The following is a 72,089-nucleotide window of genomic DNA, read 5'->3' on the forward strand; positions in this document are numbered from 1 at the left end:
AAATGTTCGCCAAGTTCATAAGCATTCAACTCAAATAACATGTCAAAATAATCATTACTAGCATTTAAACAAGTTTCAAATGGCATTATTTCTCAAAAATCAAGTTCATGAATTTTAGACTTGAAAAAGTCCACTTTAATTCTCAAAATCATGTTTAGGCTCAAAGTTTAGATCATTTAACTACCTAAATATGTTACACTACTTAATTTAACAACAATTCATGACAAAAATCAGCCATAACCTGTTTATATCAAAAAGCCCCAAATTGCTCAAGAACACAAACCCTAGATTACTCAAAATTTGAAGTTTAAGGCTTCTAATCAAGTTAAATAGCATCAATCTAGGTTATACAAGCATAATACATAAACAATTTAAGCATAATTACACTAAAAAGCATCAAAATCGAATTGGGTATAAAATTACTCAAGAACACTAATTTTTGGATTAAATGGTGGTAGAAATTTACCGTTTTTCTTAAGTAATTCCTTGATAACATCCTTCTTAACATGATTTTAGTAAAAGATTTGATGATAAACGGTCAAAAATTGCGAATTTGGGAGTGTTTTTCGGGTTTTTCGCATTATTTTTATGTTGGGTGTGTGTGGTGTGGACTGATCAGTTCGGGCCTTTTATTTTTTTTCTGTAATTTTGGTCCTCCGCGACTTGCGGTGTTTTTGTTCTTCAAACTCCACGAGTCGCGGCGTTTGGTTTTTGTATTTTTTTTTATTTTTTTTTTATTTTTAATAAGCCTTAACTTATAAAACAAATATAAAATAAATTTAAAATTTTGTTTTCCTTTGTTTTAGGATGAGGTCGTTTTGGATCGATGTCCAAGTCTGTCCCTCGACAAAATTTTAAAATTTGTCTTTTTCAAGCGATTGTTTTAAAAGCTTAGATTTTTGGTTTTTTTTATTTTAATGTTTTTGGCATACTTTAATTCAATAAGATTAAAAATAATGATAATAAAAGTTCTCGTCCCTCCCTCAGGTAAAGCAATTTCGGTTCAAAGACCTAGTCTTCAACTCACGACGAATTTTAAAAATCATATTTTTAACTTAACGAAATAAAGTAAATTTTTGTTTTTAAATTCACACCAAACTTAAATTTAAAATGCATAAAATTAAAAATTCACATTTTTTAAAAATTAAAAATTCACACCAAACTTATATTATATTTTTGTTTTTATACATACAAACTTAAAAATATCAATTGTTCAAATATTTACAATTTTAAATATATATTTTAAAAAGTTTACAATATTAATTTAAGATTTATATATTAATTTTAAAAACATGGTAAAAAATAAAATTAAAAATCTTTTTGGCTTTTTATCCCACTTTAATCAATCAAATATTATCAAAAATATACGCTCCTCTTTTCGATAAAGTAATTTCGGTTCCATGACCTAATTTAACTCATGACGAATTTTTGAAATATTTTGGGTTGATTGATTAAAGATATTTATACCTTAAGAATAAACGTTAAATTTCGCAGTGATGTAATAAATTTTTGAATGATATCAATAATTTCGGTCGCCAAACCTAATTTTATTCAATACCAATTTAATACTTTATAGCGAACAAATTAGCGTTTATTATCAAAAGGTTAAAAAAAAAAAAAAACTTTACAGACTTACCTGTGAGATAGTATTCTTAGTTATATGATCTATCACATTCATAAGATAGTCAGTTTAATTGATTTTCCATGGCTACATAGGCGTAACCTCGAGCATTCAGTGTTTTTTCTTCTAAACATATGAACGGTCCGTCTCTGCATAAAGTAACAAATTCGGTGTTTGAATAGGTTTGATTATTTGAACATTTACCTCCATGTGACCATTTTCCACATTTGTGACATCTTTCTAGGTGTCGTGCTCTTCTTTTCGCTGCGGATTTTGATTTTCCTTTACCAAATTGTAACTTATTATCTTCGCATCTGGATTCTTTTCTTACTCCGTCCAATCTTTCTCTGATTACTGATACTATTTCACTCGGAAGTGTGTCATTATTACGTTTAGTGATCAAAGCGTGTAGCATTAGACCATGGTTAAGTTCACAGGCAGTGTTCATTTCGTAAAAACCTAAAAAAAATAAAAATTCAGAATGTGGGGAGAAGACTAGTTCTTTAGGGTCTGCTAGGGAAAGACCATTCGGGTTCCATTTTCGAGAACTACACAAAAACAAAAAATCTAACTCTAACAGAAATACATATTATCCTTTAAAAGACTTGATTCTCCCCACACTTAGTTAGCTGTGGTATCGAAATTGTGATTAACTTCATTGTCAACTTCCATTGGACTATCTATGTAATGTTTAACTCTGTGACCATTAACCTTAAATTCAATCCCATTTGAATTTATTAATTCTATCGTTCCGTATGGGAAAACTCTTTTGACTATGAATGGTCCAGACCATCTTCATTTCAATTTTCCAGGAAATAGCTTGAATCGTGAATTGAAAAGAAGAACTCTGTCTCCTTCTTTAAATTCTTTTAAACTTCTGATTCTTTTATCATGCCATTTCTTCGTTCTTTCTTTATAGATTAACGAATTTTCGTATGCTTCATGTCTTAATTCTTCTAATTCGTTTAGTTGACTTAATCGTAGACGTCCGGCTTTATGTAAATCAAGATTACATGTCTTCAAAGCCCAAAATGCTTTGTGTTCAATTTCTACTGGAAGATGACATGCTTTTCCATAAACAAGTCTAAAAGGTGTGGTTCCAATTGGAGTTTTGTAGGCTATTCTAAAAGCCCAGAGTGCATCCTCCAATTTAATGGACCATTCCTTCGGATTTGATCCTACGTTTTTTTCTAGAATACGTTTTAAAGCTCGGTTGGTATTTTCAACTTGTCCACTTGTTTGTGGATGATATGCGGTGGAGATTTTATGAGTTACTCCATATCTTTTGAGAACTTTCTCAAGTTGATTGTTACAGAAATGAGTTCCCCGATCACTTATTAAAGCTTTCGGTGTTCCAAACCTTGCAAAAAGACGTTTTAAAAAGTTGACTACAACTCTTGCATCGTTAGTTGGGAGAGCTTGTGCTTCCGCCCATTTGGATACATAATCAATGGCTACGAGAATATAGAGATTATTATGAGATTTTGGAAATGGACCCATAAAGTCAATACCCCAAATGTCAAATACTTCACATACTTGAATGACATTTTGTGGCATTTCATCACGTTGACTTATTTTTCCGGCCCTTTGACAAGCATCACAGGATTTGCAAAGAAGGTGTGCGTCTTTGTAAATTGTAGGCCAATAGAATCCAGCATCATAAACTTTTCTTGCTGTTAGTTGAGGCCCATAATGCCCTCCTGTTGGTCCTGTGTGACAATGGTTTAAAATTTTACTAGCTTCATCTCCGAATACACATCGGCGTATTATTCCATCTGGACAACTTTTAAATAGATGTGGATCTTCCCAGAAATAGTGTTTTATATCACTGAAGAATTTCTTTCGTTTTTGGTACGATAATCCTTTTTCAAGGAATCCACATACTAAGTAGTTTGCATAGTCTGCAAACCATGGTATTTCATTATAATCTATCTTCAATAGATATTCATCAGGAAAGTTGTCTTGTATGGCCGATTCATTTAGAACTTCTAATTCGGGATTTTCAAGACGAGAAAGATGATCAGCGGCGAGATTTTCTGCTCCTCTTTTATCTCGGATTTCAATATCAAACTCTTGTAAGAGTAAGATCCAACGGATTAATCTTGGTTTGGCATCTTGTTTCGAAAATAGGTATCTAAGAGCAGAATGGTCGGTATAGACCATCGTTTTTGCTAGAACGAGATATGAACGAAATTTGTCAAAAGCAAAGACAATAGCAAGGAGTTCTCTTTCAGTAGTTGTGTAATTCGTTTGTGCTCCTTGTAACGTCTTACTAGCATAATATATAGGTTGAAATCGTTTTTCAATCCTTTGTCCTAAAACGGCTCCCATTGCAAAATCACTTGCATCGCACATTAGTTCAAACGGTAGATTCCAATTTGGTGTTATCATGATCGGCGCATTAGTGAGTTTCTCTTTAAGAATATTAAAAGATTTGATACATTCATCTGAAAAGATGAATGGAGCATCCTTTTCTAGGAGTTTATTCATAGGAGTGGCAATTTTAGAAAAGTCTTTTATGAAACGTCGGTAAAAACCGGCATGCCCTAGAAAACTCCTAACTCCTCTAACATTGGTGGGATGTGGAAGTTTAGCAATTACATCTACTTTAGGTCTATCCCATTCAATTCCTTCCTTTGAGATTTTATGTCCAACAACGATGCCTTCTTTAACCATGAAATGGCATTTCTCCCAATTAAGAACTAGATTTGATTGTTCGCATCTAATAAGCATTCGTTCAAGATTAGCTAGACATGATTCAAATGTATCACCGAAGACTGAAAAGTCATCCATGAAAACTTCCATGCATTCTTCTATCATGTCGTTAAAAATCGCCATCATACACCTTTGAAAGGTTGCAGGGGCGTTGCAAAGTCCAAATGTAATGCGTTTGTAAGCAAAAGTACCATAAGGGCACGTGAACGTGGTTTTCTCTTGATCTTCGGGTGCTATTGGAATTTGAAAATATCCGGAAAATCCATCAAGAAAACAATAGTAACCATTTCCGGCTAGCCTTTCCAACATTTGATCAATGAAAGGTAAGGGAAAGTGATCTTTTCTGGTGGCGTCATTTAATTTTCTATAATCAATACATACACGCCATCCTGTTACAGTCCTAGTAGGAATAAGCTCATTTTTCTCATTTGTAATGACAGTCATGCCACCCTTCTAGGGCACGCATTGAACTGGGCTTACCCATGGACTATCAGAAATCGGATAAATTAAACCTGCGTCTAGCAGTTTAATAATTTCTTTTTTAACTACATCTTTCATATTAGGATTTAGTCTTCGTTGGCGTTGCACATACGTTTTATGACCTTCTTCCATAAGGATTTTATGTGTGCAATACGAAGGACTTATTCCTTTAATATCATGAATCTTCCATGCAATGGCTGGTTTATGAGCTTTTAACACAGAAATGAGTTGTGATTTCTCATTTTCAGTAAGAGAAGACGATATTATTACAGGTAATTCAGATTCACCATGTAAATAAGCGTATTCCAAATGGTTTGGAAGTGGCTTTAACTCTAATGTCGGTGGTTCTTCTATCGATGATTTATATCGATATCTGTCTTCTTCTTTTAGCATTTGAATTTCTTCTGTTGTTGGTTCATATCCATTAGCTATAAGTGTAGCTAACAGTTCAGCTTCATCAATTGGTTCATTACCTTCTCCTAAAGAACATTCTCCTGTTCCTTGTAATTCTGGAAATTCTTCTAACAATTCTGCATGTGAATCTATAGTTTGAATATAATAACATGTATCATCTGCAGATTGCGGTTGTTGCATTGCTCTATCAACTGAAAAGGTAACACTCTCGTCCTCTATACTTAGGGTCAATTTCTTACCAAACACGTCTATCATTGCTTTAGCCGTGTTTAAGAATGGTCTTCCTAATATGAGAGGAACTTGAGAATCTTCTTCCTTGTCCAGAACAACAAAATCTACTGGAAATACTAAAGTACCAACTTTAACTAGCATGTTCTCCATTATCCCTCTAGGATATTTTATTGATCGATCGGCTAGTTGTATGCTTATTCTTGTTGGTTTCAATTCTCCAAGGTCTAGTTTAGCGTATAGTGAATACGGCATTAAATTTATACTAGCACCTAAGTCTGCCAATACTTCTATTGAACTAAGACTACCCAGAAAATATAGAATTGTGAAACTTCATGGATCTGATAGTTTTTCTGGTATCTTATTCAACAGCACTGCTGAACAATTAGCATTCATAGTAACAGCCGAGAGTTCTTCCATTTTCTTTCTATTCGAGATTAGATCTTTCAGAAATTTAGCATATCTAGGCATTCCTAAAATTACATCAATGAAAGGAAGATTGAAATTTATCTGTTTAAACATATCCAAGAATTTGGATTGCTCGGCTTCAAGTTTCTCTTTTTTCATTTTACTCGGGTAAGGAAGTGGTGGTTGGTATGGTTTAACATAAGGTTTAGCCTTAACTGTGTTATCTTCATTAACCTTTTCAACTACCGGTTCTTTTTTCTTATCTTAATCAGGTTGTGGTTCTTGTGGAGTAGGAATAGCTTCATCAGAAGTTACAGGTATTTCAGGTGGTTTAAGTGTTGTACCACTTCTTGTGGTAATAGCTTTAGCTGTTTCATTCCGGGGGTTTGCATTTGTATCACTAGGTAAACTTCCCGGTTTTCTTTCACCTATTAACCTTGCTAGGTTACTTACTTCTTGTTCCAAGTTTGAATAGAAGCTTGTTGATTTCTAAATGCTTGAGCATTTTGTTCATTCGTTTGTTTTTTAGATGTGAAAAACTGCGTTTGAGTTTCAACTAGCTTCGTCATCATATCTTCTAAATTCGGCTTTTTATCATCGGGTTGTGGTGGTTTGTTTTGAAAATTATGTCTTTGCTGGTTGTAAGTATTGTTAGATACTTGTTGATTGCTAGGACCTTGTTGGTTGTTGTATGGAATATTTCGATTATAATTCTGGTTTTGATTGTAGATCGGTCTTGGCGGTTGATAATTATTCTGATAATTATTTCCAGGCCTTTGGTTTATGTATGAAATATTCTCTCTTTGTTCCATTGTTAATTCAATACTGAGACAATCTTTTGTCTTTTGTCAAATGTGGTCCTCCACACTGCTCACAACTAATTCGTATTGAGTGAATATCCTTAGTCATCTTTTCCATTCGTCTTTCGACAGCATCTATCTTTGCGGAAATGGAATCTAAGTCATGGCTAGAATCGGCTCTAGCTGCTTTAGATGATCTAACGATATCTTTTTCTTGGTGCCACTCATGTGAGTGGGAAGCAGTGTTATCAATAATTTTATAAGCATCAGTTTCGGTTTTCTTCATAATAGAACCACCAGCTGCTATGTCGATGTCTTTCCTTGTAGTGATGTCGCATCCTTGGTAGAATATTTGTACTATTTAACAGGTATCTAAACCATGTTGCGGACATCCTCTTAATAACTTTCCAAATCTTGTCCACGCCTCATATAGAGTTTCATTCGGTTTCTGTGTGAACGTAACAATTTCTCCTTGAAGTCTTACGGCTTTAGATGCCGGAAAGAATTATTTAAAAACAATTCAACTAAAACGTCCCATGTATCAATCGCCCCTTCAGGTAACGATTCCAACCAATCTTTGGCTTCTCCCTTTAAAGTCCAGGGAAATAACATGAGATATATCTGTTCATCCTCCACTTCTCGGATTTTAAATAGAGTGCAGATCCTATTAAAGGTACGAAGATGTTCATTTGGATCTTCCTTCGGCGCACCACTAAATTGGCATTGATTAGTCACCATGTGTAGAATTTGTCCTTTGATTTCATAATCTGGCGCATTAATGTCTGGATGAGTAATTGCGTGACCTTGGCCAGTACGTTTAGCTCTCATTCGGTCTTCCATACTTAAAGGTTCCAGATTTTCCATGATTGAATTTGTTGAATCCGAATCACTAGAGGATTCTGATTTAATGGTTCGTTCCTCAACAATCTCTGTTTGAATGATTGGTGGTTCCGGAGGAAAATTTAATGGTTCAGGATCTATGAATCGTCCCTGAATATTCTCCGGATTCTCAATTGTGAGGTCGGGTTCAAAAAATGGATTATCGGAAATTTGAATTGGAGTACTTGGTCGACTGGATGACGATTCTAAAGAAAAATCAACGGCGGTAATATTTGCTAAATGTCTTGATCTAGTTACAGGTGATGAACGTACAAAAGGTGGTGAACGTCTTGCTCGGTGCATTCACTGAATATCCTATTAGTGTTTAAAAAGGAAAGAAAAATTATATAAGTTATCCAATTAATAGACTTTTTTGATTTTGCCCACGTTTCAAATAGCCAAAAGATGCAGCAGAGGGGCAGGATTCGTTTGGTCTCAATATAATTGAGGACTGTTTGGCTCCAATAACCCGGTCCACGTACAAATCCAACTATTACTACGAACCAGAAAATTTTGATGTCTATCAATTTAACCACTTAAAATAAATTTTCGTAATTTTAAGAAATTTAGATAAGAAGTAGAAAAAAAAATCTATGTCCTAAAACTAGAATAGCGAGAAATAAGAAAGAAAAAGAGCGCGTTGAAAAAGAAAAGGGTTGAAAAATAAAAGGCGTCGAAAAATAAGAAAGAAAAAAATTGACTTATAAAACTTAAAAACACTTGACTAACCCAACCTTATTACTATCACTAACTTAAAATTATAATCGCAAATTGAGATTACTAATTGGAATGATAATTGATACATAGGTAAAAGGTGTCTAAAAATATTAAAGCTTACAAGTAAAACTATATCCCAAATGGAAATAACTTAAAAAGGTGCTAAAACTTAAAAAGACGTCGCAAAATTCTAAAGCACCTAAATCTTAGTCTAAAGAAAAAGCACTTAAGGGATTTTACGGCAAAGTCTAAAAATCTAGAAGTAAAAATTACTATGGCAAAAACTAAGTTTAAAACTAAAAACGAGCGAAAAATACAAAAATTACGCTAAAACAATTAAAAAGGGACAAAATATAAAAATATACTAAAAGTTGTAAAAAGTACAATTTTTATAAAAATATTATTTTTATATTATTTATTTATTAAAACTATTAATTTTATAAACTAATTAACATTTAAAATACAATTTATTTTAAAAATTTAAAACTAATTATAATAATAATTAAGTAATTAGGGTTAATAATAATAATAAATAATAATTACACCGTAATAAATGCTGTTAGGGTTTCTGTGTGGCCCGTGTCAGACGGCTCCGCGAGTTGCGGTGCCCAAAGCTGGAAAACTCCGCGAGTCGCGGGGTTCCAAATTTCATATGACAGGCTGATTTAAATTCGACGCGTTTTTTATTTTTATTTTTTTTTATATTTTCTGTTTTAATAATTAAATAAAATATTTATAAAAACTAAATATAAACTTATAAAAATAGAAATACTTTATAATTTTATAAAAATCTTAAAAATAGATTTATATATATATATATATATATATATATATATATATATATATATATATATATATATATATATATATATATATTTCGGTTTTCTTAATTTTATGTTTTAAACAAAATATTTAAATAAAACTTATATTTTTATAAAATAAAAATAAAGAAACTTTATAAAACTTAAATATTTAACAAACTCTTAAAAATATTTATATTTTTGTTTTTCTTTTTATATTTTCTAATATTTAAAACGTATTTTTACAAAAGCGTATTTTTTTATATTAGTAAAAAATAAATTTTTTTTTTTATATATTTATTAGCGTTGCGCTTCTGGCTTTTAAACTAGATTGTCCCCGGCAGCGGCGCCAAAAATACTTGATGTTATGCGAGGTGTATATAAAATAGCTTAAATTTTAGCAGGAAATACTATTAAATACGATACAATTTTACACAAGATATTTATTTATTTAGAGAATGGATATACTTAAACCTTGCTACAACACTTATAGGCAGTGTACCTAATCGTACAGTAGTGTAGTTTTTAGTAAGTCCGGTTCGTTCCACAGGAAAAATCTTTTAATCAAAGCTTAACGCTATATTAGTTTAAATTTATAAAAATACAAATATATATATAAGTAATATTATTATTATAAAGGGGGGTTTTTACCGTTTAATGACCGGTTTGTCGATTTTAAAACTTTAGTCGCAGTTAAAACCAAATGTAAAATATTAAATAAATAAAAGACTTAATTTAAAGCGTAAAGTAAATAACGATAATGAAATTGCGAATAATAAAAGTGCGATAAAATAAACTTACGATAATTAAAAAGTACGATAATTAAAAGTGCAATTAAATACAATAACAATAAATAAAAATGCGATAATTAGAAGTGCAATTAAATATAAAATAAAGGAAATTAAATATGAAATAAAAGAATTATGCTTATTTAAACTTCCGTAATCATGATGTTTGACGTGTTGATTTTAGTTTTATGCCCATGGGTTAATTGTCCTTTGTCCTGGATTATTTAATATGTCCGTCTAGTTTTTGTCCATAACAGTCCATCAGTCATAAATATAAAGTGCGAGTGTCCTCGTCAAATTATCCTTATACCCAAAGTTAAATATTCCAACTAATTGGGGACTTAAACTATAACAAGATTTTAATACTTTGTTTAATAATTACACCAGGATGTCGACTGAGTGTAACCCAATGTTTTAATACTTTGTTATCATCTATGCCAAGTGTCCTTGTACATAATTTCACCCCTGTTTTAATAATTCCATAGACTATTAATTCATTCCCGTGTCTGGTTAAAAGAACGATTATTTGTACATATAAATACCCCGCCCATCGTGTCCGATCGAGTGTATATGATTATTTATAGGGACGCCCAATTGTAAATCTTTATATTAAAATTAACAAACTATCATTTAGTTAAACAAATATAAAGCCCATTAATAGCCCATAGTCTAATTTCCACAAGTGTCGTTCTTTTGTCCAAATCCCAATTATGGTACAAAGCCCAATTACCCAATTTTAATATTTTTAGCCCAACATCATGATTACTTCGGATTAAATAAGCATAATAATAACTTAGCTACGAGACATTAATGTAAAAAGGTTGAACATAACTTACAATGATTAAAAATAGCGTAGCGTTACACGGATAGAATTTCGACTTACACCCTTACAACATTCGCTAACATACCCTTATTATTAGGATTTAAAATTAAAATTAAAATTAAAATATAAATTATAAATATAAATATTACGTATAGATATAGAGAGATTGATATATATGGATATTTTTGTGATCAAACTGTGTTTGCTTTTATAGGGATTTGAGTCCAGGTGAACTCCGCGACTTGCGGCATTTTTTGCCTTCAAACTCCGCGAGTCGCGGAGTTTGAAATTCCAGCTCACCAGCTTTGGCTTCTTTCTTGCCGACGATTTTAAATATTAATATAATATATATATAATTTTTAAGAATTATTTATATATTATATTATATTCATATGCATAGTTGACTTGTAATTTTTAGTCCGTTGCGTCGAGCGTTGAGAGTTGACTCTGGTCCTGGTTTCGGATTTTCGAACGTCCTTGCGTACAATTTAATATCTTGTACTTTGCATTTTGAATCTTGTACTCTTGTAATTTTGAGACGTTTCTCATCAATAATTGGAACCTCTTTGATTGTCTTTTGTACTTTTGAGCTTTTTGGTCATTTGCGTCTTCAATTCGTCGAATCTGTCTTTTGTCTTCACCTTTTATTATTTAAACGAATGTCACTTTTAAATAGAACAATTGCAACTAAAAGCTTGTCTTTCTTGAGGAATAATGCTATGAAATATATGTTCGTTTTTAGCATTATCAGTATCCAGTCCCCTAGCTTTAGCACACCCACCTTAACCTAAACATGGAATTGACGATTATATTTGGAATTGACGAATCATTGGTGTTTTGGGGGCATGGAGGTGGAAGAGGGATAGCCATCGCGGGCTGATAAGAGAAGCATACTTTTTGGAGGCATACGCTATATACACGAAGGACTCCTTGGCAAATGGTAATTATTATGATCTTCATGACCCTTATTCATTTTGGGTACATTTTGCGATTTTTATGGTGATATTAGCTTGTTGCATATATTTAGAGGCACTTTGTGTTTATTTTGGTGAGTTTGAGTAGATTGTGAATGTTTATGAAGCTTGATTTGATTGATATTTTGGTAAGTTGATGGCTATCCCGCGAATCCTACATAATTGGTCAAAGTCAAGGAGGTCAAAGTTTGATTTTATACTTAGCATTGATGTTTGATGACCTCTTAGATGATGGAGTTGACTTTGTCCGGGGAATGGTTGATTCGGGTAGACTTAGCTTTAAATTGTAGTTGATTTTGGTGGTAATTGAAGACTATTTGAAGCGTTGATTTGAGCTTGTGTTAGTAGTAGAAGAAGGAGAGAAGAAGAATGCTTGGTCCTCGGCAATTGCAAACGTTTGGAGTTCATTCTAGCCATCAAAGTGCTCATTCTTGGAGGTATCATTTATTGCCTAAATATTGCACTTTGGCTTTGATCATTGAACGCTATACTTTCTCCAAGCCTTGTTCTATTGATTTGCTTGCTTGAGGACAAGCAAGGTTCAAATGTAGGGGGTTTTATATTGCTCCAATTATATATGTTTTATCTCGCAATATCCCCCTCATTTCATTCGGTTTTGATGATCGTTGAGCCCAATAGTTGTTTTTCTACACTAAAGTCTCGGTTCAAGGCTAAAAGCTTGATTTGGTGTAAAATTGACCAAGTCCTAATCAAAAGTTGCAAAGAAAATGACAAGTGCAGGAAACAGCTCCAAAAGCGCCGCTCCTAGTCAAGGAGCGCCGCTCTTGATGGTTCAAAGCGTCGCTCCTCAGTGAAAAGTGACGCTATCATGCACGTTTTGGCTCCAATTTCCACCAGTGGCCAGAAGCGAAGTTCTTAATTGCCAAAAGCGCCGCTCTTACCAAGCAAATGCGCCGCACCAGAATACAAAAGCGCCGCTCCTAATTTTAGCCAAAAGCACCGCTCTTGAAGGAAAAGCGACGCTCCTGTCGCTGATTCAGCCCATAATTTTCAGCACTATAAAAGGAAAGAGATAGGTCATTATCAAGGAGAGCTGCAGTTTTTAATCCGAATTTCACACACAAAACCCTAATTTCATCATTCATTAGAGTTTGAAGGTGAATTGAAGGAAGCAAGCTCAAGTTTCATCATTATTAGCTCTAGATCTTCATCTCTTTGTCATTTTGGGTTGTAATCTCCACTTTGCTTTATCTATTTTGTACTAATTAGTTGTAAACTTTACTTTTCTTCATATGGCTTTGAACTAATTACTTATAATCACTCAAGATGATGTTTATTTGTGTTTATATGCTTATTACTACTGTAATCTTAGCCATGCTTGGCTAATTTGTTTGTGTTTGCTTATCTATGAATCTCTAATGCATAGGATTAGCCCTTAATCTATTGAATAAAGTTGTTTTGAATGAAAATACATGAGCAAGTGTTATTGTGTTAGCTATGAGGTCCATTGCTATGATTTGATATTGGTTTTACTTTGATTACATAGATTGAGTAGCTCTCTTAGTGATTTGAGAAGTGAATCAATTTGTGCTTCAACACCTTAGGTGATCTAGACAACTAGAATAGGGATTTCAAGTGATTGTGTTTCTAATCTAAGTTGGTTTTCAATTGACCTTTGTTCAACATAGTGGTGTTTGACTATCTTAAGTGATTTTGATAGTTGAAGGGTTTTAAGTGATTTCAACCCAAGCATAATCTCAATAACCAACTCATACTTAACTTGATCTTAGGATACCATGCTTATGTGAATTTGCTAAAGTATAATTTGATTAATGTTTGGTAGTAATACTAAACAACTACTAGTTTAAACAACTAATGTGATAGCAAATTGGGTAAAATAGGGCAATCCGAGCATAAAGAGGATTAGATAAGTGAACACTCTTTGTTTATTGATTAAATCTCATTTCTTAGTTACTTATTACTTGTTGCTAGTTAAGTTTAAGTTTGTTTATTTGAGAAAATTTAGTTGATAGTTAAAATCAATCGCAAAACCCCCAATCAAACAAACCCCTAGGATAACTAATAGTTTCAATTACTCAACTCTCACCGCTCTCTTGGGGCGAACTTGATACAAATACTTACATTAAAGTGCTATAATAACCGGGTTCTAAGTGCTCGATAGTTGTGCGTGCTTATTTATAATATTTGAATCTTGTATAAATTTTGAGGGTAAAAGATGTATTATTCCACACGCATCAATGCCTATCTTTCTTCTGTTTTCTGATCTATTTTACTTCACCAAATCAGTATAATAACCAGAGTACAACAACAAATTCATATAATTTCATCTTCATATCACATAAATTCCACCGATTTATACGTTCATCAATTAGTGTTTATCAAGTAGATTTAAGCTCAGATATGTGTTTCTAAACATAAACCTGTAACACCCTGATTTTTTTTAAATCACAGCGGAAGACTTAATTTACATAAATATCCTTATTTAATTACAAACATGATTATCACAAATCATTAGTTAATTACTTAATTACAAACCACAGGTGTTACGTTAAATGACTAGCTACATATTTTACAAAAGTTAAGACATCATAGTTCGTCTTGTCAAATATATCATCAGCCAGACTCCCATCCCAACTAGCACTGAGATCCTAAACCTGTAAGGGAGGAGGTGAGGGGTTAGCACGAGGCTAAGTGAATGGAACTATCAAAAGGTCTAGCATACAGTACCAACTTGTACTCCTACAGAAACAACTATATACAACCACATACAACAAACAACAACTGGCAACTATGCTCCAACTAGAGGACTGACGGCTTGTACAGGCACATGAGCCTAGCTGATCAGTCTAGAATCTACCGATAGTCCTTACTACTGAATCCCCAGTATTGTCATCCACACGCAGGTGATGCGTCATTCAGCACTATACTCAACAAACAGTAGCCAACTGGACCCAACCATAACTAGGTTGACCTCTCTGAGCTGAACCACAGATCAAGGTTCAAACAACAACTTGTGCACATACAACCAGTCAACTACTACTACTACATGCAACTAATACTACTAAAAGCATGGCAACATTAACTCCAATCAACTGTACAACATAACTACTAATCATGGCAACTATCAACAATATAAACATAGTAGCGCAACTTGCTACTCTATACTACACCAAGAGATAATCCCACTCACCGACTACCAGCAACAGAAGGCACTCAGAATTCTAATCTTACTGAGCCTTCTCTTCGTCCTTTCCACCTGATACAACATAAACCAAGTTAGTATTGTGTTCTAATCAAAATTAGATACACGGGCATCATAACGAATATAAAACAACCATTAAACAACAACGTTCAACACTGATCTACGTTCGTACGGTTGCAGGTGTAACCGTACGGTTACAGGTCCATCCGTACAGTTGCATCGTCCACTCGTACGGTTTCACACCCACTGCCCGATCGCACCAACACCCTTACATCCGTACGGTTGCACATGCACCCTATGGTTGCACAGTCTACCTGTGCGGTTGCAAGCTGCAACCATACGGTTGTATTCATCGAGCAACAGCAGCAGAAACTGACGGGTTTCGAACCAAAATCACCCAAATCTCGATTTCTAAACATTTTGACACCGAACGAAGCTTAGAAAACGTTTATAACAACTAAAGGAACATAAACCACAACGAAATACATCAAAACAACACCAAAATAATAAGATTTGACCAAGAAATGCACTTTTATCAAAACCAAACCAAAAATTCATTCAATCTTAAATTAGATCATGAAAAATGAACAAACTTTACCTTGTTATGACCACGAAATCACAAGTAACAGATTACACAACACCAACTAGACTCTAAATTGAGATTCAAGATATTAGGGTTTCAAGGGTGAAAGGAAATTAGGTAAGGAGTAATTTGGAAGCTTCAAGAAAAAGATAGAAATAAGCTGTTATCATGCTTATATATTTATGATAAATACAATACCCCATCACACACGGGTATTTACCAGTTATCTAATAACTTTCGTACTTAATTTGACTGCACTAACGGAATCCAAATTAAATAAACGAACCTGTTCTGTGACCCTTGTCACAAACTGGTCTCAACTACGCAACCAAATAATTATAAACATATAATTATTATAATAACATACAAACACATCCAAGGTCAAAAGGGTCATTTCAGCTAGGTCCGGTGACAGGATGTTACAAATCTACCCCCTTAAAGAGATTACGTCCACAGAATCAGGTCAACTACGGTCAACAATACCGTTACCTCAACTAAATCTTTCTCAATAATCGATCCAAACTAGTAAATCGTCCTTCCAATTCCAATCATTTTCCTTTAAACCAGTGCAAGAATATGGAATTTCTAACATTTACACACGTCTGATGTAATACAAATTACCACAACGTCCACTGGTCAACGACTTGAATACACAAATCTCCACTGTCAATCCAATGATCCAAGTCAAATTTCACGTTTCCAAGTCATTCTGTATTGAAAATCTCACAATCTGTCATCAAATTCAATTCATAACGGAGTCAACATTTCATAATTATTCCAAGCTTAGGCAGTAGAACTAGTCATTGGTCCAAATCATGTGTCTATGTTCACAAAATTTTCCTTAATTCATGGTAATACCCCAGATTACTCGTCTTATTTCCAATCACATCACAGTTCCAATGTTCAACTCACAGTCCACGAATAGCACATGCCACCTACTTTTTTCCTTCTGCTTCCCAGAAACTCTGTATGACTCACCATAATACACTTCTGTTGGCAAGACATAAGTATATTATCCTGAATCACACATTTATTCTGAGTCGCTCGAAACGAAAAAATACTACTTGTCCTATTCACTAGCTTAAGTCCAACAAGTCCCCTCAAACGCTTTGGCAATAACTAAGCTACTTTATAATTAATCAATCATACCATCTGTCCAATCATAGTTATTTAAACATTGTCCTTCAATTGTCCAAACATAATCTACCAATAATGTCGCACGTCCTCCAAACATAGGAAGTCGCAATCATATGTGCATCGATGTCAAAATAAGCTCAACTAGCAGTACCATACCTCTATTTAAGCAAAGGAATTATCTAATCAGCACAATCCTCTTTCTATCATAACACTCACAACAATGTTACTATCAAATAGTCTCATATCGTCTAAAAATCCACTACACAAGGGTACTAAAAATATCACAATTTACGGTTTTAAACCCAAAAGCCAACCTAAAGGTCACCCTTATCCTACAAAGCATACAAAGGTCGCAACCAAAACATACAGCAACTTAATCCAACAAAATAAATCTTACACTACAATTATGCTCTACCAATTTAAAACACACACACATATATATACACAATCATATACATATGTACAACTAAACAATACAATGATTTTAAAGCATACCTATATTCACATCATAATCATCATCTGTATCAGCAACCATCTGATAAGCTCTTGCTATTTTTGTAGGTGGATTCTTTCTTTTCTACCCTACTGGAGAACCAGAAGATATACCTACCGATCCCGACTGCGCTCCTGGCCCCACCCCAGAACCTGATTCTCTTACATACGAACACTGAGCTGACCTATGCCCCACTTGATGAAATCTCCAACATACATCCTCTTGAAACGAACACATCCGAATCTCGTATCTAACAATACCACATCTTAGACATCTTTTGGTCGAATCTGAACAAGGACCACTATGAGATAATCTGCAACTATAACACTAAGAATTCTGATTTGATGCTGACCCACTCTGTTCTGACCCACTTTTCTGTTTTAATTAACATACTTCTTTGACCTAGAGTCCCCATGACTCATCACCTGATCTTGTTGTGGCATGTCGTAACCTACTATTCTATTTTTTGCTGCTCTGACATCATCTTCTACCATCTTGGCCATAACAAATGCTTGAGATAACGTCGTTGCCATCCTAACCATTGTTTTGTACTCTGGTAAAATTATATTAACAAAATGCTGAATTTTAGACTGTTCATCTGGAACCCACTGTTGCAAGAACCTTAATTTATCCATATACTGTTCAATCACCTCATCTATCGTCATCTGAGGTATCATTTTCATTCCCAGAAATTCTGTCTTAATTCGATTGAGGTCATAGGATGAACAATACTACTCACAAACTTTACTATAAAATTGTTCTCAGGTAATCATGCTCACTTGCTCTTTTGGTATACTAGAAATAACTGTATCCCACCAAACCATTGCCCTATTTTTCAGCATACGACTAGCATAAATAACCTGTAATTTCGGTTCGTACTGACGGGCCTCAAAAACCTTTTCTATCTCTCTTAAATAGTTAAGGGTTATCGTTGGATTAGAACTTCCTGAGTACTCTGGCGGTTTACAGTTCAGAAACTGTTTGAAGGTACATTTCTTCGGTGGTTGAAATGTCGGCATATGATACGGACTCCACATCTAATTTGGGAACTGTTGATTAAACTGAGGTGGCATCTGATACTGTTGAGGAAATTGACATTGAGATGACATCCATTGTTGTTGTTGGAAAGCACTTCCAGTTTGCTGATAAATATTTGACTGCACCGGATACCCACTAAACATCTGATTCGGTACACTACCACTTGGATTCACTATTACCTGACGTTGTTCTAATTCTCTTATTCGATCACGTGCTTCCTTTAACTGACTTTCCAAATCTGGAATTTGTTCCTACGAATTATCTTCTGACACATACCCGTCTTCATCTGGGGCTCTAAATGTTCCGGGAGCTGACGGGCCAGTTGTGTTTCCTGTATTATCTGCCATATCTGCACTATCACAACATCTCACACAAACACTTAGTAGAAAATAGGTTAGTACCTATCAACTAACGCATGTAATCCCTATATTCACTTATCCTGTCCCCTCTGATATGTTTGACACAACACAAGGCTTAGGAACATGACATTCAACACAATGTACATGCGGCCAAACCTATGCTCTGATACCAAGTTGTAACACCCTGATTTTTTTTAAATCACAGCGGAAGACTTAATTTACATAAATACCCTTAGTTAATTACAAACATGATTACCACAAATCATTAGTTAATTACTTAATTACAAACCACAGGTGTTGCGTTAAAAGACTAGCTACATATTTTACAAAAGTTAAGACATCAGAGTTCGTCTTGTCAAACATATCATCAGCCCGACACTCCCATCCCAACTAGCACTGAGATCCTAAACCTGTAAGGGAGGAGGTGAGGGTTTAGTACGAGGCTAAGTGAATGGAACTATCTAAAGCTCTAGCATACAGTACCAACTTGTACTCCTACATAAACAATTATATACAACCACATACAACAAACAACAAGTGGCAACTATGCTCCAACTAGAGGACCGATGGCTTGTACTGGCACACGACCCTAGCTGATCAGGCTAGAATCTACCAATAGTCCTTACTACTAAATCCCCAGTATAGTCATCCACATGCAGGTGATGCGTCATTCAGCACTATACTCAATAAAAAGTAGCCAGTTGGACCCAACCACAACTAGGTTGACCTCTCTGAGCTGAACCTAACATATCAAGGTTTCAACAAAAACAACAATAACTTGTGCACATACAACCAGTCAACTACTACTACTACATGCAACTAATACTACTAAAAGCATGGCAACCTTAACTCCAATCAACTGTACAACATAACTACTAATCATGGCAACTATCAATAATATAAACAGAGTAGCGCAACTTGATACTTGATGTGCGTAGAGGTGTATATGAAATAGCTTATATTTTACTAGGAAAAACTATTAAATATGATACAATTTTACACAAGATATTTATTTATTTACAGAACGGATATAACTAAACCTTGCTACAACACTTATAGGCAGTGTACCTAATCGTACAGTAGTGTAGTTTTTAGTAAGTCCGGTTCGTTCCATAGGGAAATCTTTTAAACAAAGCTTAACGCTATATTAGTTTTAATTTATAAAAATACAAATATATATATATAAGTAATATTATTATTATAAAGGGGGGTTTTTACCGTTTAATGACCGGTTTGTCGATTTTAAAAACTTTAGTCGCAGTTAAAACCTAATGTAAAATATTAAATAAATAAAAGACTTAATTTAAAGCGTAAAATAAATAATGATAATGAAATAACAATAAATAAAAGTGCAATAATTAGAAGTGCAATTAAATATGAAAATAAAGAAATTATGCTTATTTAAACTTCCATAATCATGATGTTTGACGTGTTGATTTTTAGTTTTATGCCCATGGGTTAATTGTTCTTTGTCCTGAATTATTTAATATGTCCATACGTATTTGTCCATAATAGTCCATCAGTCATAAATATAAAGAGCGAAAGCCTTCGTCAAATTATTCTTATTCCCGAAGTTAAATATTTCAACTAATTGGGGATTCGAATTGTAACAAGGTTTTAATACTTTTTTTAATGAATACACCAGGTTATCGACTGCGTGTAAACCAAGGTTTTACTACTTTGTTAACAATTACACCAATTACCCTTGAATGTAATTCACCCCTGTTTCAACAAGTCTATTAACTATTAATCCAGTTTCGTGTCCGGTAAAATGAACAATTATTGGTATTTATAGATATCCAGCCCACCGTACCCAGTCAAGCGTATGTGGTTATATATAAATACGTCAAATTATAAGTTTATATATTAAATTAACAAGGTATTGTTTAGTTAATATAAAACCCATTAATAGCCTATAGTCTAATTTCCACAAGTGTCGTTCTTTTGTCCAAACCCCAATTATGGTACAAAGCCCAATTACCCAATTTTAATATTTTTAGCCCAACATCATGATTACTTCGGTATTAAATAAGCATAATAATAATTTAGCTACGAGACATTAATGTAAAAAGGTTGAACATAACTTACAATGATTAAAAATAGCGTAGCGTTACACGGACAGAATTTCGACTTACACCCTTACAACATTCGCTAACATACCCTTATTATTAGAATTAAAATTAAAATTAAAATTAAAATTAAAATTATAAATATATATATATATATATATATATATATATATATATATATATATATATATATATATATATATATATATATATATATATCGTATGTGAGATAGAGAGATGGATTGATATATATTTTTGATGCACCAAACTGCGACTTTTATAGGCATGTGGGCTGGAAAAGGGCCTCATGCGATCGCATGGGCTTTGCCCTTCAAGGCCATACGATCGCATGGCCAGCTGGGGAGGCTCAAAAGTCTTTAAAAACGTGGGCTGCTTATTTATTTATTATATAATATAATATATATAATTAAATTTAATTATATATATATTATATTATATTCTTGTACTCCGTTGACTTGTAATTTTGAGTCCGTTGCGTCGAGCGTTGAGAGTTGACTCTGGTCCCGGTTCCGGATTTTCGAACGTCCTTGCGTACAATTTAATATCTTGTACTTTGCGTTTTGAATCTTGTACTCTTGTAATTCTGAGACGTTTCTTATCAATAATTGGAACCTCTTTGATTGTACTTTGTACTTTTGAGCTTTTTGGTCGTTTGCATCTTCAATTCGTCGAATCTGTCTTTTGTCTTCACCTTTTATTATTTAAACGAATATCACTTGTAAATAGAACAATTGCAACTAAAAGCTTGTCTTTCTTGAAGGATAATGCTATGAAATATATGTTCATTTTTAGCATTATCAAATATTCCCACACTTGAGTGTTGCTTGTCCTCAAGCAATATAGTCTTGAAATACTAGAATCATCTCTTTATTCTTCACACTTTGTACATCAGTGATTTCTATACGGCGGTATAAACAATGGTATTAACGATGTGGTTTACAGTCCCACATGACTATAAAATTTAGATCCTTTAAGGAAATTGGATCTTTATGAAAACATTTGATCTTTTGAAAATTAAATCTAGTTTTTACCCTAGATAAGTTTTCCGGAATAACCCTTCACCGGTGTTTGCAAATTCTTTTTGTGGGTTTGGTGGGTTTCAGATTTGAAAATTTTAGCTCAAAACTTGTGGTTTTGTGTCACCCACTTGCTAACCTTTTATTAGGAAAGCAACACGTCCAGTTTACTTGTTCTGTATATTACCTTTCGGTAAACTACCGTCCGGTTGTAAAGGAAAGCGTTGAACAAGCAACTGTTAAGGCAATGTCCCCTGACATGCTTTTAATTATGGTCTTATAACGTGTTGGATGCAATTACTATCCTTTGTAGGAGCAATAGTAAAGCTCACCCTTATAATTTTTCGGTCTGGCACAAGGTCCTGTCATTGACCATGCTATGCAACCACCGTTCGTACGGTTGACATCCGATTTGGTTCAGGTGACCTAATGAATTCCAGGTGAATTCTTAGGATTTTACGTTCAATGGTAATGAACGCATTGAAAATGGGTTTTCAAAAAACAAATCGGTTTGTAATTTTGATCAAAATATTTTCTCGTTCAAGCTCGAGTTTAGATATCATCGAATTCCATGAGTTTGTAATTCTCAATCTTTAAGGTCAATCTCTAGGATTGAGTAATATCAGTCTTAAAAGCTGATTTTTGATCTTTAAGGAGATTATCCTTTCTGGGGGTCTGATTCATTAGTCTTATCCAGCTAATTTGCACGGCGTCCTCCCCATTTTACAAGACAGATCCTCTCATGGATAGGATAAGTCTGACCACTTGGCGACCCTGTTTGATGCTGAGGTCCGTGGATTTCCTGCTGATTTTAGAGATGACTTTTCTAGATTTTTCCTCAACCTACAGCTGGTCTGGATGACAACTTCATGACCTAAATCAAGAAGCGCGTTTCTTTTTCGGAAGACTTTACTTCCTTTTAATGATGGAATTGATTCATCGTGTAGATCCATCTTTCTTACAGTAAATCGGGTAAAACTGTTTAGTTTAGTCCAAAGCAAAAGTATCTTCAATTATTTGTTACAGAAATATCTGACATTTGTTTAAGATAACTTGGTAATTTTTCTCACACTTGGCTTATATTTTCCTTTTTATTGTCCTCTATTCCATTTTAAATGAATTCTAACATTTTGGTTTGTTTATCAATTTATGTCCTTTCCGAGGTAACAATAATTTCGGTGTTAACACCTAGTTTTATCGTTCATAAATATGTATAAACATGATTTTGAGTTCATTTAATTAAAAATTTTGAAAAATTTTACTAGAATTGGGTAGTCAGTATATAAGACTATGGCTGTTCTTTATTATCAGAGAGCACTAGATTCTAATACAACTACTGCGTTACTAGTATTTTTAATGGTAACCAAGTGTTTAAATCAAAAAAAAATTAAAATCCGAAAGAATTTAACCCCTGCCCACACTTAAGATCTTGCAATGCCCTCATTTGCAAGAAATCAGTAACAATTTAAATTATTGAGGGTGATTAGCGTAGAAAAATGATTAAATTTTACCAAAGTTTCGAAACATATTGGCGTTTGTTTGCTGAATGATAAATGGTACACATCATTTGTTCATTCCGTCTGTTGGTACATCACATTTGTTTTTCGTTTTGTCGTCAAAACTAGCTTTTGCTGAACTTAATGCCAGTCTTTGAAAATGCGCTGTTTTACCCTATTTTGTACAATCAACAATATACATACAATACAAATATAAACATGCATGACAATTTGAAATGGGACTTAATATCCCACTTTCAAATCCTAAATGTGAAATATTAGTACACAATAATAATAAAAATGATAAAAATTACATAAATATATCCAATAACATAAGTTTAAACATGAAAAAGTAAAAAGATAAAAACATAAAAATCATAAAAATAACCAATGGAACTAAATCAGTCTGGATAGGAGTTCCAGTTCATCTCGTCAGGTGGGTTCCATTGTTGGTTATAGGTGTCCTGATAGGCTTGGTTATATTCATACCGGTTAAAGGGTGGTCGGATCTCAGGGTTGTGTGGCGAAAAATGAGCAGGTCGAGTAGGTACATAGTTATTTGGTACCTGATATGATAGCTGGCTCATGATTTGGTGCTGATGAACTAACCAGCTATCGTGTTGGCGTCGCCTATAATCCTCGTATACTCGCTCGGAGTTCCACTGCTCGTACATACTATGTCTGGCCGCGTTCGTCATTGATTCCTCATCTATACGAACGTGGACGTCAAGAATAGCATCTCGAAAGACATCCCTAATGTCTTCCGCTTCCTCCATTTCCTCGTCTGAGCCCTTTTCTACCTGTGGATGAGGGCCCTCATAGGGTACTGCCTGGTTGCGTCTACTTTTCAATACCTTAGCACCCACATAAACTTTCAATCCTAAAGGCTCAACCTGTTCTCTACAAAGCTGTAATGGACCCCCTTGGTTCCTATCAACACCTAAATACTCTCCAATGAGAGTAACAAAAATACCTCCTCCTATTATACTCCCGTCCTGCATTCCTTCTACCATTTTAGATAAATAAAAATCAATACAGTAAGGGATATTGACAAATCTTCTAGGATCCCGAATACACTTTAGGTAGAATAAATCATGTACGGTTATTTTTTCTTTATTGTTACCTCTTTGTGTAATCGAGTTAGCCAAAAATCTATGAATGATACGAAGGTCGGCTCTGTCAATATGTGTATAGGAGTGTCCTCCCGCTCGTGTAAAAACATCAAAATGTGACATACACCTCCAAATGGCGTCAGCGTCAAAGTTGCTATCTACCCTTTCACCATAATGAATCAAATTTGTACAATTGGGTAGTAGCAACTCACCAGGAGTATATATCTGTAAAGCCCTGGCCATGTCCAGAATGGACATTCTATACATCCTACCGCCAAGGATAAACCAAAGAAATCTTCTATCATCTATTCTAACAATATTTGTATCAAGTGATACAGTACTCATGAGCTCAACACACCATTCCTTATATACAGGTCTACGAATGGTGAAAAGACGTTCCCAATCTGTAAAAGAAGAATTCTCGTACCTCTGAATCAGTAGCAGTCTGACTCTATTAGCTAGCTGAACTCTTTCCAAAGGATCCCAATCGATTACCCTTAGTACCTCTACATTTTTAGTTACCAATCTGAATTTGTTCCTTTGATATGTCTCGTAATCTCTCCATCTTCTATCAAATCTCAGATTAGGATGCAAAGTGTGCTCAGGAATCGTTGGGTATTCTACTGGCGGCCTCATCGGGAATACTATGAATTCATTAACAAACTGTACATGATCATAATAAGGTACGTGTTGATCAGGCTATTGTTGTGGTTCCTGTTGTGGTTCTTGTTCGGGTTCTGGCTCGTGTTGCATTTCTGGTTCTGGTTCTGGTGCTGGAGCAGGTCGTCTAGATGATGATGATCCTGAACCTCCAGTATCGGCTTTCTGCAAAACACATTAGACACAAAATTTGTGCATCCAAGTATGCATTAGTGTTACCAAAATAACAACTTAAAATATTCACAATAACATGTTAAATCAAAATTAAACTTATACACATTTTCATATTTTTTCACAATTCTACACTTTTCCAAATAAGTACATATGAAAATTTATACAAAGTTCATAAGCATTTAACTCAAATAACATGTCAAAATAGTCATTACTAACAATTAAACAAGTCTCAATTGGCAATTATATCAAATTAATCAAGTTCATGAATTTTGGACTTAAAAAGTCCACTTTAATCTTCAAAAATCATGTTTAGGATCAATGTTTGGATCATTTAACTACCTAAACATGTTACACTACTCAATTTAGCAATAATTCATGACAAAAATCGGCCATAACCTGTTTATATCAAAAAGCCCCAAATTGCTCAAGAACACAAACCCTAGATTTCTAAAAATTTTGAAGTTTTTGGCTTCAAATCATGTTAAATAGCATCAATCTAGGTTATACATGCATAAAATACTATCAATTTAACACTAATTACACTAGAAATTAACAAAATTGAATTAGGTAAAATATTGGTAATTATCACAAAAACTAGGAATTTATAGAGTTTAGGGGTGTAATTTTTACCTTTTTGCTGAAGAATGCGAATCTAGGCATGATTAGAGCGAAAAATTTGATGAATTACGGTGAATTTTGGTAAAATTTGGTGAATACTTGGGAGTATTTTCGGGTATGTGTGTGTGTTGTGGTGTAGATGCAGACTCGCTGAGAGTTTTTGATCTGGCCAGTTTTCCAGCCACATGCGATCGCATGAGGTTGGTGTGTAAACCCCATGCGATCGCATGGGGTGCCGGGTACAGTGATTTGGAAAATTTTAATTTTTTTTTATAATAAAAACCTTATACTTTATAAATCATATAATTAATAAAATTTTAAAAATTTGTTTTTTTTAGGATGAGGGCTTTTCGGATCGATGTCCTAGTCCGTCCCTCGACAAAATTTTAAAATTTGTCACTTTTTAATCGCGGTTTTAAAAGTAAAGATTTTTGGGTTTTTTAATGTTTTTGGCATACTTTAATTCAATAAGATTAAAAATAATGATAATAAAAGTTCTCGTCCCTCCCTCGGGTAAAGCAATTTCGGTTCAACGACCTAGTCTTCAACTCACGACGAATTTTAAAAATCATATTTTTAACTTAGCGAAATAAAGTAAATTTTTGTTTTTAAATTCACACCAAACTTAAATTTAAAATGCATAAAATTAAAAATTCACACCAAACTTAAATTTAATTTTTGTTTTTATACATACAAACTTATATTAAAAATACTAATTTTTCAAATATTTACAATTTTAAATATATATTAATTTTAACAAGTTTACAATATTATTTTAATATTAATTATAAAAACAAAGTAAAAATAAAATTAAAAATCTTTTTGGCTTTTATCCCACTTTAATCAATCAAATATTATCAAAAATATACGCCCCTCTTTTCGGTAAAGTAATTTCGGTTCCATGACCTAATTTAACTCATGACGAATTTTTGAAATATTTTGGTTGATTGATTAAAGATATTTATACCTTAAGAATAAACGGTAAATTTCGCAGTGATGTAATAAATTTTTGAATGATATCAATAATTTCGGTCGCAAGACCTAATTTTATCGAATACCAATTTAATACTTTATAACGAATAAATTAACGTTTATTATCAAAAGGTTAAAAATAAAAATAAAAATAAAAATGAAAACTGTACAAACTTACCTGTGAAAGAGATCTCTTAGTGATATGCTCTAGCCCACTCATAAGATAGTCGGACTAATTGATTTTCCATGGCTACATAGGCGTAACCTCGAGCATTTAATGTTTTTTCTTCTAAACATATGAACGGTCCGTCTCTGCATAAAGTTACAAATTCGGTGTTTGAATAGGTTTGATTATTTGAACATTTACCTTCGTGTGACCATTTTCCGCATTTGTGACATTTTTCAAGGTGTCGTGCTCTTCTTTTCGCTGCGGATTTTGATTTTCCTTTACCAAATTGTAACTTATTATCTTCGCATCTGGATTCTTTTCTTACTCCGTCCAATTTACCTCTTATTAATGATACTATTTCACTTGGAAGTGTGTCATTATTACGTTTAGTGATCAAAGCGTGTAGCATTAGACCATGGTTTAATTCACAGGAAGTCTTCATTTCGAAAAACCTAAAAAAAATAAAAATTCAGAATGGGGGGAGAAGACTAGTTCTTTAGGGTCTGCTAGGGAAAGACCATTCGGGTTCCATTTTCGAGAACTACATGAAAACAGAAAATCTAACTCTAACATAAATACATAAACCTCCCTACACTTAGTTGAAATTGTGATTAACATTATTTTCAATTGGATCATCAACAACTTGTATATCTTTGACTTTTACTTCAATCCATTTGTTGATTTCCTCCGTAACTTTCACAAATTCAACTAACATCGCCTTTTCTTTTTGCGATAAATTGGATACTAATCGGTTACATAACTTAAAGTTTCCCTTAATCTTAGCATCGTGAATCCGTTTATAAAGTTTCTTCGTTGAACTGTTAAAAATGGGTTCATCTAATTTCGTATCATCAACGGGGTTCTTTGTGATTGGATCATCATTAAGTGTTTCTTCATCTTCCCCGCACTTATGCGTTTTTATTGGTTCAACAGTTTTGATTGGTGGAGATCTAAACTTTCAGTTCACAAAGGTGATCGATGTATCACCATCCCTAAGTGTTATTCTACCTTCTCTTACATCAATGAATGCCTCGGTGGTTGCTAAAAATGGGCGACCTAGAATTAGAGGAATATCAAGGTTTTCCTCCATATTAATCACTATGAAGTTTGCAACAAAGGTCAAACTTCCCACATTAACAAGTAAATTATTTGCTATTCCAACCGGGTGTTTAATGGTTTGGTCAAATGATTGAACACCTATTTTGGTTGGTTTTAATTTACCCATGCCTAATCTTTTGTATAAGGAAAGAGGCATAATATTTGCACTTGCTCCTAAATCTGCGAGTCCATTATATATAGCACCATCATTAAGCAAGCAACAAAATGATAAATTCACCCGGGTCTCCTGCTTTAGTAAGTCGAGTTGGTTTGTAAACCTTTTTCGGGTGTTCTTTTCTTGATTCTTTCACTTCTATTTGAACTTTTTGTTCACATTTTTCTTCGTTTCTTGGAACGGGAGGTTTGTATAAGAATTCTTCTTCATCACTCAAATTTGACTCCTCCCTATTTTCCAATTTTGATTTTTCATATGTTGTTGATAACATATTTATGTTTTCATTTTGAAGGTTTTCTTGGGTGGTGAAATTATGATTAACTTCATTGTCAACTTCCATCGGACCATGTATGTAATGTTTAACTCTGTGACCATTAACTTTAAATTCAATCCCATTTGAATTTATTAATTCTACTGTTCTGTATGGGAAAACTCTTTTGACTATGAATGGTCCAGACCATCTTGATTTCAATTTTCCAGGAAATAGCTTGAATCGTGAATTGAAAAGAAGAACTCTGTCTCCTTCTTTGAATTCTTTTGAACTTCTGATTCTTTTATCATGCCATTTCTTCGTTCTTTCCTTATAGATTAACGAATTTTCGTATGCTTCATGTCTTAATTCTTCTAATTCGTTTAATTGACTTAACCGTAGACGTCCAGCTTCATGTAAATCAAGATTACATGTCTTCAAAGCCCAAAATGCTTTGTGTTCAATTTCTACTGGAAGATGACATGCTTTTCCGTAAACGAGTCTAAAAGGTGTGGTTCCAATTGGAGTTTTGTAGGCTGTTCTAAAAGCCCAGAGTGCATCCTCCAATTTAATGGACCATTCCTTCGGATTTGATCCTACGGTTTTCTCTAAAATACGTTTTAAAGCTCGGTTGGTATTTTCAACTTGTCCACTCGTCTGTGGATGATAAGCAGTGGAGATTTTATGAGTTACTCCATATCTTTTGAGAACTTTCTCAAGTTGATTATTACAAAAATGAGTTCCCCGATCACTTATTAAAGCTTTCGGTGTTCCAAACCTTGCAAAAAGACGTTTTAAAAAATTGACTACAACTCGTGCATCATTAGTCGGGAGAGCTTGTGCTTCCGCCCATTTAGATACATAATCAATGGCAACGAGAATGTATAGATTATTATGAGATTTTGGAAATGGACCCATAAAGTTAATACCCCAAATGTCAAATACTTCAGATACTTGAATGACATTTTGTGGCATTTCATCACGTTGACTTATTTTTCTGGCCCTTTGACAAGCATCATAGGATTTGCAAAGAAGGTGTGCGTCTTTGTAAATTGTAGGCCAATAGAATCCAGCATCGTAAACTTTTCTTGCTGTTAGTTGAGGCCCATAATGCCCTCCTGTTGGTCCTGTGTGACAATGGTTTAAGATTTTACTAGCTTCATCTCCGAATACACATCGGCGTATTATTCCATCGGGACAACTTTTAAACAAATGTGGATCTTTCCAGAAATAGTGTTTTATATCACTAAGGAATTTCTTTCGTTTTTGGTACGATAATCCTTTTTCAAGGAATCCACATACTAAGTAGTTTGCATAGTCTGCAAACCATGGAATTTCATTATAATCTATCTTCAATAGCTATTCATCAAGAAAGTTGTCTTGTATGGCCGATTCATTTAGAACTTCTAATTCGGGATTTTCAAGACGAGAAAGATGATCAGCGGCGAGATTTTCTGCTCCTTTTTTATCTCGAATTTCAATATCAAACTCTTGTAAGAGTAAGATCCAACGGATTAATCGTGGTTTAGCATCTTGAATCGAAAATAGGTATCTAAGAGCAGAATGGTCGGTATAGACCACCGTTTTAGCTAGAACGAGATATGAACGAAATTTGTCAAAAGCAAAGACAATAGCAAGGAGTTCTTTTTCAGTATTTGTATAATTTATTTGTGCTCCTTGTAACGTCTTACTAGCATAATAAATAGGTTGAAATCGTTTTTCAATCCTTTGTCCTAAAACAGCTCCCATTGCAAAATCACTTGCATCGCACATAAGTTCAAACGGTAGATTCCAATTTGGTGTTATCATGATCGGCGCATTAGTGAGTTTTTCTTTAAGAATATTAAAAGATTTAATACATTCTTCTGAAAAGATGAATGGAGCATCCTTTTCTAGGAGTTTATTCATAGGAGTGGCAATTTTAGAAAAATCTTTTATGAAACGTCGGTAAAAACTGGCATGCCCTAGAAAACTCCTAACTCCTCTAACATTGGTGGGATGTGGAAGTTTAGCACTTACATCTACTTTAACTCTATCCACTTCAATTCCTTCCTTTGAGATTTTATGACCAAGAACGATGCCTTCTTTAACCATGAAATGGCATTTCTCCCAATTAAGAACTAGATTTGATTGTTCACATCTAATAAGCATTCGTTCCAGATTAACTAGACATGATTCAAAAGTATCACCGAAGACTGAAAAGTCATCCATGAAAACTTCCATGCATTCTTCTATCATGTCGTGAAAAATCGCCATCATGCACCTTTGAAAGGTTGCAGGGGCGTTGCAGAGTCCAAATGGCATGCGTTTGTAAGCAAAAGTACCATAAGGGCACGTGAACGTGGTTTTTTCTTGGTCCACGGGTGCTATTAGAATTTGAAAATATCCGGAAAAACCATCAAGAAAATAATAGTAACTATTTTCGGCTAATCTTTCCAACATTTGATCAATGAAAGGTAAGGGAAAGTGATCTTTTCTGGTGGCGTCATTTAATTTTCTATAATCAATACATACTCGCCATCCTGTTACAGTCCTAGTCGGAATAAGCTCATTTTTCTCATTTGTAATGACAGTCATGCCACCCTTCTTAGGTACGCATTGAACTGGGCTTACCCATTGACTATCAAAGATTGGATAAATTAAACCAGCATCAAGTAGTTTAATAATTTCTTTTTTAACAACATCTTGCATATTAGGATTTAGTCTTCGTTGGCGTTGCACATACGTTTTATGACCTTCTTCCATAAGGATTTTATGTGTGCAATACGAAGGACTTACTCCTTTAATATCATGAATTTTCCATGCAATAGCTGGTTTATGAGCTTTCAACACAGAATTGAGTTGAGATTTTTCATTTTCAGTAAGAGAAGACGATATTATTACAGGTAATTCAGATTCACCATGTAAATAAGCGTATTCCAAATGGTTTGAAAGTGGCTTTAACTCTAATTTCGGTGGTTCTTCTATCGATGATTTATATCGATATCTGTCTTCTTCTTTTAGCATTTGAATTTCTTCTGTTGTTGGTTCATATCCATTAGCCATAAGTGTAGCTAACATTTCAGTTTCATTTATTGGTTCAGTTCCTTCTCCTAAAGAACATTCTCCTGTTCCTTTTAATTCTGCATATTCTTCTAACAATTCTGCATGTGAATCTATAGTTTGAATATAATAACATGTATCATCTGCAGATTGCGGTTGTTGCATTGCTCTATCAACTGAAAAGGTAACACTCTCGTCCTCTATACTTAGGGTCAATTTCTTACCAAACACATCTATCATTGCTTTAGTCGTGTTTAAGAATGGTCTTCCTAATATGAGAGGAACTTGAGAATCTTCTTCCATGTCCAGAACAACAAAATCTACTGAAAACACTAAAGTACCAACTTTAACTAGCATGTTCTCCATTATCCCTCTAGGATATTTTACTGATCTATCGGCTAGTTGTATGCTTATTCGTGTTGGTTTCAATTCTCCAAGGTCTAGTTTAGTGTATAGTGAATACGGCATTAAATTTATACTAGCAGCTAAGTCTGCCAATGCTTCTATTGAACTAAGACTACCCAGAAAACATGGAATTGTGAAACTTCTTGGATCTGATAATTTTTCTGGTATCTTATTCAACAGCACTGCTGAACAATTAGCATTCATAGTAACAGCCGAGAGTTCTTCCATTTTCTTTCTATTTGAGATTAGATCTTTCAGAAATTTAGCATATCTAGGCATTCCTGAAATCACATCAATGAAAGGAAGATTTACATTTATCTGTTTAAACATATCCAAGAATTTGGATTGCTCGGCTTCAAGTCTCTCTTTTCTCATTTTACTCGGGTAAGAAAGTGGTGGTTGGTATGGTTTAACATAAGGTTTAGCTTTAACTGTGTTATCTTCATTAACCTTTTCAACTACCGGTTCTTTTTCCTTATCTTGTTCAGGTTGTGGTTCTTTTGGAGTAGGAATAGCTTCATCAAAAATTACAGGTATTTCAGGTGGTTTAAGTGTAATACCACTTCTTGTGGTAATGGCTTTAGCTGTTTCATTCCGGGGGTTAGCATTTGTATCACTAGGTAGACTTCCCGGTTTTCTTTCACCTATCAACCTTGCTAGGTTGCTTACTTCTTGTTCCAAATTTTGAATAGAGGCTTGTTGATTTCTAAATGCTTGAGCATTTTGTTCATTGGTTTGTTTCTGAGATGTGAAAAACTGAGTTTGAGATTCAACTAGCTTCGACATCATATCTTCTATATTTGGTTTTTTATCATCGGTCTGTGGTGGTTTATTTTAAAAAATAAGTCTTTGCTGATTGTAAGTATTATTGGATATTTGTTGATTGCTAGGACCTTGTTGGTTGTTGTATGGAACATTTCGATTATAATTCTGGTTTTGATTGTAGATTGGTCTTGGCGGTTGATAATTATTCTGATAATTATTTTCAGGCCTTTCGTTAAGATATGAAACATTCTCTCTTTGTTCCATTGTTAGTTCAATACTGAGACAATCTTTTATCAAATGTGGTCCTCCACACTGCTCACAACTAATTCGTATTGAGTGAATATCTTTAGTCATCTTTTCCATTCGTCTCTCGACAGCATCTATCTTTGCAGAAATGGAATCTAAGTCATGGCTAGAATCGGCTCTAGCTGCTTTAGATGATCTAACGATATCTTTTTCTTGGTGCCACTCATGTGAGTGGGAAGCAGTGTTATCAATAATTTTATAAGCATCAGTTTCTGTTTTCTTCATAATAGAACCACCAGCTGCTATGTCTATGTCTTTTCTTTTAGTGATGTCGCATCCTTCGTAGAATATTTATACTATTTGAAAAGTGTCTAAACCATGTTGCGGACATCCTCTCAATAACTTTCTAAATCTGGTCCATGCCTCATATAGAGTTTCATTTGGCTTCTGTGTGAACGTAACAATTTCTCCTTGAAGTCTCACGGATTTAGATGCTGGAAAGAATTGTTTAAGAAATTTTTCAACTAAAACGTCCCATGTATCAATCGCCCCTTCAGGTAACGATTCTAAACAATCTTTGGCTTCTCCCTTTAAAGTCCAGGAAAATAACATGAGATATATCTGTTCATCCTCCACTTCTCTTATTTTAAATAGTGTGCAGATCCTATTAAAGGTACGAAGATGTTCATTTGGATCTTCCTTCGGCGCACCACTAAATTGGCATTGATTAGTTACCATGTGTAGAATTTGTCCTTTGATTTCATAATCTGGCGCATTAATGTCTGGATGAGTAATTGCGTGACCTTGGCCAGTGCGTTTAGCTCTCATTCGGTCTTCCATACTTAAAAGTTCCATATTTTCCATGATTGAATTTGTTGAATCTAAATCACTAGAGGATTCTAATTTAATGGTTCGTTCCTCAACAATCTCTGTTTGAATGATTGGTGGTTCCGGAGGAAAGATTAGTGGTTCAGGATCTATGAATTGTCCCTGAATATTCTTCGGATTCTCAATTGTGAGGTCGGGTTCAAAAAATGGATAATCGGAAATTTGAATTGGAGTACTTGGTCGACTGGATGACGATTCTAAAGAAAAATCAACGGCGATAATATTAGCTAGATGTCTTGATCGAGTTACCGGTGGTGAACGTACAAAAGGTGGTGAACGTTTTGCTCGGTGCATTCACTGAATATCTTATTAGTTTTTAAAAAGAAAGAAAAATTATATAAGTTATCCAATTAATAGACTTTTCTGATTTTGCCCACGTTTCGAATAGCCAAAAGATGCAGCAGAGGGGCAGGATTCGTTTGGTCTCAATATAATTGAGTACTGTTTGGCTCCAATAACCCGGTCCACGTACAAATCCAACTATTACTACGAACCAGAAAAATTTGATGTCTATCAATTTAACCACTTAAAATAATTTTTCGTAATTTAAAGAAATTTAGAGAAGAAGTAGAAAATTTTATGTCCTAAAAACTAGAATGGCGAGAAATAAGAAAGAAAAAGAGCGCGTCGGTATTAAAATTGGAGAAATAAGAAAGAAAAAGAGTGACTTATAAAACTTTAAAACACTCGACTAACCCAACCTTATTATTATCACTAACTTAAAATTAAAATTGCAAATTGAGATTACTAATTGGAGTGATAATTGATACATAGGTAAAAGGCGTCGAAAAATAAAAATAAGAAAGTAGCGCGTTGAAACTTAAAAAGGAACTAAAAACTAAGAATTAAAAGTTGCGTCTAAAAATATTAAAGCTTACAAGTAAAACTATATCCCAAATGACAATATCTTAAAAGGGTACTAAAACTTAAAAAGACGTCGCAAAATTCTAAAGCACCTAAATTTTAGTCTAAAGAAAAAGCACTTAAGGGATTTTACGGCAAAGCCTAAAAATCTAGAAATAAAAATAACTATGGCAAAAACTATGGATTAAAACTAAATACGAGCGAAAAACACAAATATTACGCTAAAACAATTAAAAAGAGACAAAATATAAAAATAAACTAAAAGTTGTAAAAAGTACAATTTTTATAAAAATATTATTTTTATATTTTTTATTTTATAAAACTATTAATTTTATGTATTAATAAAAACTAAAAATACAAATTAAATCTAAAAACTAAAATTAAACAATTAAAAATACTAACCCTAATTAGGGTTTTAAGTTAAATAATAATAATTATAATTATTATCCGTAATTAATGCAGTACGAGAATCAACCGTGGAGTGTCAGATGCCCTCATGCGATCGCATGAAAATATGCCTTTGAGCTCATGCGATCGCATGAGCTAGGGTTTCGGGCCAGGTTACGGGCTGCTACAGTACCAGGCCGAGAGTTTTAATATTTTTATTTATTTGTGTTTTATTTTTCTGTTTTATATATTTATATAATATATTTATATAAATTAAATAAAACTTATATTTTTATAAAATAAAGATAAAGAAACTTTTATAGAACTTAAATATTTAACAAACTCTTAAAAATATTTATATTTTTTTTTTCTTTTTATATTTTTGGTTTTAAAACGTATTTTTACAAAAGCGTATTTTTTATAAAAGTAACTAAAAATAAAAATCTTTTTTTTATATTAGCGTTGCGCTTCCGGCGTTTAAGCAGAAATCGATCCCCGACAGCGGCGCCAAAAATACTTGATGTTATGCGAGGTGTATATGAAATAGCTTATATTTTACTAGGAAAAACTATTAAATATGATACAATTTTACACAAGATATTTATTTATTTATAGAACGGATATAACTAAACCTTGCTACAACACTTATAGGCAGTGTACCTAATCGTACAGTAGTGTAGTTTTTAGTAAGTCCGGTTCGTTCCACAGGAAAATCTTTTAAACAAAGCTTAACGCTATATTAGTTTTAATTTATAAAAATACAAATGTATATATAAGTAATATTATTATTATAAAGGGGGGTTTTTACCGTTTAATGACCGGTTTGTCGATTTTAAAAACTTTAGTCGCAGTTAAAACCTAATGTAAAATATTAAATAAATAAAAGACTTAATTTAAAGCGTAAAATAAATAACGATAATGAAATAACAATAAATAAAAGTGCAATAATTAGAAGTGCAATTAAATATGAAAATAAAGAAATTATGCTTATTTAAACTTCCATAATCATGATGTTTGACGTGTTGATTTTTAGTTTTATGCCCATGGGTTAATTGTTCTTTGTCCTGGATTATTTAATATGTCCATACGGATTTGTCCATAATAGTCCATCAGTCATAAATATAAAGAGCGAAAGCCTTCGTCAAATTATTCTTATTCCCGAAGTCAAATATTCCAACTAATTGGGGATTCGAATTGTAACAAGGTTTTAATACTTTGTTTAATGGATACACCAGGTTATCGACTGCGTGTAAACCAAAGTTTTACTACTTTGTTAACAATTACACCAATTACCCTTGAATGTAATTCACCCCTGTTTTAACAAGTCTATTAACTATTAATCCAGTTCCGTGTCCGGTAAAATGAACAATTATTGGTATTTATAGATATCCCGCCCACCGTACCCAGTCAAGCGTATGTGGTTATATATAAATACGTCAAATTATAAGTTTATATATTAAATTAACAAGGTATTGTTTAGTTAATATAAAATCCATTAATAGCCCATAGTCTAATTTCCACAAGTGTCGTTCTTTTGTCCAAACCCCAATTATGGTACAAAGCCCAATTATCCAATTTTAATATTTTTAGCCCAACATCATGATTACTTCGGTATTAAATAAGCATAATAATAATTTAGCTACGAGACATTAATGTAAAAAGGTTGAACATAACTTACAATGATTAAAAATAGCGTAGCGTTACACGGACAGAATTTCGACTTACACCCTTACAACATTCGCTAACATACCCTTATTATTAGAATTAAAATTAAAATTAAAATTAAAATTATATATATATATATATATATATATATATATATATATATATATATATATATATATATATATATATATATATATATATATCGTATGTGAGATAGAGAGATAGATTGATATATATTTTTGATGCACCAAACTGCGACTTTTATAGGCATGTGGGCTGAAAAAGGGCCTCATGCGATTGCATGGGCTTTGCCCTTCAAGGCCATGCGATCGTATGGCCAGCTGGGGAGGCTCAAAAGTCTTTAAAAACGTGGGCTGCTTATTTATTTATTATATAATATAATATATATAATTAAATTTAATTATATATATATTATATTATATTCTTGTACTCCGTTGACTTGTAATTTTGAGTCCGTTGCGTCGAGCGTTGAGAGTTGACTCTGGTCCCGGTTCTGGATTTTCGAACGTCCTTGCGTACAATTTAATATCTTGTACTTTGCGTTTTGAATCTTGTACTCTTGTAATTCTGAGACGTTTCTTATCAATAATTAGAACCTCTTTGATTGTACTTTGTACTTTTGAGCTTTTTGGTCGTTTGCGTCTTCAATTCGTCGAATCTGTCTTTTGTCTTCACCTTTTATTATTTAAACGAATATCACTTGTAAATAGAACAATTGCAACTAAAAGCTTGTCTTTCTTGATGGATAATGCTATGAAATATATGTTCGTTTTTAGCATTATCACTACTCTATACTACACCAAGAGATAATCCCACTCACCGACTATCAGCAACAGAAGGCACTCAGAATTCTAATCTTACTGAGCCTTCTCTTCATCCTTTCCACCTGATGCAACACAAACCAAGTTAGTACTGTGTTCTAATCAAAATTAGACACACGAGCAGCATAACGACTATAAAACAGCCATTAAACAACAACATTCAGCATTGATCTACATCCGTATGGTTGCAGGTGTAACCGTACGGTTACAGGTCCATCTGTACAGTTGCATCGTGCACCTACGGTTGCACATCCACTGCCCGATTGCACCAACATCCATGCATCCGTACGGTTGCACATGCACCCGTACGGTTGCACAGTCTGACGGTTGTATTCATCGAGAAACAGCAGCAGAAACTGACGGGTTTCGAACCAAAATAACTCAAATCTCGATTTCTAAATGTTTTAACACCGAACGAAGCTTAGAAAATGTTTATAGCAACTAAAGTAACATAAACCCCAACGAAATACATCAAAACAACACCAAAATAACAAGATTTGACCAAGAAATGCACTTTTATCAAAACCTAACCAAAAACTCATTCAATCTCAGATTAGATCATGAAAACGAACAATCTTTACCTTGTTATAACCACAAAATCACAAGTAACAAATTACACAACACCAATTAGACTCTAAATTGAGATTCAAGAGATTAGGGTTTCAAGGGTGAAAGGAAATTAGCTGTAATCATGCTTATATATTTATGATCAATACAATATCCCATCACACACGGGTATTTATCAGTTATCTAATAACTTTCGTACTTAATTTGACTGCCTTAACAGAGTCCAAATTAAATAAACGAACCTGTTCTGCGACCCTTGTCACAAACTGGTCTCAACTACGCAACCAAATAATTATAAACATATAATTATTATAATAACATACAAAAACATCTCAGGTCAAAAGGGTCATTTCAGCTAGGCCCGGTGACAGGATGTTACAAAATCGAACCTTCCTCGACATCAAATCCGATTAACAGATCCAGATTCACTAAGATCCAGATAGTGCTCTTCATTAACCGAAAAGACGAATGAGTTAGGTCCACGGTGAAATCTAGGAACATTCAACGAAAACTAAAATTATAGAGTTGTTCACAACCATCAAGTGAACGTTTCTGCAAGTTTTCAGGTTGTAAATCCTTCTTTTGATCTTTAAATCGTGAGTCAAAGTTGTAACAAAAAGTCAAACTTTGTTACCAAAACTTGAAATCAAAAATTAGAATCATATAATAGTTTTTAGGTCCTGAAATTGATCAACGAGTGTTAAGTGATAGATTTGAAAGATCAAAAAATTGCACCCGATCTTTATTCGTATCTTTTGTGTCAACTATTTTTGCCCTGTTTACAAATTTTTCATCTCCAAAAGTTGAATCAGCAAACAACTCATCATATATGATATGGATGTTTTTATCTCGGGAAAAATCTAGAAGATTAAAAAGGGTTTCGAGGGTTATTAGATTCCCAACAGGGTTAAAAGGGTTTGACAATAGAATCTGCAGCATTGTGTTTGAGTTATACTGTAACTCATAAGCTAGAGTAGCAATTAACAAACGTAGCCAATAATAAATGTTTACTCAATTTCTTTGTTCCTTCGATTTGTAAAATATGCAGACACCTATGATACTTGAGTTGTCCGAAGCATATAAAGGAAAACATGGCTGATGTATATGGTAATTTTATTTGGTAGCAGTTGACATTTGTTATTAGTTATAATCAAATTGTAGCAAATAAAAAAATTAGTGTCTGTAATTTTTTGGAAGAACAAGTTGGAAGCTTAAATTCAGATGAAAAAGATGGTAAAAAGACAATTTTACCCTCACATGCATTGCACATGTCAAGACTTAACGGACTTATTTAACAGAAGTTTGACGGAGGGATGCTGATTGCAAAATTAAAATTATTAAAGGATGCGAAAATCCAAATTAGAAAGCAAAGGATGCTGTTAGCGATTTGGTGTAAAATATAGGGACCAACTGAGCAAACAAGTCCTTAAAAATTGATATTTAATGGTGTGTTTGATAAATATGAATGATTAAACACTGAATGATTCATAAACTGAATGATTCATAAACTGGATGATTCAAAGGTTCTGAATGATTTAGTTCTGAATGAGACTAAGTTGTTTGATAATCATTTTGAATAAACAATATGAATGGATTAAATCAACTTATTATCGTTTAACATTACCAAAAAAATTCAATATGGTTGTTTGATAAGTGTTATGGATATGATTTAAGAAGAACATTACATAAAATTTAGACTATTGATGGTTAAGAGAGTATTTCAACTCTGAATGGTTCAATACTGAATACTGAACCATTCACCTCCATATGTCATTCAGATGTCAGAAACAAACGCACTGAATGGTGAACATTTCATCATTCAGTACTGAGTGGTTCCATTAAGACCACTCTTATCTATGACACATGTCATGGAAAGACATTGATGCCACATCAGCGCCACCTCAGCAGCTTCTTCCTAAAACTTAACCCATCACACTCCCTATTATCCATGACATACACCTTTACCATCAAATGGACCCACATAAATTAATTATTTAACACAATGTACCACTCTGTATCCGTATTTTTGCAAATAAATAAAGCAAAGCTGCGTCCTTAAACATTGCTACGCAACGACATGTTGGTTCATAGTCATCCAAGGAAGCTCCATTGATATGTTGCTAGCAAAGGATTCATCCAACGGCTTGGAAGACTAAGCTCAACGGTGCTCCCGTTGTGACTAGTCTTAAGACCACTTGTATCGGGGTCAAGTGACGGGGTCACTTTCCGAGCTGGACACCAAGAAACGCCGCCACCTTCGGTATTGGTTCATCACTTGAACTCATTTTGGGGGTGTCCGTTCGAATGAAACGGGTGAATTCACACGCGTCTCTTCCACGTGGACGATGGGGATTGGCCATCCCTTTTTGACCGTTGGTGATTAAAAAAATTTGATTTGTTTTCTATATATACTACTTATCTATTTTAGTTTTATACACACTCATACTATCGTCATTCTTATTATCAAATTATATACAACCTACAAAATTAATTTGTTCACAATGGATAAAACATTCAAGATGCTCGAGTTTCTTATGGATGATTCGGATGATGAGAACATTGTTAGTTTTGTAAATAGTCTAACGGAAGAAGAAGTCGATGGAGAGGCAAGTAGTTCGCGAGTCCCTCGATCTCGGGTTTATATTGCTAGGGATCGTGAAGATGCGGCTATAAGATTATACAATGATTATTTTGCGGAGTCACCAGTGTATCCCGAAAAAAAATTAGACGACGTTTTCGAATGAGTCGTGAGTTATTTCTTCGTATTGTTGAAGGTATATCTAATTTTAATAGTGCCGTTATTCCTGATTATTTTATTTATTTTAGGGAACGTCCCGATGCAACCGGCCATCAAAGTTTGACAATTCTCCAAAAGTGTACAGCGGCTATACGTCAAATGGCGTATGGAACATGATTTGTTTGACGAATATATAAAAATTGGGGAGAAAACAGCTGCCTTATGTCTTGAAAATTTTTGTCAATGTGTATTTCATTTGTTTGCTAGACAGTATTTGCGAAAACTAACTATCGAAGATGTTGCTAGACTTTATAATTTTCATGCACAAAAACATGGTTTACCGGGTATGTTAGGTAGTATTGATTGTATGCATTGGGAGTGGAAGAATTGTCCTGTTGCTTGGCATGGACAATACAAAAGAGGTGATCAAAAAGGGCCTTCTGTTATGCTTGAAGCAGTCGCCTCACAAGGCATGCATTCTTTGGTATGGCAGGTTCGAACAAGTAACAACGACATTAACGTCTTGATTTTTTCACCATTGTTTAACACTATAAAAGATGGAACTGCTCCACTTTCACCATTTGAAGTAAAAGGGCGTCGCTACGAAAGAGGGTATTACTTAGGTGATGGTATATAACCAGATTGGGCTATGTTGGTAAAAGCGCCTCATAATCCAACTGACGAACCTCGTAAAAATTCAAACGGTATCAAGAAAGTGCAAGGAAAGATATTGAGCGTGCATTTGGAGTATTACAGGGTAGATTTGCAATGTTAAAAACCCCGGCGAGATCTATTGACTTCAACAAAATTAGAAGACATATGTATGATTGTATTGTATTACATAACATGATTCAAGAAAATAACGGTTTTCTGATTGGACGACGAGAAGAAAGAATGATACAAAGGAACCACCACGTCGGTTAGAAAGGAATTTGAGGGATCGAGATACAAGGGTTAAGGAAATAAGAGATAAACAAGTTCACAAACAGTTGAAGGCAGATTTAACCGAGCACGTCTGGAACTTATCATCTTACTTTCGTACAGCTAATGATGAGTAATTTGTTATGTATTTTCTAGTTTCGTTTAGGAATTTTAAAATTATGTAATTTTTCGTTTTAGTAATTTAAATTAATGTACTTTATGTTTAGTTATATTTATGAATTGTTATTCTATATAAGATATAGGCGTTTATTTAATTAATTCCTAAACGATTACATTATTTTCTAAAAAATAGAACAACAACATATTTTCCTAAAAACGATTACATTAATTCCTAACGGCTATCTTCAAACTACACCTTCATCAATCTTTGTAATCGCGAATATTGTATTGCTGAAACGACGGAGATTCAGGTACATCTTCATCTTCACTTTCCTCAATGGCGTAGATTTCATCCCTAAATTCGGTGTAAAGCGTAATTGGTTGATTACGTAACAAGGCTCGCCCAGTCAAAGCAAACCAATCGTGATCTTCTTCAAGCAGCGAGACAGGACCGTTGTGTTTTTTGAAAAACCATACTTGTTTGAAAATGTAAGGTATATCTTGCTGGAGAAACTCAAGCAGCTTCAAAAAATTAGGACACTTACGCACATCAAGTAAATAATCTCGTGATTCATAAGGTGTATAAATCATCAATTCTCGATCAAATTCACATCCGTAATGAACTTTTACGCAAACATTCAACGGACTCATTTTGAATTGTGTGTCTTATGATTTGAGAGTTTTAGAAGAGATGAAGTGTATGTTATGATTTGAGAAGAGTGGTTAAAACTAGCCGTTTTTTTTTTAAAAAAAGGGTTCAATAATATAGCCGTTATAATTTAAAAACATTTTTAAAATATAAATATAATCATAAGCGCCCTCTTGCTACCCATATGCGAGGCGCCGTAATAATAATAAAAATAATATAAAAGAAATTAATAAATTATAAAAAAGAAAAATAAAATGACACTTCAACATTTCACTAAAAAGTAACACTAAAAAAGAAACACCACTATTACTCTGTTAAAAAAAAACACTTAAAAAAGAAATAGGTCATATTCGTCTAAAAATTATAAAAATGCAAGTGATACAGCAAGAAACTTCACCGCCACTACGACAAGTGATCTAAGAGATAAACAAAATCACCCTAACTTTATTGTCATAATATTTACCCTTTTGAGACCGATTCTAAAATACTACTCTTCGTAAAATATAATGAGTATTACATTGGGTTGTACCTGCGCATTATATTTTGTACTCTTACCTGGTTTTAGAAGTCCCAGGTCTGGAAAAATAAGTTTGAAACAAGTGTTATCGACTTCGTGAGGAAGGTTTATCATCTTCTAAACTCCTCCGATTTTCCCCCTTTTTCTTTTTCCAACTCTTTCAGGTAACAACAATCTCTCTATTTGAACAATTTTCTTAATTATTAATATTTTTGCTTGTTTTGTTAGATTCAGGGCTTCATTGTCTTTTTCTATTATTTAATTTACGGCAAAGTTAGGTTTAATTTGAAGATTATTGTCTGTAAAATACTTGAATTTTTAGTCCATTTTTTAGTTTTAATGATTTAGAATTAACAATTACATTAAGGTACCGCTAATTCTTCTTAGATCTGCTCATGCGAGCTTACTTGTTGACCGTTTTGCTCACTATGACGACAAACATACACAGTCACAAAACAACAGTAAATTCGTGAGGTATGAAAACAACAACTTTAGGAGGAAAAAGATAGTTTTTAAACGTCACTTGAATAAGAAGCTCTGAATAACATTTGGAAAAAAAATGTGTTGGAAATATTCTTTATATGTTCATTTCCATCATACACTTTTTCACTATTTCATTATCATTTAAAAAAAAATTGTTATAATGTCAAAGTTATTTACATTCTATTATGGGGGTGTTTGGGATTGCTTTTTTAAGCGCTTATCTTATTATTGCTTATTTTTATAGCAGATAAGCAAAAGCAAATATAAACACTCCTACGATAACTATTTATCCGCTTTTTTTAAGGAATAAGCACATATGAATTAGCATGTTAACACCTGCTTATATTGTTTGCAGTGCTTAAAAATAAGGAATCCCAACCACCCATTATATTTACTGATGTTTTACATGGAAAATTTTAACCATAATATAAATATATTGTTTGATTTGTTTAACTTGTGTGCGTAGGTATACAAAATGGCGGGAAAGGGTGGGAAGGGTTTATTGGCTGGAAAAACAACTGCAGCAGCGGCAGCTGCCGCTAGTAAGGATAAAGATAAGAAGAGGCCGATGTCTAGGTCTTCTAGAGCTGGTCTGCAGGTATAAAATTTTGCGCGATAAAGTTGTGCTTTGTTCTTTTTGAATGACACTCTTTATTGTTCTGTTGCTATAGATGTTTATGTTCTATTATTGTGTGGGTGGTTGCATGTTGATTTGGAATATGCTATTTACAAGGTAGATTGCGTTTTGATTGTTAACATTGAAGTTATTTGAGAATGCGAAGTCAGAGGTTTATAAATGGTACATTAGGAAAATTATTGAGTAGTTGATTAGACTATTATGTGATATTGTACTAAATGTGAGTTCTTAACACACGATATTATTATTAATGCTGTTTTTTCTTCATTGATGCTTATGACTTTATGAAACGTGCTAAACGTTGTCCATTGATGTTTATAAGAAGTGGTAAACGTTGTCCATTGATGTTTATAAGACGTGCTAAACGTTGTCCATTGATGTGTATAAGACGTGCTAAACGTTGTCCATTGATGTTTATAAGATGTGCTAAAGTTTCCCGGTGACGTCTTAAGATGTGCTAAAAGTTTCCCGTTGTCGTCTTAAGATGTGCTAAATGTTGGTCGTTGACGTTTATAAAATGTGCTAAAAGTTTCTCATTGCCGTTTTTAAGATGTGCTAAAGGTTCTCAATCATGTAGTATGTTGTCTTGAAATGATGTGTTACAAAAGACTACTCTAGACTGAAACTGAAGTGAAGTTTTGTAGTCAAAATTGTATTCACATCAATATTGTTTTGAAGTTTCAATTTTTGATACGGATTTGACTACAGTTTGGTTTGTTGGAGTTACATATACAATTTGTTTTATAAGTCACTGTTTGTTAGTGGTGTCAATGTTTTAATACAGTTAATGTGGGAACTGGGAAAGAAACTGAAAATTTCTAAACACAAATATGACTGGAGGATTACTTTATGAAATTTTGGTTGTCATGGTTAGGAATATTAGAAAATATATTGGGATGTAAAAACGTGGCATCTATTTCATCTTGACTAAATAAATCAACTACTAGGCTACAAGACATGGCTGCAGTTTCAATTGTTTGGAACTGAACCATGATTGTGTGGTTCAGTTTTTACAAAAGTTGACCTATTGAGCAGCAGCTCTTCTTTATTTTTCCTTTTTTAGATGTTGACTAAAGATAGAATGTTTTATCTCTAACTTTGGCAATCTGTTACCCTAATTAAGGACCTGGTTACCATGTATTTGAGGTGGATTGTTACCCTAAAGGGAAGAAATTAGGGTGGCATGTATCCAAGGTTAGAGAAAAAAACTATGATACCCAAATTAAGGAAATGCGCGTAGTATCTTAACCTAAATGTGATTTTCCTTTTGGATTTAGAGGTCTTTACTGAAAACGACAATTGAAATGCATATGAGATATTAATCAACGTTAAGCAGTTGCACCATCGGAACCTCACAAGAACCTCACAAGAGTTTCATATGTTTTATATAGCTCGTGTAAATATGTATTACATTTCCTTGTGCGTTATTTATTGCTCCTTTTTTTACATAACATTATTAGACAGGAATATGTAAGGTGGCCAATTGAGTTGGGTTGGTATAAGGTCAAAACAGGTGATTTTGTGGTATGATTCAAGTACTAGCTTTTTAGATAATAGTCCTATTTCATTAATTAAAGCATTTAGGAGGTGTTATTATGTGTTTAAATACAGCATGGGTGACGCTTGACCTGCTTCCAGTTTAGCTATATTTTATACATTGCATATTTACTTGTTTGGTATTAAATATATCAAACCCGATAATCCATTTGTCCATGAACCAGCAATTAGTAGTGTGTGTGTGAGTGTGTGAGTGTGTGTGTGTGTGTGTGTGTGTGTACCACTAATATCCTTTTTTATACATATATTCAGTTTCCAGTTGGAAGAATCCACCGCCATCTGAAAACAAGAACATCAGCTCATGGGCGAGTTGGAGCGACAGCTGCTGTCTACTCAGCCGCCATTCTGGAGTACCTGACGGCTGAAGTGCTCGAGTTAGCCGGAAACGCCAGCAAGGATTTAAAGGTGAAGAGGATCACTCCACGACACTTGCAACTCGCAATTCGTGGTGATGAAGAACTCGACACTCTGATTAAAGGAACCATTGCTGGAGGTGGTGTCATTCCTCACATTCACAAATCTCTCATTAACAAAACCACTAAAGAATGAATGAGCACTATTGACCGTTTTAGTTTAAAAACGCTTGACTTGTGACCGTTTTAGTTTAATATCATCCGGGATTGTGACAAGGATTCATGTAGTTTGACTTTGACTTTGACTTTGACTTTGACTTTATGTATTCCTTGGTTTAGAAATTGTACATTGCCTGCATGCTTATCGTCTTTGGGTTCTGGTTTATTTCATGTTAGCATTTTATTAAATTCGTCAATCATGATGGTTGTTGCCTTAAAATTAGTCACATGATCCAATAGGAAACGGTCACGTACTGTTTTGGATCAACCGTGTATATCAGAGTTAAAAATAATCGTCCTCCTGATACTGATAATGTGAATACAGATAACCTTGTAACTTCAACTTTTTATGTGTGCAACAGATAACGTGTTACAACAAAATTCAATCCTACATAAGGGGGTAAAAGTTGTAAGGTTTTCCCTGTTCGGGTTCTCCGGGAAGGGCGAGTAATCATACCTCATACTTTAACAACCCGTCCTAATCCATCTGGACGAATACATTACATTTGGTTACATCGCGAGGTACTTGACCTCTATATGATACATTTTACAAACATTGCATTCGTTTTTAAAAGACAAACTTTCATTACATCGAAAGTTGACGGCATGCATACCATTTCATAATATAACCAACTATAATTGACTTAGTAATAATCTTGATGAACTCAACGACTCGAATGCAACGTCTTTTGAAATATGTCATGAATGACTCCAAGTAATATCTCTAAAATGAGCAAATGCACAGTGGAAGATTTCTTTCATACCTGAGAATAAACATGCTTTAAAGTGTCAACCAAAAGGTTGGTGAGTTCATAAGTTTATCGTAAACAATAAAATTCATCATTTTGATAGACCACAAGATTCAAATACAGTACACCTATCTCGTGTACGAAATCATTTTTCATAATGCTTAGCAGAGTAGGTTCGTATCCTTTTCTCCCCCGTAGGTTGCCTCGCGATTTTTAAATAATCGTGCACATATCTCGTGCACAAAACTAATACACATAACCTGTGTATAAAAATCATTCTCTCGATACATAACATTCATTTCGATTTCATTGCTCAACATGGTAACCGACCTTAACATATAATGCGCATCAATAATATCCCGAAAACAGAACATCTCGTCTGTATAATATATAAACTTCGAAGTACTAAACACCACGCCCACTAGCTCTTCCGTCTAGTGAACATTCTGGGTGGGGGTGTTAAACCCGGTAGCTACCTTTAGGATTCACGTGAATTAGGGTCATACCCGTTTCTAATTCTTAGGTTACCAAGCAATAATAATCAGGGGAAAATATATTCATCAATTGGTGGCAATTATCATGTCCACCTAATTCAATAATAATCAACATAACTTCTGTCTGTATAATAATTCATTCGAGGAATGTTTTGCTTGTGTCTATCTCGTCAAACATTTATAAAAGTATCTCAGTCCAAAAATATAGATTTCAAAGGCATTTAATAAAGCAGTTGTAAAACAGTTATAAAGCAGCGCATGTATTCTCAGTTCCAAAAATGTAAAGAGTAAAAGGGAATCAAATGAACTCACAATACTGTATTTTATAGTAAAAATACATATGACGAAACTGAACAATGCAAGGTTGGCCTTGGATTCACGAACCTATATCATTTGTATATTTATTAATATACATAATTGTAGTCGAATATATATATATACAATTATTAGTTACACCATTTTTATATTAGTAACATATATTTTCAGTTTGTGTATACATTCAAAATGATTAATATTTTTATAATTATATTAATATATATGTATATCTGTTTAGTGTTATATTAAAATACCTAATTGGTTATATATATGAATATTTATATAAAGATTGTTAATATAATTAATTCATATGTAATGTTATTTATAAATATATTTTTACATCAATAGTAATAAAAGTTGTGTTTGATTATAATGATAATATCAATAATAATAATACTGATGATAATAATAGTTATAGTAGTAATAATAATAGTGATAAAAATAGCAATAATGTCTCTACAAATAATACTAATAATAATAATAATAATCCTAATATTAATATTAATTGAAATGATAATTTTTATAAAGATGTTATTTGTAATAATAATATTAATAATCTTAATAAATATAGTACTTTTACTAAAATGATACTTTTCATAATAATTTTAGCAATAATAATGTTTATAATAATAACAATAGTAATAAAAACAATATTGGTTTTCATCATAATAATACTACTAATAATATCCTAAATGATGATATTAATGATAATAATAATAATTATAATGATAATAATAATACTTTATAATAAAATTTACTTCTAATGATAATCATATTAACAATATTAATAATAATATTAATAATATTAATGATACTTATTTATACTAATGATAACAATAATTGTAATACTTATAACTATAATTATGATAATAATAATGCTAATGATAACCATACTAATAATAATCATAATAATAATAATGCTAATGATAACCATAATAATAATAATAATCATAATAATAACAATACAACAGCAACAGCAGCAGCAGCAACAACAACAACAGCAACAACATCAACAACAACAACAACAACAACAACAACAACAACAACAACAACAATAATAATGGAAATAAAAATAAGAGGTTACACCCTTTGAAAATCTTTTATAAAAATATTGCCCAAGACCGGGCTCAAACCTAAGACCTCTCGTTAAATCGCTAACAATCCAAACCTTCCACTGCCCATTCCTTTCCGTCTTATTTCGTACTCCATTTATAATTAACCCATTAATTCTGTTTCCCATATCTTCTTCACAAAATCGATTGGTCAGAGGATATAATTATAACAACAATTAAATTATTGTTTTGGTTTAGGATTTGTAAAGAAACATAGTAACAATTGTTCTTGAATTGATTGAAACAACAAAAAAAATATATCCACTGGTATTCTGCTATCGCGAAAACAAAAAGAAACAAACTCAAAACTTGATTGTGAATTCAAGATCGTTTTAGCTCACGAACTCTTCACGAAATATGTTGCAAATCTTTATAGAAACATTCTGGATCGTCAATTAAACTTAAAGCTTTAAAATGGATTCGAATTTTGCCAAAATCAATTCGTTTGACTTTTAAATTTTTAAGTTTGACTCCGAAATTTGAACTCGATATAAAGAATTTGAATTTGAAACTCTACAGATAGTTTAGGTGAAAGATTTCTAACACTTCTGCACTTTTAGATTTTAAAAACGATTCAAAATCGAGCTTTTGATGTTCTTGGTTAATAACAGAGGGAACGATTTGAATGTTCTTCAAATTTTTATTTAATTAAAAAATTATCGGCTGATATAAATGATAAGTGATAATGAGAAGGTGAATTTGATTAAATGTGTCCATATCCCATCGTAATTCCTTTGATTTATAACAAGTAGTGGTCGACAAAAAGAAAAAAAAAACTATTCGATCAGAAAAAAATCAAATAAATAAGAAAAAAGATATCAAGCTGGATTACGATGGATACTGAATTGGATTTATCTATGATTATATTCGATTTGCAATTCAGTTTAGAGACAGAGACAAGATTTCAGTATAGTTCGATGGTTACTTGTAACAAACCGTACGAATTTCTTGACTTTTTCTTTTATAGTTTATATAATTAATAAATATTTTAGTAATAATAAATAATAATAATTATATTAATAATAATAATAATGATAATGATACTAATAATAATAAAATGATAATAATAATATTATAAATGTTAAAAATGTATTATTTTCTAATAAAAATAATAATTTACAATAATACTAATCATACTAATAATTTTTAATAATATTAATAATAAATAATAATAATAATATTACTAATTAATAATAATACTAATGATAAAAAAAATAACAATAATATTTATAAAAATAATAATATCATGCTAATAGTTATAAGGATGATTATAAAAACAACTAAATAATGCTAATAATACTAATGATACTTATAATAATAATGATTATTAATGGTAACAATTATTATAATGACATGTTATATATATTCCAATTCTTATATATATATATATATATATATATATATATATATATATATATATATATATATATATATATATATATATATATATATATATATATATATATATATATATATATATATATATATATATATATATATATATATATATATATATTGTGACGCCCCTTACAAAACCATCGTGTACGATTCGTCAACAACTGGATCTTTACACGGTCAAGTACTACATGTTGTTTGAAAACCAGTTTTGCATTCATAAAAGATAGCGTTTACATAAGATAACGTGACACAAAGGTCGTTACAAAGTCATTATTTGATAATAACATAAACTACGAATGCAAAGGAAAAGTTTCATGATTGAGACATCTCTAAGTAATGCAGCAGAAATTCTAGCACAACAGGTCCTTAAAAGCAAGTTTAACACCAAGACAGCAAGTCTAAACAGCGAAAGCAACAACCTCTAAGCACCTGAGAAATACATGCTTAAAAAGTCAACACGAATGTTGGTGAGCTACAGTTTGTAAACAGTAAAGTAATGTAGACTACGAGATTTCAGTGCTTCAACCAGCAGTTTAAATCAGTATTCCAAAACAGTATGAAAAGTATATGTTTAACCATGGGCACATGGTAACTAGACTTAACGTAAATATAAATATCACCCCCTAAAAGTACACCTGGCGAGTGCATATGTCCTCGAAGTATTAAACACCCGTTAAATGCTAGCGCGACTAGCCCGAGTGGGGATGTCAAACCCTATGGATCCATATCTAATATTCGCGTTCACCGGTTCAAAAACCAATGATTAAACGTTATCGTGCTAAGGGGAAAGTTTATGCCGTTATATAACCCACACATATGTAAAGTTTAAGTACTCGTGTCAAATAAGTAAAACATAAAAAGCGCATGTATTCTCAGTCCCAAAAATAGTATAAGTAAAAAGGGAAGCTATAACTCACAGTGATAAGAGCGGTAAAGTCGATAATGAAAGTACGCAAGTAGTAAGTCGGTCTGAAAGGTCGTCAACCTAAGTCAAAGGTTGCTAGGTCAGTAGGTTATCCTCATAAGTTCTAATAGTGCATAAAATAAGTTTAAGTGTCATCATCATCATCGTTCATCATCATAAAAGCTAAGTAAGTTTGACAAGAATAGAGATCGAAATAATAGGCTGACTTCGGTCAGATGTTACGACCTCTACGTAAATCGAAAAGACGCGTAATCAGTGGCTATGGCTCCGTATATGAGTCCCCTAGTTGTTGACCACTTTCCAGAACCAAACTCGTCTTCATTTGACCGTGGCGACAGTTTAAGTGCGAGTAGGTCAGAAATTTCAGCACAACGTTAATAGGGTGTAATGACTTTCGGAAGGCCATAAATCCTAAACTGTAACTCGGATTAAGACGAGGTCTAAACAGAAAATCATCTACTCGAACCGAACTAACTGAAAATAAACTTTCCAGTAGCCCAGGTGGTCTGATCAGATCCCAAAAACAGTAAGCAAGGTGATCCGGTGGGGTTCTTAGTGCTTGATGCTCATCACGGTTCTCATCCTTGATGCATGTAGCTTCAAGTGTACAACTCGTTGATGGGTTAGCATCACCTTGACCAAGATTCTACCATCAACACACAATATGTTAAGACCAAGTAAGAACACAACTCATTTAAGAGTCTTAGATGGATGTTGAACCAAGGTAACATCATATCCTTAGTCTTAACACAATTACAAGTTACATTTACAACTAAAGCTACAAACTTTACTTCAATCAAGCAAGTATGAACATAATCTAAGTCAAATGAAGTAATGGAACCCTAAGCTAGAGAGCTTGGATCCCTTTCACACAAGTTTTAAGGTCACAAAGCTAGAAAGCTTGAACCTTTAGTGTTCTTGAAGATCTTGAAGCATAAAGCTTGGATCTTTAAGTTACATGAAGACCATAAACACAAGTTTTGATCTTTATAACAAAATAATGAGATCATAAGTTAGAAAACTTAGATCCATCAAAAGATATGAAGATTCAAGCTAGAAAGCTTGCATCTTGGTTGTTCTTGAAGATCTTGAAGCATAAAGCTTGGATCTTTAAGTTACATGAAGATTACGAACACAAGTTTGAATCTTTATAATAAAATAACAAGATTTAAAGTTAAAAGATATAGATCTACAAAGTGAGTGAAGATTCAAAGCTAGAAAGCTTGAATCTTCCATGTTCTTGAAGGATTCAAATCCATGTTTGAATCTACAAGATGTATGATAATGCTAAAAACGAACATATATTTCATAGCATTATTCCTCAAGAAAGACAAGCTTTTAGTTGCAATTGTTCTATTTACAAGTGATATTCGTTTAAATAATAAAAGGTGAAGACAAAAGACAGATTCGACGAATTGAAGACGCAAACGACCAAAAAGCTCAAAAGTACAAAAGACAATCAAAAAGATTCCAATTATTGATAAGAAACGTCTCGAAATCACAAGAGTACAAGATTCAAAACGCAAAGTACAAAATATAAAATTGTACGCAAGGACGTTCGAAAATCCGGAACCGGGACTAGAGTCAACTCTTAACGCTCGACGCAACGGACTAAAAATTACAAGTTAACTATGTATATAAATATAATATAATATATAATTAATTATATTAATTATATATATATTATATATATATAATAAAAACCGTCGGCAGAGAAAACTCCAAGGACTGAGCTGTAATTTCTATCTCCGCGACTCGCGGAGTTTGAAGGGCATTTTGCCGCGAGTCGCGGAGCCCCAAAAATCAAGTCTGGCTATAAAGCAAACCGAATTCTGATCAAATTTCATATCTTATTTCTCTATCTCTCTCAATATATACGATATATATATATAATTTATATTTTAATTTTTAATTTTAATTTTAAATCCTAATAATAAGGGTATGTTAGCGAATGTTGTAAGGGTGTAAGTCGAAATTCTGTCCGTGTAACGCTACGCTATTTTTAATCATTGTAAGTTATGTTCAACCTTTTTACATTAATGTCTCGTAGCTAAGTTATTATTATGCTCATTTAAAACGAAGTAATCATGATGTTGGGCTAATTACTAAAATTGGGTAATTGGGCTTTGTACCATAATTGGGGTTTGGACAAAAGAACGACACTTGTGGAAACTAGACTATGGGCTATTAATGGGCTTTATATTTGTTTAACTAAATCAAAGTTTGTTAATGTTAATATAAAGATTTACAATTGGGCGTCCCTATAAATTACCATATACACTCGATCGGACACGATGGGCGGGGTATTTATATGTACGAATAATCGTTCATTTAACCGGACACGGGAATGGATTAATAGCCACTAGAATAATTAAAACAGGGGTGAAATTACATTCAAGGGTAATTGGTGTAATTGTTAACAAAGTAGTAAAACCTTGGTTTACACGCAGTCGATAACCTGGTGTATTCATTAAACAAAGTATTAAAACCTTGTTACAATTCGAATCCCCAATTAGTTGGAATATTTAACTTCGGGTATAATAATAATTTGACGGGGACACTTGCACTTTATATTTATGACTGATGGACTGTTATGGACAAAAACCAGACGGACATATTAAATAATCCAGGACAAAGGACAATTAACCCATGAGCATAAAACTAAAATCAACACGTCAAACATCATGATTACGGAAGTTTAAATAAGCATAATTCTTTTATTTCATATTTAATTTCCTTTATTTTATATTTAATTGCACTTCTAATTATCGCACTTTTATTTATTTTATTTTATCGCACTTTTAATTATCGTACTTTTTAATTATCGCAATTTTATTTTATCGCACTTTTATTATTCGCAATTTCATTATCGTTATTTACTTTACGCTTTAATTTAAGTCTTGTATTTATTTTATATTTTACATTAGGTTTTAACTGCGACTAAAGTTTTAAAATCGACAAACCGGTCATTAAACGGTAAAAACCCCCCTTTATAATAATAATATTACTTATATATATATTTGTATTTTTATAAAAGTAAACTAATATAGCGTTGAGCTTTGTTTAAAGATTTCCCTGTGGAACGAACCGGACTTACTAAAAACTACACTACTGTACGATTAGGTACACTGCCTATAAGTGTTGTAGCAAGGTTTAAGTATATCCATTCTATAAATAAATAAATATCTTGTGTAAAATTGTATCGTATTTAATAGTATTTCCTGCTAAAATTTAATAGTATTTTATACCCCTCTGCTTTGACATCAAGTATTTTTGGCGCCGCTGCCGGGGAATCATCTTAAAAGCCGGAAGCGCAACGCTAATATAAAAAAAAAAAAAAAAAAAAGATTTTTAGTTAACTTTTATTAAAATTCGTTTTTGTAAAAATACGTTTTAATTATTCGAAAATATAAAAAGAAAAACAAAAATATAAGCATTTTTAAGATTTTGTTAAATATTTAAGTTTTATAAGTTTCTTTATCTTTATTTTACTTTATAAAAATATAAGTTTAATTTTAATATTTTTTATTTATATAAAAATTAAAAACAGAAAAAAAAATAAAAAAAAATAAATAAAGAAAACGCGTAAAAACTCAACCCTGTCAGCTGAATTTCTGATCCCCGCGACTCGCGGGGTTTTCTTCTTTAATTGCCGCGACTCGCGGAGCTACTCTGACACGCGAACAGAAACCCTAAAACTGCATTAATTACGGGTTTTAATTTATTATTATTATTATTTAAACCTTAATTATTATTATTATTAGTTTTATTTTTATTTTTACTTTTTATTTTATTTATATATTTTAGTTAAATTAGTTTTATTAAATTGTAAAATTAGTAGTTTTAAAAAAAAAAAAAAATATAAAAATAATATTTTTATAAATATTGTACTTTTTACAACTTTTTGTATATTTTTATATTTTGTCCCTTTTTAATCGTTGTAGCGTAATATTTGTATTTTTAGCTCATATTTAATTTTAAACTTAGTTTTTTGCTATAGTTATTTTTACTCCTAGATTTTTAGGCTTTGCCGTAGAATTCCTTAAGTACTTTTTCTTTAGACTAAGATTTAGGTGCTTTAGAATTTTGCGACGCCTTTTTAAGTTTTAGTTTCTTTTTAAGTTATTTCCATTTGGGATTTAGTTTTTCTTGTAAGCTTTAATATTTTTAGACACCTTTTACTATGTACCAATTATCATTCCAATTAGTAATTTCAATTTGCGATTATAATTTTAAGTTAGTTATAGTAATAAGGTTAGGTTAGTAAAGTATTTTTAAGTTTTATAAGTTTCTTTTATTTTTCCGTCACCTTTTATTTTTTTCAACCATTTTTCTTTTTCGACCTTTTGCGACGCACTCTTTTTCTCTCTTATTTCTCGCTATTCTAGTTTTTAGGACTTAGAATTTTTTCTACTTCTTATCTAAATTTCTTAAAATTACGAAAATTTATTTTAAGTGGTTAAATTGATAGACATCAAAATTTTCTGGTTCGTAGTAATAGTTGGATTTGTACGTGGACCGGGTTATTGGAGCCAAACAGTCCTCAATTATATTGAGACCAAACGAATCCTGCCCCTCTGCTGCATCTTTTGGCTATTCGAAACGTGGACAAAATCAGAAAAGTCTATTGATTGGATAACTTATTATAATTTTTCTTTCCTTTTAAAAACTAATAGGATATTCAGTGAATGCACCGAGCAAGACGTTCATCACCTTTTGTACGTTCACCACCTGTAACTCGATCAAGACATCGTTTAACAAATATAACCGCCGTTGATTTTTCTTTAGAATCGTCATCCAGTAGACCAAGTACTTCAGTTCAAATTTCCGATAATCCATTTTTTGAACCCAACCTCACAATTGAGAATCCAGAGAATATTCAGGAACGGTTCATAGATCCTGAACCACTAAACTTTCCTCCGGAACCACCAATCATTCAAACAGAGATTGTTGAGGAACGAACCATTAAATCAGAATCATCTAGTGATACCGATTCAACAAATTCAATTATGGAGAATCTGGAACCTTTAAGTATGGAAGACCGAATGAGAGCTAAACGCACTGGCCAAGGTCACGCAATTACTCATCCAGACATTAATGCGCCAGATTATGAAATCAAAGGACAAATTCTACACATGGTGACTAATCAATGCCAATTTAGTGGTGCGCCGAAGGAAGATCCTAATGAACATCTACGTACCTTTAATAGGATCTGCACACTATTTAAAATCCGAGAAGTGGAGGATGAACAGATATATCTCATGTTATTTCCCTGGACTTTAAAGGGAGAAGCCAAAGATTGGTTGGAATCGTTACCTGAAGGGGCGATTGATACATGGGACGTTTTAATTGACAAATTTCTTAAACAATTCTTTCCTGCATCTAAAGCCGTAAGACTTCAAGCAGAAATTGTTATGTTCACACAGAAACCAAATGAAACTCTATATGAGGCGTGGACAAGATATGGAAAGTTATTAAGAGGATGTCCGCAACATGGTTTAGACACCTGTCAAATAGTACAAATATTCTACCGAGGATGCGACATCACTACAAGAAAAGACATAGATATAGCAGCTGGTGGTTCGATTATGAAGAAAACCGAAACTGATGCTTACAAAATTATTGATAATACTGCTTCCCACTCGCATGAGTGGCACCAAGAAAAAGATATCATTAGATCATCTAAAGCAGCTAGAGCCGATTCTAGCCATGACTTAGATTCCATTTCGGCAAAGATAGATGCTTTCGAGAGACGAATGGAAAAGATGACTAAAGATATTCATGCTATACGAATTAGTTGTGAGCAGTGTGGAGGACCACATTTGACAAAAGATTGTCTCAGTATTGAATTAACAATGGAACAAAGAGAGAATATTTCATACATAAACCAAAGGCCTGGAAATAATTATCAGAATAATTATCAACCGCCAAGACCGATTTACAATCAAAACCAGAATTATAACCGAAATATACCATACAACAACCAACAAGGTCCTAGCAATCAACAAGTATCCAATAATACTTATAATCAGCAAAGACCGAATTTTCAAAACAAACCATCACAACAAACCGATGATAAAAAGCCGAATTTAGAAGATATGATGACGAAGCTAGTTGAAACTCAAACGCAGTTTTTCACATCTCAAAAACAAACTAATGAACAAAATGCTCAATCATTTAGAAATCAACAAGCTTCTATTCAAAATCTGGAACAAGAAGTAAGTAACCTAGCAAGGTTAATAGGTGAAAGAAAACCGGGAAGTCTACCTAGCGATACAAACGCTAACCCCCGGAATGAAACAGCTAAAGCTATTACCACAAGAAGTGGTACAACACTTAAACCACCTGAAATACCTGTAACTTCTGATGAAACTATTCCTACTCCACAAGAACCACAACCTGATCAAGATAAGGAAAAAGAACCGGTAGTTGAAAAGGTTAATGAAAATAACACAGTTAAGGATAAACCTTATGTTAAACCATACCAACCACCACTTCCTTACCCGAGTAAAATGAAGAAAGAAAAACTTGAAGCCGAGCAATCCAAATTTTTGGATATGTTTAAACAGATAAATGTAAATCTTCCTTTCATTGATGTGATTTCAGGAATGCCAAGATATGCTAAATTCTTGAAAGATCTAATCACGAATAGAAAGAAAATGGAAGAACTCTCGGCTGTTACTATGAATGCTAATTGTTCAGCAGTGCTGTTGAATAAGATACCAGAAAAACTATCTGATCCAGGAAGTTTCACAATTCCATGTTTTCTGGGTAGTCTTAGTTCAATAGAAGCATTGGCAGACTTAGGTGCTAGTATATATCTAATGCCGTATTCACTATACGCTAAACTAGACCTTGGAGAATTGAAACCAACCAGAATAAGCATACAACTAGCCGATAGATCAATAAAATATCCTAGAGGGATAATGGAGAACATGCTAGTTAAAGTTGGTACTTTAGTATTTCCAGTAGATTTTGTTGTTTTGGACATGGAAGAAGATTCTCAAGTTCCTCTCATATTAGGAAGACCATTCTTAAACACGGCTAAAGCAATGATAGACGTGTTCGGTAAGAAACTGACCCTAAGTATAGAGGATGAGAGTGTTACCTTTTCAGTTGATAGAGCAATGCAACAACCACAATCTGCAGATGATACATGTTATTATATTCAAACTATAGATGCACATGCAGAATTATTAGAAAAATTTCCAGAATTACAAGGAACAGGAGAATGTTCTTTAGGAGAAGGTAATGAACCAATTGATGAAGCTGAAATGTTAGCTACACTTATAGCTAATGGATATGAACCAACAACAGAAGAAATTCAAATGCTAAAAGAAGAAGACAGATATCGATATAAATCATCGATAGAAGAACCTCCGAAATTAGAGTTAAAGCCACTTCCAAACCATTTGGAATACGCTTATTTACATGGTGAATCTGAATTACCTGTAATAATATCGTCTTCTCTTACTGAAAATGAGAAATCACAACTCATTTCTGTGTTGAAAGCTCATAAACCAGCCATTGCATGGAAGATTCATGATATTAAAGGAATAAGTCCTTCGTATTGCACACATAAAATCCTTATGGAAGAAGGTCATAAAACGTATGTGCAACGCCAACGAAGACTAAATCCTAATATGCAAGATGTTGTTAAAAAGGAAATTATTAAACTGCTAGATGCAGGTTTGATATATCCAATCTCTGATAGTCCATGGGTAAGCCCAGTTCAATGCGTACCTAAGAAGGGTGGCATGACTGTCATTACAAATGAGAAAAATGAGCTTATTCCTACTAGGACTGTAACAGGATGGCGTGTATGTATTGATTATAGAAAATTAAATGACGCCACCAGAAAAGATCACTTTCCCTTACCTTTCATAGATCAAATGTTGGAAAGATTAGCCGGAAATAGTTACTATTGTTTTCTAGATGGATTTTTCGGATATTTTCAAATTCCAATAGCACCCGAAGATCAAGAGAAAACCACATTCACGTGCCCTTATGGTACGTTTGCTTACAAACGCATGCCATTTGGACTTTGTAACGCCCCTGCAACCTTTCAAAGGTGTATGATGGCGATTTTTCACGACATGATAGAAGAATGCATGGAAGTTTTCATGGATGACTTTTCAGTCTTCGGTGATACATTTAAATCATGTCTAGTAAATCTGGAACGAATGCTAATTAGATGCGAAAAATCAAATCTAGTACTTAATTGGGAGAAATGCCATTTCATGGTTAAAGAAGGCATCGTTCTTGGACATAAAATTTCAAAAGAAGGAATTGAAGTGGATAGAGCTAAAGTAGATGTAATTGCTAAACTTCCACATCCCACCAATGTTAGAGGAGTTAGGAGTTTTCTAGGGCATGCCGGTTTTTACCGACGTTTTATAAAAGATTTTTCTAAAATTGCCACTCCTATGAATAAACTCCTAGAAAAGGATGCTCCATTCATCTTTTCAGATGAGTGTATCAAATCTTTTAATATTCTTAAAGAGAAACTCACTAATGCACCGATCATGATAACACCAAATTGGAATCTACCATTTGAACTAATGTGCGATGCAAGTGATTTTGCAATGGGAGCCGTTTTAGGACAAAGGATTGAAAAACGATTTCAACCTATATATTATGCTAGTAAGACGTTACAAGGAGCACAAACGAACTATACAACTACAGAAAAAGAACTCCTTGCTATTGTCTTTGCTTTTGACAAATTTCGATCATATCTCGTTCTAGCAAAAACGGTGGTCTATACCGACCATTCTGCTCTTAGATACCTATTTTCAAAACAAGATGCTAAACCAAGATTAATCCGTTGGATCTTACTCTTACAAGAGTTTGATATTGAAATCCGAGATAAAAAAGGAGCAGAAAATCTCGCTGCTGATCATCTTTCTCGTCTTGAAAATCCCGAATTAGAAGTTCTGAATGAATCGGCCATACAAGACAACTTTCCTGATGAATATCTATTGAAGATAGATTATAAAGAAATTCCATGGTTTGCAGACTATGCAAACTACTTAGTTTGTGGATTCCTTGAAAAAGGATTATCGTACCAAAGACGAAAGAAATTCTTCAGTGATATAAAACACTATTTCTGGGAAGATCCACATCTGTTTAAAAGTTGTCCCGATGGAATAATACGCCGATGTGTATTTGGAGATGAAGCTAGTAAAATTTTAAACCATTGTCACACAGGACCAACAGGAGGGCATTATGGGCCTCAACTAACAGCAAGAAAAGTTTATGAAGCTGGATTCTATTGGCCTACAATTTACAAAGACGCACACCTTCTCTGCAAATCCTGTGATGCATGTCAAAGGGCCAGAAAAATAAGTCAACGTGATGAAATGCCACAAAATGTCATCCAAGTATGTGAAGTATTTGACATTTGGGGTATTGACTTTATGGGTCCATTTCCAAAATCTCATAATAATCTATATATATGTAACACCCTAGGCAAATCCCACATCGCCCACATGCATGAGTGATCATGGGATTATAAGGTAATACTCACGCTTAAATGACACAACGCGTTTTGGGACCACAGGCAGAGCAGATGTGTGAGTACGCTGCAGTTAAGCGTGCTCGGGCGAGAGCACTACCAGGACGGGTGACCTCCTAGGAAAGTGCTTTTCGTGTGTGGTCGCCAAGAAAAAGCCGTGCGCCTGCGGGCAAAGCGGACAATATTGTGGTCATGTTAAGCTGGGGTGTTACAGAATGGTATCAGAGCCAGGTTCCGGACCAAATGCACAGCGGGGACGCTGTGTCCCATTAGGGGGGAGGATTGTAACATCCGTGTTACATCCGTCCCACATCGGTTGGAGAGGGGAACGAAGCATGCCTTATAAGGGTGTGGAGACCTTTCCTAGCATGACGCGTTTTGGGACCACAAGCGCAGCAGATCTCATGAGAACTCTGCAGTTAAGCGTGCTCGGACGAGTGCACTACCAGGATGGGTGACCTCCTGGGAAAGTGTTCGTCGTCTTTGGTCGCCAAGAAAAATCCGTGCGCCTACGGGCAAAGCGGACAATATCATGCTACGGGGAGCGTGTTACCTGGGATGTTACAGATGGTATCAGAGCCAGGTTGATCCTGGGACCTGTGGATTATGGGCCCACTCATGTGCCGTTGGGGGTGGTGGGGCAAACCTCATCGAGGACGATGAGTCCCTGAGGGGGGGGTGAATGTAACACCCTAGGCAAATCCCACATCGCCCACATGCATGAGTGATCATGGGATTATAAGGTAATACTCACGCTTAAATGACACAACGCGTTTTGGGACCACAGGCAGAGCAGATGTGTGAGTACGCTGCAGTTAAGCGTGCTCGGGCGAGAGCACTACCAGGACGGGTGACCTCCTAGGAAAGTGCTTTTCGTGTGTGGTCGCCAAGAAAAAGCCGTGCGCCTGCGGGCAAAGCGGACAATATTGTGGTCATGTTAAGCTGGGGTGTTACAATATACTCGTAGCCATTGATTATGTATCTAAATGGGCGGAAGCACAAGCTCTCCCAACTAACGATGCACGAGTTGTAGTCAACTTTTTAAAACGTCTTTTTGCAAGGTTTGGAACACCGAAAGCTTTAATAAGTGATCGGGGTACTCATTTCTGTAATAATCAACTTGAGAAAGTTCTTAAAAGATATGGAGTAACTCATAAAATCTCCACCGCATATCATCCACAAACAAGTGGACAAGTTGAAAATACCAACCGAGCTTTAAAACGTATTCTAGAGAAAACCGTAGGAACAAATCCAAAGGAATGGTCCATTAAATTGGAGGATGCACTCTGGGCTTTTAGAACAGCCTACAAAACTCCAATTGGAACCACACCTTTTAGACTTGTTTATGGAAAAGCATGTCATCTTCCAGTAGAAATTGAACACAAAGCATTTTGGGCTTTGAAGACATGTAATCTTGATTTACATGAAGCCGGACGTCTACGATTAAGTCAACTAAACGAATTAGAAGAATTAAGACATGAAGCATACGAAAATTCGTTAATCTATAAGGAAAGAACGAAGAAATGGCATGATAAAAGAATCAGAAGTTCAAAAGAATTTAAAGAAGGAGACAGAGTTCTTCTTTTCAATTCACGATTCAAGCTATTTCCTGGAAAATTGAAATCAAGATGGTCTGGACCATTCATAGTCAAAAGAGTTTTCCCATACGGAACAATAGAATTAATAAATTCAAATGGGATTGAATTTAAAGTTAATGGTCACAGAGTTAAACATTACATACATGGTCCGATGGAAGTCGACAACGAAGTTAATCACAATTTCGACACCACAGCTAACTAAGTGTGGGGAGAATCAAGTGTTTAAAGGATAATATGTATTTCTGTTAGAGTTAGATTGTCTGTTTTCGTGTAGTTCTCGAAAATGGAACACGTATGGTCTTTCCCTAGCAGACCCTAAAGAACTAGTCTTCTCCCCCCATTCTGAATTTTTATTTTTTTTTAGGTTTTTACAAAATGAAGACTGCCTGTGAACTAAACCATGGTCTAATGCTACACGCTTTGATCACTAAACGTAATAATGACATACTACCGAGTGAATTAGTATCAGTAATCAGAGAAAGAATGGACGGAGTTAGAAAAGGATCCAAATGCGAAGATAATAAGTTACAATTTGGTAAAGGAAAATCAAAATCCGCAGCGAAAAGAAGAGCACGACACCTAGAACGATGTCACAAATGCGGAAAATGGTCACATGGAGGTAAATGTTCAAATAATCAAACCTATTCAAACACCGAATTTGTTACTTTATGCAGAGACGGACCGTTCATATGTTTAGAAGAAAAGACACTGAATGCTCGAGGTTACGCTTATGTAGCAATGGAAAACCAATTAAACCGACTATCTTATGAATGGAATAGATCATATAACTAAGAAATCTATTTCACAGGTATGTCTGTACAGTTTTTATTTTTATTTATTTTTAACCTTTTGATAATAAACGCTAATTTGTTCGCTAAAAAGTATTAAATTGGTATTAAATAAAATTAGGTTTGGCGATCGAAATTATTGATATCATTCAAAAATTTATTACATCACTGCGAAATTTAACGTTTATTCTTAAGGTATAAATATCTTTAAACAATCAACCCAAAATATTTCAAAAATTCGTCATGAGTTAAATTAGGTCTTGGAACCGAAATTACTTTACCGAAAAGAGGGGCGCATATTTTTGATAATATTTGATTGATTAAAGTGGGATAAAAAGACAAAAAGATTTTTAATTTTATTATGTTTTTAAAATTAATATTTAAATCTTAAATTAATATTGTAAATTTTGTAAAAACAATATATTTAAAATTATAAATATTTGAAAAAATTAATATAAGTTTGGTATGAATTTATAATATGAATTTTTAAATTAAGTTTGGTGTGAATTTTTAATTTTTAAAATATGAATTTTTAATTTTATGCATTTCAAATTTTAAGTTTGGTGTGATTATTTTTTTTATTAATTTTGAATTTTATATTTAAGTTGTGTGAATTTAAAAAAAAAAAAAAATTTACTTTATCTCATTAAGTTAAGAATATGATTTTTAAAATTCGTCGTAAGTTGAAGACTAGGTCTTTGAACCGAAATTGCTTTACCCGAGGGAGGGACGAAAACTTTTATTATCATTATTTTTAATCTTATTGATTTAAAGTATGCCAAAAAAATTAAAAAACCCAAAAATCTTAGCTTTTAAAACAATCGCTACTAAAAGACAAATTTTAAAATTTTGTCGAGGGACGGACTAGGACATCGATCCGAAATGACCTCGTCCTAAATAACAAGGGAAACAAAATTTTAAAATTAATTACTTAATTGTTTTAATGAGTTAATGATTAAAAAAAAAAAAAAAAAAAAAAAAAAAAAAAAAAAAAAAAGAGCAAACTCCGCGACTTGCGGAGTTTGAAGTACAAAACCTCCGCGAGTCGCGGAGGGACCAAAACCCAGAAAAAAAAAATAAAATAGCTGAACGATCAGTTCACTCCCCACACAAAAACAACTCGAAAAATACTGCAAAAACACTGCGAAAAAACCCGAAAAACAACCCCAAAAATCCCAATTTTTAACCGTTAATCACCAAATTTTTTGCTAAAATCATGTTGAGAAGGATGCTATCTAAGAATTACTCAAGAAAAATGGTAAATTTCTACACCTAAACACCATTTAATCCGAATTTTGGTGTTCTTGAGCTATTTTTTCCCCAATTTGATTTTGATGCTTTTTAGTGTAATTAGACTTAAATTGTTTATGTATTATGCTTGTATAACCTAGATTGATGCTGTTTAACATGATTAGAAGCCTTAAACTTCAAATTTTGAATAATCTAGGGTTTGTGTTCTTGAGCAAATTTGGGGCTTTTTGATATAAACAGGTTATGGCCGATTTTTGTCATGAATTGTTGCTAAATTGAGTAGTGTAACATGTCTAGGTAGTTAAATGATCAAAACTTTGAGCCTAAACATGATTTTGAGAATTAAAGTGGACTTTTTCAAGTCTAAAATTCATGAACTTGATTTTTGAAAGATAATGCCATTTGAGACTTGTTTAATTGCTAGTAATGATTATTTTGACATGTTATTTGAGTTGAATGCTTATGAACTTGGCAAAAATTTTCGTATATGCTTATTTGAAAAAGTGTAGATTTGATAAAAATGTGAAAATAAGCTTAAGTTTGATATAAATTGATAATGTCATTGTAATTATTTTGATTAATGATTTTGCTGACACTAATGCATATTTGGATGCACAAAATTTGTGTTTGATGTGTTTTGCAGAATGAAAGGGGTGAATCTTCATCCCAAGCCCGCCATGCTCCTGCTGAGAATTTGGACCAACAGGAGGTAGATAACTACTACAAGCAGGATGTACCTCATCCAGTCATGACCTTTTCAGATATGCACTTGGAACAGTTGCACCCGAACCTGAGATTTGACAGACTTTGGATAGATTATCCAAAATATCAACGGGGTTTGCATACTCTTCACTCTAAGGTTGTTGAGGTACCGAGGGTCATAGAATGGGGACCCTTAGAAGCTGTAGAATTGGCCGGGCCAATTAGGGAATTACTTGTACAAAGGTATGGTAATTCTTCTTTTAATGACTGGATATGTTTATTCACCATACGCAGACCTGTATATAAAGTATGGTGTGAAGAGTTGTTATGTAGTATAGAGTTGAATGATCGGGTAGCTAGTTTAACCGATCGCTCTTTTATTAGATTTTTGTTAGGCGGTTCGATGCGCCACATGTCTTTACTGGACATGGCTCAGGCTTTACGTATATATACGCCTGAGGAGTTAGCGTCTGCCGATTGTAGAGGATTGATACTAAACGGTAGAAAGATAGATGAAAATTTTGATACACACGGTGTGTGGAGTCAAATGACAAGCCATCACCGTTTCAAAGGGGGAAATTACTCTTATTTGGATATAGATAGAGCCGAATTAAGAGTAATACATAGGTTTTTAGCTAATTCGATTACACAAAGGGGTAAGAACAAAGAAAAAGTAAATGAACAAGATTTGTTTTACCATATGTGTATTCGAGACCCACAGAGCGCTGTAAGTATACCATATTGTGTGGGTTATTATTTATCAGCTATGGTTCGGGGGATGCGACCACATAGCATAATAGGAGGTGGTATTTTTATTACTTTGATTGGTGAATATCTCGGTGTGGATATAAGTCGGGGGGGATTATTACTAGAAGAGCCGGAACCCCGCGACACTATAAGTTTAAATGTATACCATGGTGCGAAAGTTTTGAAGCGGCGAAATAACGCCGCAGTACGATACCATGGTAGACATCCACAGGTGGAGAGAAACCAGGAGCAAGGTAATGTAGGAGGGGGGAATGAGATGCAAGAAATGCATAGGTTTATAGCTTCTCAGGAATACGAAAATGCTAGACAGAGAGCATTTGAAGATTGGCAAGTTCATCAGAACCAGATCATAGCGCATTGCCAACATATAGGTAGAAACTATATTCCTACACCGAAACCCGTCTTCCCTCCTTGGTCGATAGAGATGCAGCCACCATATCCTACGTATGACCCTGCCGAAGCATTCTATAGCACTTATGGTTATGCCTGGAACCCCTATTGGTACCAATATCATCCTTAGTTTACTTTTTATTTTTTTTTATTTTGTAATTTGTAATTATTGATATGTTTAATACTTTTGTTAATATTGTAATCATTTTTATAATTATCTAACTTTTATTCTTAGATTTTAATAATTTTTGAATGTGGGGTAATATACCAAACTTCAAAAATATGTATATATGTTTGCAGTTTATCTTATGTACACAACAGGGTAAAACAACGCATTTTCAAAGACTGGCATTAATTTCAGCAAAAGCAACTAATTTTGACGACAAGATGCAAAATATATGTGAAATAACAACAAGACGGAATGAACAAATGATGTGCACCATTTATCATTCAGCAAACAAACGCCAATATATTTGGAAACTTTGGTAAAAATTTAATCATTTTCACACAAATCACCCTCAATAATTTAAATTGTTACTGATTTCTTGCAAATGAGGGCATTGCAAGATCTTAAGTGTGGGAAGGGGTTAAATTCTTTCGGATTTTAAAATTTTTTACTTTATACATTTGGTTACCATTAAAAATACTAGTAAAGCAGTAGTTGTATTAGAATCTAGTGCTCTCTGATAAAAAAGAACAGCCCTAGTCTTATATACTGACTACCCAATTCTAGTAAAAATTTTCAATTAAATGAATTCAAATCATGTTTATACATATTTATGAACGATAAAACTAGGTTTTAACACCGAAATTATTGTTACCTCGGAAAGGACATAAATTGAGAAACAAACTAAAATGTTAAAATTCATTTAAAATGGAATAGAGGACGATAAAAAGGAAAATAAAATCCAAGTGTGGGAAAATTTACCAAGTTATCTTAAACATATGTCACATATATCTGTAACAAATAACTGAAAATACTTTTGCTTTAGACTAAACTAAACTGTTTTACCCAATGAAAGAAAAGAAGAGATGGATCTACACGATGAATCAATTCCATCATTAAAAGGAAGTAAAGTCTTCCGAAAAAGAAACGCACTTCTTGATTTAGGTCATGAAGTTGTCGTCCAGACCAGCTGTAGGTTGACGAAAAATCTAGAAAAGTCATCACTAAAATCAGCAGGAAATCCACGGACCTCAGCATTAAACAGGGTCGCCAAGTGGTCAGATTTATCCTAACCATGAGAAGGATTTATCTCGTACAATGGGGAGGCACCGTGCAAATTAGCTTGATAAGACTAATGAATCAGATCCCCAGAAAGGATAATCTCCTTAAAGATTAAAAATCAGCTTTTAAGACTGATATTACTCAATCCTAGAGATTGACCTTAAAGATTGAGAATTACAAACTCATGGAATTCAATGATATCTAAACTCGAGCTTGAACGAGAAAATATTTTGATCAAAATTACAAACCGATTTGTTTTCTGAAAACCCTATTTTCAATGCGTTCATTACCATTAAACGTAAAATCCTAGGAATTCACCTGGAATTCATTAGGTCACCTGAACTAAATCGGGTGTCAACCGTAAGAACGGTGGTTGCATAGCATGGTCAAAGACAGGACCTTGTGCCAGACCGACAAATTATAAGGGTGAGCTTTACTATTGCTCCTACCAAGGATAGTAATTGCGTCCGACACGTTATAGACCATAATCAAAAGCATGTCACGGGACATTGCCTTAACAGTTGGTTGTTCAACGCCTTCCTTTACAACCGGACGGTAGTTTGCCGAAAGGTAATATACGGAACAAGTAAACTGGACGTGTTGCTTTCCAAATACAAGGTTAGCAAGTGGGTGACACAAAACCGCAAGTTTTGAGCTAAAATTTTCAAATCTGAAACCCACCAAACCCACAAAAATATTTTGCAAACACCGGTAAAGGGTTATCCCGGAAAACTTATCTAGGGTAAAAACTAGATTTTCAAAAGATCAAATGTTTTCATAAAGATCCAATTTCCTTAATGGATCTAAATTTTTATAGTCATGTGGGACTGTAAACCATATCGTTACTACCATTGTTTATACCGCCGTATAGAAATCACTGATGTACAAAGTGTGAAGAATAAAGAAGTGATTCTAGACAATATTGCTTGAGGACAAGCAACGCTCAAGTGTGGGAATATTTGATAATGCTAAAAACGAACATATATTTCATAGCATTATTCCTCAAGAAAGACAAGCTTTTAGTTGCAATTGTTCTATTTACAAGTGATATTCGTTTAAATAATAAAAGGTGAAGACAAAAGACAGATTCGACGAATTGAAGACGCAAACGACCAAAAAGCTCAAAAGTACAAAAGACAATCAAAAAGATTCCAATTATTGATAAGAAACGTCTCGAAATCACAAGAGTACAAGATTCAAAACGCAAAGTACAAAATATAAAATTGTACGCAAGGACGTTCGAAAATCCGGAACCGGGACTAGAGTCAACTCTTAACGCTCGACGCAACGGACTAAAAATTACAAGTTAACTATGTATATAAATATAATATAATATATAATTAATTATATTAATTATATATATATTATATATATATAATAAAAACCGTCGGCAGAGAAAACTCCAAGGACTGAGCTGTAATTTCTATCTCCGCGACTCGCGGAGTTTGAAGGGCATTTTGCCGCGAGTCGCGGAGCCCCAAAAATCAAGTCTGGCTATAAAGCAAACCGAATTCTGATCAAATTTCATATCTTATTTCTCTATCTCTCTCAATATATACGATATATATATATAATTTATATTTTAATTTTTAATTTTAATTTTAAATCCTAATAATAAGGGTATGTTAGCGAATGTTGTAAGGGTGTAAGTCGAAATTCTGTCCGTGTAACGCTACGCTATTTTTAATCATTGTAAGTTATGTTCAACCTTTTTACATTAATGTCTCGTAGCTAAGTTATTATTATGCTCATTTAAAACGAAGTAATCATGATGTTGGGCTAATTACTAAAATTGGGTAATTGGGCTTTGTACCATAATTGGGGTTTGGACAAAAGAACGACACTTGTGGAAACTAGACTATGGGCTATTAATGGGCTTTATATTTGTTTAACTAAATGAAAGTTTGTTAATGTTAATATAAAGATTTACAATTGGGCGTCCCTATAAATTACCATATACACACGATCGGACACGATGGGCGGGGTATTTATATGTACGAATAATCGTTCATTTAACCGGACACGGGAATGGATTAATAGCCACTAGAATAATTAAAACAGGGGTGAAATTACATTCAAGGGTAATTGGTGTAATTGTTAACAAAGTAGTAAAACCTTGGTTTACACGCAGTCGATAACCTGGTGTATTCATTAAACAAAGTATTAAAACCTTGTTACAATTCGAATCCCCAATTAGTTGGAATATTTAACTTCGGGTATAATAATAATTTGACGAGGACACTTGCACTTTATATTTATGACTGATGGACTGTTATGGACAAAAACCAGACGGACATATTAAATAATCCAGGATAAAGGACAATTAACCCATGGGCATAAAACTAAAATCAACACGTCAAACATCATGATTACGGAAGTTTAAATAAGCATAATTCTTTTATTTCATATTTAATTTCCTTTATTTTATATTTAATTGCACTTCTAATTATCGCACTTTTATTTATTTTATTTTATCGCACTTTTAATTATCGTACTTTTTAATTATCGCAATTTTATTTTATCGCACTTTTATTATTCGCAATTTCATTATCGTTATTTACTTTACGCTTTAATTTAAGTCTTGTATTTATTTTATATTTTACATTAGGTTTTAACTGCGACTAAAGTTTTAAAATCGACAAACCGGTCATTAAACGGTAAAAACCCCCCTTTATAATAATAATATTACTTATATATATATTTGTATTTTTATAAAAGTAAACTAATATAGCGTTGAGCTTTGTTTAAAGATTTCCCTGTGGAACGAACCGGACTTACTAAAAACTACACTACTGTACGATTAGGTACACTGCCTATAAGTGTTGTAGCAAGGTTTAAGTATATCCATTCTATAAATAAATAAATATCTTGTGTAAAATTGTATCGTATTTAATAGTATTTCCTGCTAAAATTTAATAGTATTTTATACCCCTCTGCTTTGACATCAATGTACTCAAGATCAAAGCTAAAAAGCTAGACCCATGATGATGATGATGAATTCGTGAAGATGAGAAGGAGAAGAAGAAGAGAAATTCAAAATACTTACATTTTTTTAGAGAGAGAAAGACTAGAGAGAGAATTAGAGAGTGAGTGTGTGTGAATTACAAATGAAAGCAAGTGTAAAATAGATGGAATGAGGCTTGTATTTATAGGTGAATGGGGTGAGGGAGGGGGTACATGGCCATTGGAATTAGGGGGGGACAAGGGGGGACAAAAGTTTGCTTTTTGGTTAATGGTTGTCTAAAGTTGGTGCTTATGTTGGAATCCCATGCAACATTAAGGATAATACTTGACATAAATGCTAGCATGTTTCCTCTAATAAATGGGCATTTGTCTTACTTATTAATGGGTCACTAGCTTTTAATAATTGGGCTAATTAAATAGTCCACTAACTAGTGTAGGGTGGGCTAAGGCCCAACAAGGTAGAAAGTCCAACAAGGCTAACTAGTAAGGATAAGTAAATTACTACGCGTAATTAAGCATTCAAAAACCCAAGTAATTATTATTATAAAATAATAATTAAGATTTCGTAGTCATAATATTCCGATTACGACAAAAGTTAAACGTGTACGCAGTACGTAGTTTGTTTGTAACGTCAAGTGAAACTAACGGTCATAAAGGCTTCCGGTGATCAAGTTAAGTATCCTTCGTACTTAAAGGCACGTTTTAACACATAAATGAAAGTAGGCCAAGTGTAGTAAGATTCCAGAGTATAAAATAGCACAATATGTAGCGACCCGACCAAATCATGTTTGACGGTGCCGACTACTTAGGTCCCGTTACGTGGTCATAAGTCTTTATCATGACGTTTGACCAAAATATGTCGCATTTATTTCATAAGTAAAAGGATGTTTCAAGTTTACAAATGTAGTTCAAAAGACTAGTTACATTACAATGTTTAACGTACGAATGAAACCTATGCGACACAATTTAAAGTAGCCAAAAGACGCTCAAACTATGCATGTATACTCGACATTCAAGCAAGTATCAAAAGTAATGAGCGGAAGCATGTATCACACAAATGTTCAAGGACTTGAGAAAAACATAGAAATCTGTCAACGAAAACGTTGGTGAAATCATAGGTTTGAGTAAGTAAGTACAAGTGAACCACAAGATTTGCAACAATGAGATAATAGTAATACATTCCAAAAGTTTGTTTCACGAGCATCCAATTATCAATGCTTAACATTCCTTCCATAAAACCCCATCACAATAGTGTTAGAACATACACTGTTTCTCGAAAATACATTTCATTCGTAAACGGTAGCGAACCGTTTGAATGAGGGATTGTCAAACCCATATGGCCATATAACATAAGTTCTCGCTTACACCCGGCAAGTGTAACTAATGATAATCGAATTGAGGATTTTTGTTCAAACTCGTATGTAGAATGTTTGTTTTCCTGTACTTGTGTTCACTTAGTAAAAAGAAACGTTTATGTTTTCTCATCCCAAATGTAAGTGCAAAAGAGTAAAAGTGGGACTATGATCTCACCTTGAGCGGAAGAGTAAATAAGTACTTCGACAAGTAACGTGTGCAAAGAACAATGCTAGCCTTGACCTAAACAAATAGGTCGTATCAACAACGGTAAACACAAAAGGTCAAAGATGTTCAATTAGTCTTATGGCTCGTTACGACTCGATTACGTAGCATGTGAATCAATTTGTCAAGTTTCATGCAAGATACAAGTATAGAAACAAGTTAGGAATGTTGCATAATCAT

General features: G+C 33.4%; 2 protein-coding genes and 1 non-coding gene across 3 annotated transcripts; all 3 read left to right on the forward strand.

Annotated features, from left to right (window-relative positions):
* The first annotated feature begins 33,102 nt into the window (after positions 1-33,102).
* On the forward strand, positions 33,103-33,209 carry LOC139856357 (small nucleolar RNA R71). The gene has a single exon (XR_011761843.1). It is a non-coding gene; the product is annotated as a small nucleolar RNA R71 (small nucleolar RNA).
* Positions 33,210-40,443: 7,234 nt separating this feature from the next.
* Positions 40,444-41,316, forward strand: LOC139854222 (uncharacterized). Its single transcript, XM_071843539.1, has 2 exons — positions 40,444-40,649; positions 40,947-41,316. Exons 1-2 carry the CDS (start codon positions 40,444-40,446, stop codon positions 41,314-41,316), a joined length of 576 nt encoding a protein of 191 aa, XP_071699640.1.
* A 1,637-nt stretch (positions 41,317-42,953) lies between these two features.
* Positions 42,954-46,213, forward strand: LOC139852837 (probable histone H2A variant 1). Its single transcript, XM_071842173.1, has 3 exons — positions 42,954-43,050; positions 43,836-43,967; positions 45,816-46,213. The coding sequence occupies exons 2-3, from the start codon at positions 43,845-43,847 to the stop codon at positions 46,110-46,112; spliced, it is 420 nt and encodes a 139-aa protein (XP_071698274.1). The 5' UTR covers positions 42,954-43,050; positions 43,836-43,844; the 3' UTR covers positions 46,113-46,213.
* Positions 46,214-72,089: the final 25,876 nt, after the last annotated feature.

This window comes from Rutidosis leptorrhynchoides, chromosome 6 (assembly GCF_046630445.1).
Source record: "Rutidosis leptorrhynchoides isolate AG116_Rl617_1_P2 chromosome 6, CSIRO_AGI_Rlap_v1, whole genome shotgun sequence".
Taxonomy (NCBI): domain Eukaryota; kingdom Viridiplantae; phylum Streptophyta; class Magnoliopsida; order Asterales; family Asteraceae; genus Rutidosis; species Rutidosis leptorrhynchoides.

Coding starts and splice junctions, on each gene's coding strand:
- LOC139852837 (XM_071842173.1), top strand. CDS start 43,845: ATGGCGGGAAAGGGTGGGAAGGGTTTATTGGCTGGAAAAACAACTGCA. Junction 43,968..45,815: donor CTTCTAGAGCTGGTCTGCAG/GTATAAAATTTT, acceptor ACATATATTCAG/TTTCCAGTTGGAAGAATCCA.
- LOC139854222 (XM_071843539.1), top strand. CDS start 40,444: ATGGATAAAACATTCAAGATGCTCGAGTTTCTTATGGATGATTCGGAT. Junction 40,650..40,946: donor TATTTTGCGGAGTCACCAGT/GTATCCCGAAAA, acceptor TTTGTTTGCTAG/ACAGTATTTGCGAAAACTAA.